The sequence below is a fragment of the Aquarana catesbeiana genome, linkage group LG01, assembly GCF_042186555.1.
Source record: "Aquarana catesbeiana isolate 2022-GZ linkage group LG01, ASM4218655v1, whole genome shotgun sequence".
NCBI lineage: Eukaryota > Metazoa > Chordata > Amphibia > Anura > Ranidae > Aquarana > Aquarana catesbeiana.
The window spans coordinates 333134534-333206622 of NC_133324.1; the positions used below are offsets into that span (position 1 = coordinate 333134534).

A 72089-nucleotide genomic window follows, 5' to 3' on the forward strand; every position below is an offset into this window, starting at 1 on the left:
AAAATTGCCCACGTTCGTGGAATAATGGCAAACTATGGTACTTAAAAATCTCCATAGGCAATGCTTTAAAAATGTCTACAGTTTAGGGTTTAGAGGAGATATAGAGCTAGAATTATTGCTCTCGCTCTGACGTTCACGGCAATACAGCACATGTGTGGCCCACAACTTCCCCCAGCTTCATCAAACACACAACATGAGGGGAAAATCAGCAAGAGGAGGGACATTAGCAAAATTACCTAAAACTAGCCTAAGCCCTAGTCCAATAGAAAAATATACGTCCCAAGAAGGACGTTTTGAAATGCAAACAAAGGAAAAGCAACAAGGAACTTGTGGGAAACAGACAGAGGTAAAGGAAAAAAAGGAAAAACTAGATTATTATCCGACACAAGTACACTTGGTCAGTTGAGAACAGACCAGGAACCTGAAAGTGACCTGGAGAAAAAAATCTAATTGGGGGGAACATGAGGGGCAATCCACCACTAAAATATGAAAGTACTTATCTCCAGTTCTTTGCAGATCTATTGCATGAGACCTTAAGATGAAGGAGGCTATTAAAACCTCTAGTGCAGTGGTGTCCAAACTATGGCCCTCCAGTTGTTAAGGAACTACAACTCCCATCATGCCTAGTCATGTCTGTGAATGTCAGAGTTTTACAATTCCTCATGGGAAGTGTAGTTCCGCAACAGCTGGAGGGCCGTAGTTTGGACACCCCTGCTCTAGTGGAACTCGTGCAAAATCATGATATAAGATACAGTTGGGGTTTCCCAGCCTGTTTGGTAGACCTAAAATGATCCATTGGATCAGAAATCTATATAACCATCCTACAGTGTCGGTAAAGGTTAATGGAAGTAGTTTAGAACATATCCTCATTAGTAAAATGTGCCCATCAATTCATCTCCAGGATGGAATATCAACAAGTAGTTGGGGGATACCACATTTGTAACCATTTGACTGTGAAGTACTTTTGATATATGTCATTTGAATTCATGTTTATGGAAAGATTGTACATGCTCCTTTTATAATTTTTATGATGGTAATTTTTCAATAAAAGAATATTTTATAATAGTATTGTATATATTTTATAGTTTAATAATTAAAACGTTTTTGATTGCCTTAAAAATCTCACCTAATGAGGATATGTTCTAAACTGATGTAATTGGGATGATGGCAAGCACACCCCAATCAATGAGTTGTTCTTATTTCAGGTTAATGGAAGTATGTCGCCCTCCTTTGAGATGTCTATTGGATCAAGACAAGGGTGCCCGCTTTCACCCCTCCTGTATGTACTATCCCTGGAACCTTTTTTAGCAATCGTATGGAATAGTGTGGTTATAGGAGGGATGAAGGTGGGTGAAGAAGAACATAAGGTTGCAGCATACGCGAATGATACAGTATCTTATTATATATAACTAAGCCCAAAATGACACTCCCTAATCTAATAAAAGAATTACAAAAGTACAGGGAACTCTCAAATTTTAAGATCAACCCAGTAAAGTCGGAAATACTAAAAATAAGTATGGATAAGAAAGAAGAATTAGCATTACAGATAGAATTCTCATTTACATGGGGGGGGAGGAGAATTATAGTTAAGCTGACAGCCCCATTGGGGAAACTATATCAAGCTAACTACATCCCGCTGCTCAACAAGATTAAAACAGAGATTAGATGGGAAGGATAAATATGTTAAAAATGGTCAACTCCCAAAAATATTGTATAAGTTTCAAATGATACTAATAGCACTCCCCTATAGTTTTTTTAAAACGATAAAAACAGTAATCTTAACCACTTGCCGACCGCCGCACGCTGATATACATCGGCACAATGGCAGCAGTGGGCAAATGGGCGTACCTGTAAGTCCCCTTTAATTTGTGGGGCTAGTGGGCTCGCGCGCACACGCCCGCCGCGTATGGCGTGACCGTGCCCACAGGTCCTGCTGACTCGATGTCTGCCGTTGTCACGCGATCTGGAGTGGCAGAACGGGGAGATGTCTATGTAAACAAACCATTTCCTAATTCTGCCTAGTGACATGACAGGGATCTACTGCTGCCTACCATCGGGAACAGTGATCGCTGTTGTGTCAGTGGTAGCCCACCCCCCACAGTTAGAGTCACTCCCTAGGACACACTTGACCCCTTAATCGCCCCCTAGTGTTTAACCCCTTCCCTGCCAGAGTCATTTACACAGTAATCAGTGCATTTTTATAGCACTGATCGCTGTATAAATGACAATGGTCCCAAAATAGTGTCAAAAGTGTCCGATGTGTCCACCATAATGTCGCAGTCAAGATAAAAATCGCAGATCGCCACCATTACTAATAAAAAAAATCATTAATAATAAAAATACTGTAAATATATCCCCTATTTTGTAGACGTTATAACTTTTGCACAAACCAATCAATATACGCTTATTGTGATTTTTTTTACCTAAAAAAAGGAAGAAGAATACATATCGGCCTAAACTGAGGAAAAAAAACTTTTTTTATATATTTTTTGGGGATATTTATTATAGCAAAAAGTAAAAAATATTGTTTTTTTTTTCAAAATTGTCACATTTTTTTGTTTATAGTGCAAAAATAAAAAAAAGCAGAGGTTATCAAATACCACCAAAAGAAAGCTCTATTTGTACAAAAAAAAGGACATCAATTTTGTTTTGGTGTAACGTCGCATGGCTGCGCAATTGTCAGTTAAAATGACGCAGTGGCGAATTGCAAAAAGTGCTCTGGTCAGGAAGGGGATAAAATCTTCCGGGGCTGAAGAGGTTAAGATACATATGGCAAGATAAGAAGCCTAGAGTATCGTTTGCATTAATAAGTAGAGGGAAAAAACATGGGGGTTTGGCAATACTAGACATAAAAAGATATTGCGAAGCGGTCATAATAGCATGAATGATAGAATGGGCAAACACAAAAAGTGAAAAAAGATGGGTCAAGATGGAAAATATATTAAGTAAGACACAATTGAATAAGAATATTTGGATTCCACGAAAAAAAAGAATACTGGATAAGGATGCACATGCGTTGACAAGAAATGTTTTCAAAGTCTGGGATTTAATTTATAGACAAGAAAAATGGAAATATACCGGTAACTCACCACTAAATTCACTTTCAGGAACATTTTTTTTTTACCTGGAAAAGGGACATTTTTCAGAAGTTGGATAGGAAATGCACAATTAAAACATGTAGTAGATAAAGGGAAAATGAGACCATTCCAGGAATTAAAGCAGAGAGGGGATTTGATGAGGATCAATGAATGGGGATATTCACAGCTAAAGCACTTTGTAACCATACTACCTCAGACAATTAGAGAAGGAGGAAAGCTGAACCCAATAGAACAACTATGTAGTGCACAGACAATAGTGAAACATGGGATATCTCAGATCTATATATAATTCTTATGCATCAGGGGGGGGGGGCTGGAGATACCCCCATTCATTGGAAAATGGGAATGGGAATTGGGTACACAATTGGAAGAGCAACAAGTGGTAAAAGTGATGGGAGTGGTGTATGAATACGCAACTGACATAAACACGATAAAAATGAATTATAAGTCTCTAGTAAGATGGTACATAATGCCTGTGAGTGCTCAAAAATATCAACAAGATACCTCTCCACTATGTTGGAGAGGCTTTAATCAGATAGGCACTATCACTCTTATCTGGTGGGAGTGTCCAAAAATAAAGGAGTATTGGCAAGAGATACAATGTTATATAAAGGAAATCACGGGGAAAGAGATACTAAATGATCCATGGACTTTTCTATTCCACAATACCATAACTACAAAAAAAATTATAATAATCATGATTCCATACTCACTAAACGCAGCAAAGGGATTAATACCAAAAAATGATTTGACCCAGGAAAACCAAAAATAAAAGAATGGTTTGAAAGAACAGAGTACATTTTTAAAATTGAATATCTTAGTAGCAGAGAGGAGGGTCAGGTAGAAAGATTTAATAGTATACGGGGTAAATGGTTAGAAATTTAAAAATCCAGGAAATAGGGGGTAGGGAGGAGGGAGAAAAGAGGGGGGATAAAGGAGGGGACAGATTTATATGCTTTGATAAATTGATTTACTTGAAATGTATGTTCTTTTTTTAAGAAAAACCAAAATCAACAAGACCCCACATCTCTCCTCTACAATGTAAAGCATTAGATGAAAAAAAAAAATTGATCTAGTGCTTAAAAAAAAAAAATGGCCATGTTTACATTGGGCCAAAATCTGAAGTGTCGTCATGACGTTGCTCCGATCCTCCTAAACAATAGAGATGATCAGAGGCCATCTTTCCTAAACAAAAAAAACAATACCGGAGTTATGGCATATTGCTGCAGCCATAACGCCGGTATTCCACTGACGACCAAGGACATAATTTACAGTGCCTTGAAAAAGTAATCATACCCCTTGAAATACCCTAAACAATAGAGATGATCAGAGGCCATCTTTCCTAAACAAAAAAAACAATACCGGAGTTATGGCATATTGCTGCAGCCATAACGCCGGTATTCCACTGACGACCAAGGACATAATTTACAGTGCCTTGAAAAAGTAATCATACCCCTTGAAATTTTCCACAATTTGTCATGTTACAATCAAAAACGTAAATGTATTTTATTTGGATTTTATGTGATAGACCAGCACAAAGTGGCACATAATTGTGAACTTGAAGAAAAATGATAAATGGTTTTCAACATTTTTTACAAATAAATATATATGTGAAAAGTGTGGCGTGCATTTGTATTCAGCCCCTTTTACTCTGATACCCTTAACTAAAATCTAGTGGAACCAATTACCTTCAGAAGTCACCTAATTAGTAAATAGAGTCCACCTCTGTAATTTAATCTCAGTATAAATAAAGCTGTTCTGTGAAGCTCTCAGGGGTTTGTTAGAGAACCTTAGTGAACAAACAGCATCAAGAAGGCCAAGGAACACACCAACAGGTCAGGGATAAAGTTGTGGAGAACTTTAAAGTAGGGTTAGGTTATAAAAAAAATCCCAAGCTTTGAACATCTCACGGAGCACTGTTCAATCCATCATCCGAAAATGGAAAGAGTATGGCACAACTGCAAACCTACTAAGACATGGCTGTCCACCTAAACTAACAGGCTGGGCAATAAGAGCACTAATCAGAAAAGCAGCCAAGAGGCCCATGGTAACTCAGGAGAAACTGCAGAAATCCACAGCTCAGGTGGGAGAATCTGTCCACAGGACAACTATTAGTCATGCACTCCACATATCTGGCATTTATGGAAGAGTGGCAAGAAGAAAGCCATTGTTGAAAGAAAGTCATAAGAAGTCCCATTTGCAGTTTGCGAGAAGCCATGTAGGGGCCACATCAAACATGTGGAAGAAGGTGCTCTGGTCAGACGAGACCAAAATTAAACTTTTTGGCCTAAAAGCAAAACGCTATGTGTGGCAGAAAACACTGCATTACTGCACATCACCCTGAACACACCATCACCACCGTGAGACATGGTGGTGGCAGCATCATGTTGTGGGGATGTTTTTCTTCAGCAGGGACAGAGAAGTTGGTCAGAGTTGATGGGAAGATGGATGGAGCCAAATACAGGGCAATCTTAGAAGAAAACCTGTTAGAGTCTGCAAAAAACCTAAGACTGGGGCAGAGGTTCACCTTTGAGCAGGACAACGACCCTAAACATACAGCCAGAGCTACAATGGAATGGTTTACATCAAAGCATATTCTTTTGTTAGAATGGCCAAGTCAAAGTCCAGACCTAAATACAATTGAGAATCTGTGGCAAGACTTGAAAATTGCTTTTCACAGACGCTCTCCATCAAATCTGACAGAGCTTGAGCTATTTTGCAAAGAAGAATGGGCAAAAATGTCACTCTCGAGATGTGCAAAGCTGGTAGAGGCATCCCCAGAAAGACTTGTAGCTGTAATTGCAGTGAAAGGTGGTTCTACAAAGTATTGACTCAGGGGGGCTGAATATAAATGCACACCACACTTTTCACATTTTTTTTTAAATTTTATTCTTTATTCAATTTTCAAAACTTTAACATTTCAGTAAAAATAAGAAAAAAGGGAAAAAAACACAATTAGACACTGTCTTATCTACATAGTAAGATTAATAAATAAGCAAGAATGGGAGCACATTATACTAGGGGGAGACAAATAGATAAATAAAGACCACATGGGCAAGGGAACAGCCTCACCCCCCATCCTCACCCACTTCCAATGTTATAAAATTAGTATTACACCTTAATTCCACCCCTCTTTTCCAACCCCCTCCCCTTTAAGTGAACTTATGTTTAAATTCCTATATCGATTTTATCAATCTTTTATTGCCTTTCGCGTGGTTTACCTTATTAAAATTAGTTATCCCTTTATCTAACATTTCCTTTTCCTACTATTTTATCTATTCTGGTTGTTTTTCCGACTCTGTTATGCTTTTTACACTCTATACGGGGGGACCCATTTTTTCCAGCCAGGGCCTCCACATCCTGTCAAATTCTTTGAGATTACCTCTCTTTGTATACACTGCTCTTTCTCTGCAGAGGGTCTCGTTTATTGTCCTAATCCAGTCTCTAACCGTAGGGGGAGTCTTCGATTGCCAACCTAATGCAATAATTTTCCTAGCTTGAAACAAGCATCTCAAAATTGCTATAGTAGTGCTCTTCCTCTCTCCCCGTTCCCTCCTATACCCCAGTACACATACTATGGCCTCCATCTCTAATATGATTCCAAATATATCTTTCATGGTATTGGTCACTCCCTCCCAATATCGGAACAGCTTGGGTCATCTCCACAACATATGTTTGAGATCGCCAGTCCCCTGACATCTGAGGCATTTATCATCAGGTCTTCTCCCAAACTTAAACAACCGCTTGGGGGTATAGTAAGCGCTATTTAACAACATCAGGTGAGATATCTTCTGCGGGGGAGAGACCGATAGCACCGGTCCCATCTCTAGGATTCTCCTCCACTGCTCCCGTGTTATTGCCCCTATGTCCTCTTCCCATCTTACTCTCTCAGTGTGGAATTTCCCCTCACCATTGGCTTCTTTACTTATTTGCCCATATATTTCAGATATTAGACCCTTGGTGGAGCCTACCTAAAGTATACTTTGAAAGAGGGGTGTTTCTTTCCATTCCAAGAGTTGTTTCCTGAATTGGGCTTCAAGGGCATGCCCAAGCTGTAAGTAGGTGTAAAATGTGCACTGCGGTATGTTGAATTCACTTTTCAACTTTTCAAATATTATCCACATAGAGTTGTCTCAGCCTTTTAATACCTCGTTTTTCCCATTCTCTGGATTTTCCTATCCAGAGGATTTCCTGCAGGTTGCTATTGCACCAAAGGGGTGTGTATTCAGAAAAACCCATTATATCTCATCTGTTTTTTAACTGTTTTCCATATTTTAATTATCATTTTAATTGTTGGATACCTATAGCAGAAGGAGTCTGCCTCCAATGCTTCAATTATTGTATTATGTAGAGCACCTGTTAGTATTATTCTTCCATTAGGGGTACCTCCATTCGGAACAGCGCAGCCCATTACTGCTGCAGCTGTGATGATAAATAATAATGCTCAGGTTGGGGTAACGCAAATCCACCTTCCCCAACCGGGAGTTGAATTGAAGTGTACGGAGTCGGATCCTGTCTTGTCCCCCTTTCCATATTAGCTCTCTGAAAAGGCTCTCGATTTTATTAAACCAATTCTTGCATATCCTGGAGAGTTGTGCAATACGTACAGCAATTGTGGCATCCAGATCATTTTTATTAAGCTACATCTTCCTGCTACTGACAATGGAAACCGTTTCCAAATGCCCAATTTTTGTTTATATTTGGCCAACAGTGGTATAAGGTTTTTAGTTATATATTGGTTAGGGTCTTTCGAGAGGGCTATCCCCAGGTATTTCAATGTATCCACAACCACAAAATGGGGTATTCCTGGTATTATTAAATCGCTAATGGGGTCTAATATTAAAAGCTCAGATTTCTCCCAGTTTATCTCTAACCCTGTAAAACTACCAAATTCCTCCACTATGCTCATTGCTTTTGTCAATGAATGCCCCGTATCTCCCAGGAAGATAACGGGCCTTTCCTCTGAAAGCCCGTTATCTCGGAGCTCGTTCTTATAGAGATAGCCAAAGGTTCCATTGCCAATGCAAAGAGCAGTGGTGACAATGGGCACCTCTGTCTCATTCCCCTCTCCAGTTCTATCTTATCCGAGAGTTCATTATTGATTTTAAGTCTAGCACTGGGCCTGTCATAAAGCATTTCTATGCAGCTGGTGAAGGAGGGACCAAATTCACATTTCCCCAACACCCTCCAAATATATCACCACTGTACGCTATCAAAAGCTTTGATCACTTCCAGTGGCAATACAGCTCTTGATCCCTCGTTCTCCCTTCTGCCCTTCTGATATTCATACTTGTGGATCTGTTGGTTATAAATTCAGCCTGGTCTGGATGGATCAGTTTTGGAATAATTCTATTCAGCCTAGCAGCCAGAACCTTAGCCAAGATTTTGGCATCGGAGCTTAAGATTGAAATTGGCCTAAATGCGATTACGTCTAAAGGATCCTTCCCTTCTTTCTGTAAGACTATAATGGTTGCCTCTAACATTGAGGCGGGCAATCTTCCCTCCCTAACTGCCCCTCCCAATGCTTTTAGCAATTCCGGGATTAATATATCTCCATAGTATTTGTACACCTCAATCGGGAGCCCATCTGGACCAGGGGATTTTTGGTTTGCCATACTAGCTACTGCCTGTTGGAGTTCTGCAAGAGTTATTGGGGTTTCCAAATCATCTCTTTCCTCCTGCATAATGGCCGGTATTTCCAGGTTTCCCCGGAAATCCTCCATTACACCCTCTACTCCCATTTTCTGTGCTGTATAGAGGTTTTTATAGTATGTCTTAAATAATTGCACTATCTTTGTGGTATTAGATATAATCTCTCCTCCAGGAGATCTGATGGAAAGGATAGTAGATGGTGAGGAGTTGGACTTCACGAACTGCGCCAACATCCTTCCTATGCTTTCACCCTCTGCAAAGGAAGACTGCTGTTGAAGGAGTCTTCTAGTCTCGACTTTCTGCATGATTGCTATCTTATAGTCTTGACGTTTATCTAACCACATTTTTTTCTCTCCCAGGTGTTGGATCTGTTGTATAATTGTTTTTGGCCTCTAACACCTCCCTTTGGATTTTTTCCTCCCATATCCTAGCATCTTTATTATATTTGGCCACCTGTTGTAATAGGACACCTCTAAGAAAGGCCTTCAAGGTGTCCCATAGTATCCCAGCCGCCACAGTACCTTCATTAAATTCTATAAATTCTCTCAATTTAGGGAGAATCCCGTCCGTTTTTTTTATTAATTCAAACCAGTATGGATTTATTTTACATTCCCTCTGGGTTCTTTTCCCCCCTAAATTCAATGTGATCACCATTGGAGAGTGGTCTGATATCCCTCTTGGCCAATATACATTTTTTTCTGTTATCTGTAAGGCTCTGTCATTTCCCAAGGCCATATCTATCCTAGAGAGCGTGGAATACGAAGCTGAATAGCAAGAGTATTGCTGGACTCCTGGGTTCCGGGCCCTCCATATATCTATTAACCCCACTTCACCCAGAAATTGGCTCAATCGGCCTTTCTCCATGGACTCTGAAAAGATTCGTACAGGAAACCTGTCCCGTTTTCTATCTAGGACCTCATTGAAGTCTCCTACTAAAATGATCTGTACTTCTTCTTTGTCTAGCAGAAATTCGTTTAGTCTAAACACAACATCCATTTTAAATGGTGGAGGAATATAAATATTTGCCACAATATACATGCTATTATCAATTGAACAGTACAGAAAGATACAACGGCCATTCTCATCAATGCTGGTCTGTCTACAGGAAAAATTCACCCCGTTTCTCACCATGACACTTACCCCCCTACTGTAGGAAGAGTATACCGAGTGGTGCTGACATTGGTATTTCTTATTCTGTAATTGATATACTGTATGTTTAGTTAGGTGTGTTTCCTGCAGGCAGGCCAGCTCTACACCATAACTCTCCAGCATGGAGAATACTGCCGCTTTTTTAGCCAGTGTCCCCAACCCCCTAACATTCCAGGATCCTATATTAAGTGTTTTAGCTTGCATATAGAGACGGGAAATATATAAAAAGCTGTAGGGGGTATCTATTCAAAACTAAATTTATATCTAATTCATACCTTATCCCCACTCTAATTCCCATTATTTTACATTGTGAATCCCATATCCCAATCTCTTTTCTGTTACCTTTTGTAATTTTAAACAACGTAACCAACATAACAAACTTAAGTGAATACACTTTCCAAAATAATTTCATGTGAGTTGCAAATGCCATTTTCCTATACATATAATTATTACTTTGTGTATTTTTTGCATCCAACAAGTACAGTTTCCTATACTATTCCTTCGTGTTGTGGTCTCATTTAATCCATGCTTCCCCTGTGAAAATTCTCGCATAATTCCTACATTACCTCCCCCCTCCCCACTCCCCCCTTCCCCCCTAACCACCCCCCCCCACCACCACCTAACTAGATGACCCTCTAGGGGCTTTTGAGTGACCGTTTCCCACACTACCTGCTCCTCATTTTTACTCCCGTATACACTCCCAACCATCACTCCCCATACATCGACTGTGTGAATCTCCCCCCCCCCATGCAGATACTTAAAATAAAAAAAAAAAAAGAGGAAAAAAAAACACGTCAAGCAATACAATCTATATACTTTTCCACCCTCCCACCCCCTTCAGGTTATCTATAGTGTCTCCTTATTTTCTTACAGCCACTTCTCTACTCCGGCCGGAGAGTCAAAAATTTGGGTTCCCCAATGTAGTTACACGTAGTCTTGCCGGGTAGAGAAGGGCATAAGTCAACTTAAATTCTTGTAAAGTACGCTTGGCCTGTATAAACTCTGCTCTACGTCTCTGAAGTTCCGGTGAGAAGTCAGAGTAAAATGATATCTTGATACCATTAAAAAAATATTTCCCGCCTCCCTTGCTTTCCACAGCAATGACACTTTATCCTTGTAATTAAGAAACTTCATCAAGAGTGGCCTAGGGTATCCTCCTGCTGGCGGGGCCCTAAATGGCACTCTATGTGATCTTTCAATGGAGAACATTGTTGAAAATGACTCTTTTCCAAAAAGATCAACCAGCCACTTTTCTAGGAACTCTATAGGGTTAGAACCCTCGCTTTTTTCGGGTAGCCCCACCATCCTCATATTGTCCCTTCGGAGCCTATTCTCCATCTCCTCCATTTTTAACACATGTCTGGATTACTGTTCCTTCATACTTTTCACTTCTTTTATTAATGCAGATATATCATCTTCTAACTGACTAGTCCTCCCTTCCAAGGCTGTTGTTCTCTCCGCCGTTTTTTGTAAGTCCTTCCAACACACAAAGTTTGAGAGCATGCTATAAAATTTTCCGACAACAAAATCCAATCCTTTAAATTCCGATCGTGTGTAGACAAATCTGACGGACAAAGTGCCACGCAAGCTCAGAATAAATTAAGAGACGAAAACTATTGGCTATTGCCCCGTTTATAGTCCCGACGTACGTGTTTTACGTCACCGCGTTTAGAACGATCGTATTTTCCGACAACTTTGTGTGACCGTGTGTATGCAATACAAGTTTGAGCCAACATCCGTCAGAAAAAATCCATGGATTTCGTTGTCGGAATGTCCAATTAATGTCCGACCGTGTTTACGGGGCATAAGGGTAAGCTAGGCTCGGCTATTATGTCTATATTTATATTTTGTTCACTCGGCCCTGACCTTTTATTACTCAGTGTTTTTGTCAAGGCCAGCGGTGCTGAAGTAGATGACTGACTGAAAAAAAGGATGTCAATTTTGTTTGGGAGCCACGTCGCACGACCGCGCAATTGTCAGGTAAAGCGACGCAGTACCGAATCGCAAAAAGTGCCAGTGACAATTATACAGCGATCAGCGCTCTAAAAATGCACTGATTATTGTGTAAATGTCACTGGCGGGGAGAGGTTAACACTAGGGGGCGATCTAGGGGGTTAACTGTGTTTCCTGGGAGCTGTTCTAACTGTAGGGGGATGGGAGTGACTGGAAGAAAAAAATGCAAAAAGCCTAAGGTAGTTTGCATGGCCACAGGATAACACTATTTAGCTTCTAGGAGCAGAAAAAATGCTAATAACAGCTTCTAGGAGCTTAAAAAAACGCTAGTGTGCATGGAGCCTAAAACATTTCCTTCAGACTATACTTTTGTATTTGATATTTGTCTCTTTGTAATTAGTAGTTATAATCATCGTACTTGTTTTTGCATTTTAATAAGTTGGTGGTCATATAATTGTTTTTATATAGGTACAATAAATTTATATATATATATATATATATATATATATATATATATATATATATATATATACACTTTCCCTTTTGTCACTGGGTGTGACTTTGCAAGCTCAGACATGAATGGATGGGATGTCTCAGCCAATGGGCAGGGATGTTCTTTGGTCCCTTGGCCTGCTGGGAGACTATTTATTTGGGTGGTGTCAGGTGATCAGGGTTCTGTGCCACCTGGATGGCTGTCTGGGTGGACATGTGTTGTACTGCCCCGGGCTGCTAGGCCAGAAGCCTGAGGTCTATCCCGGGGACATCTGACTGCTAGGCTGTCTGAGGCCTATCCAGAAGCAGGAGAGCAGCGTAGGGTTGGGACTGCTGGCTTGCAGTCCAACCAGAAGTAGCTGTTCAGCTGGACAGAAAATCAGCTGTGGTCGGAGATAGAAGGGGAAGCTGTCGCCACTAAGGGACCAACCACCTTGTTGAGACCACTGTGAGTAAGCTGAAGCCAGTACCAGAGCAGTCTTCTCACCAGCCAGAGAGGGTGAAGAAGTGGGAAAAACTTCAGTGAGTGCCAAGCCAGGGACCTAGCGGAACAGCAGAGGGGACACTTGCGGAGCATCAGTGGGTGCCAAGCCAGGGACCTAGCAGATCAGCAGGGGTGACGCTTGAAGTGTATCTGTGAGTGCTAAGCCAGGGACCCAGCAAGGAAGCAGGGGTGATGCTTCAGGAAGATACTGTGCACTAAAGTGGAAAAGCGCAGGTGATCCAGTGGCTACTGGATCCGAAGTCTAGTGAAAGACTGGGAGTTCATTAAGGAAAGACTCACAGTGAGTGACTGTGGAGTAAGCGGAGGACTGTTTGTGTTGCCAATAGTTGAATACAACTACCGTTAGTAACTGCTACAAGACTGTTGCCGTAGGAGACAGCGATCCTACCTATACAGAAATGGTGTCCGGCTGGAGGCCTTCACCTGTATAGCTGTCTACCTATAGAAGTCTCTGAGTCTGCCAATTATCATTGCGTCTACTTAAGGGTGTCCTGGCCCTAACCCTCTCTCTCATAGTTCTATTCAAGAGACAATAAATCTCTTTGCATTCAAAAAATGTCTGGCGCCCACCTTTTCATCTTGCAGTACACCCACCATGCCTTGTAACCCATTCTACACAGAAGGATGTAAGCTGTCACTGACTCTGGAGGTCACCATTAGGCCTCTAGAGGTCCCAGACTTTGCTACTTTTATATCAAGTGGCTAGTATTATTTTTTATTGGTTTCATTTTCAGGCTCATATCGTAAATTAAATTATAAAATGGTGGTCTCACACTACATTTACACATATGCACAAAAAAAAGGGAAAATTAAAATGTTTAGTTTATTTTTTTTACACTTTGTTATTTGTTTTCCGGCTACCAATGCACGTGAATGAAACAAAATATGGATATGCAGAATTTTTTACAATGCAGTGCACCACAATACATAGTAGTGCATTACTGTGCGTGTGCACCGCACCTGCATTTTCTTGATGATTACGATCACAAAAGTGTTTTCCACCTATACAGCAATGCACCATACGCATGTAAGGGGCCTTGTGATTGTTGTGTGTGGGTTCCAAACTGCTCAAAACCCCACCCTATTTCTTCCTGGATATGACAACAATCCACCTGCTGAGCCTTTGCCTTCTCATGTCAAACTCCTGGCCGTAGGCTTGCTCATGACATTCTTGGCCTTAAGCCTTCATATTAAAGATATATATCCACAGTATTGCATTTTCTGCACTTTACTGGAACTTTTTTGGAACAATACGATGTTAGTACAGCGATCTCCCCTGCTGTGCTATTGTGTTCTGACAGGGAGACCGCCCCCCGCCAGAACACTTTGGTCAGCCGGTCGGCAGATATTTTTTGGCTTCCATACACCCTGGCTGAATGTTGGCTGATTCTATTGAACTGGGTGGCATTCAAACTGTGTTTACTAGGCTTAAGTGTCAGGTGTATGATTAACCAATTATAGCATGCAGGTGCTAATGACCATCAATTTCATATGTAGGTTGAAACACAGTCATTAACTGAAACATAAAAATCTGAGCAGGAGGCTTAAAACTAGGTGAAGAACAGCTAAACTCTGCTATTAAGGTGAGGTTGTGGAACACAGTTTCATGTCACAGGTCATACACAATGGAAAGACTGAGCACAGCAGCAAGACACAGCATTATAAGGTAGTTAACTCAATCAACAAGGTTTCTCCCAGGCAAAGATTTCCAAGTAGACTGGGGTTTCAGGATGTGCTATTCAAGCTCTTTTGAAGAACCGTAAATGCAGTGGTCAACCAAGGAAACCTAATGCAGCAGATGAAAGACAGATCATGCTTACTCTCCTTCAACATTGGAAGATGTCCAGCGGTTCCATCAGCAAAGAACTGGAGGAAACCAGTGGGACCCCGGTACACTCATTTACTGTCCAGAAAAGCCAGAAGTTACAGTGGGGATAGAAAGTATTCAGACCCCCTTAAATTTTTCACTCTTTGTTATATTGCAGCCATTTGATAAAAATCATTTAAGTTCATTTTTTTTCCTCATTAATGTACACACAGCACCCCATATTGACAGAAAAACACTGAATTGTTGACATTTTTGCAGATTTATTACAAAAGAAAAACTGAAATATCACATGGTCCTAAGTATTCAGACCCTTTGCTCAGTATTTAGTAAAAGCACCCTTTTGATCTAATACAGCCATGAGTCTTTTTGGGAAAGATGCAACAAGTTTTTCACACCTGGATTTGGGGATCCTCTGCCATTCCTCCTTGTAGATCCTCTCCAGTTCTGTCAGGTTGGATGGTAAACTGTGGTGGACAGCCATTTTTAGGTCTCTCCAGAGATGCTCAATTGGGTTTAAGTCAGGGCTCTGGCTGGGCCATTCAAGAACAGTCACGGAGTTGTTGTGAAGCCACTCCTTCGTTATTTTAGCTGTGTGCTTAGGGTCATTGTCTTGTTGGAAGATAAACCTTCGGCCCAGTCGGAGGGCCTGAGCACTCTGGAGAAGGTTTTCGTCCAGGATATCCCTGTACTTGGCCGCATTCATCTTTCCCTCAATTGCAACCAGTCGTTCTGTCCCTGTAGCTGAAAAACACCCCCACAGCATGATGCTGCAACCACCATGCTTCACTGTTGGGACTGTATTGGACAGGTGATGAGCAGTGCCTGGTTTTCTTCACACATACCGCTTAGAATTAAGGCCAAAAAGTTCTATCTTGGTCTCATCAGACCAGAGAATCTTATTTCTCACCATCTTGGAGTCCTTCAGGTGTTTTTTAGCAAACTCCATGCGGGTTTTTATGTGTCTTGCATTTAGGAGAGGCTTCTGTCGGGCCACTCTGCCATAAAGCCCCGACTGGTGGAGGCCTGCAGTGATGGTTGACTTTCTACAACTTTCTCCCATCTCTGGAGCTCAGCCACAGTCTTCTTTGGGTTCTTCTCACCAAGGCTCTTCTCCCCCGATAGCTCAGTTCGGCCGGACGGCCAGCTCTAGGAAGGGTTCTGGTCGTCCCAAACGTCTTCCATTTAAGGATTATGGAGGCCACTGTGCTCTTAGGAACCTTAAGTGCAGCAGAATTTTTTTGTAACCTTGGCCAGATCTGTGCCTTGCCACAATTCTGTCTCTGAGCTCTTCAGGCAGTTCCTTTGACCTCATGATTCTCATTTGCTCTGACATGCAGTGTGAGCTGTAAGGTCTTATATAGACAGGTGTGTGGCTTTCCTAATCAAATCCAATCAGTATAATCAAACACAGCTGGACTCAAATGAAGGTGTAGAACCATCTGAAGGATGATCAGAAGAAATGGACAGCACCTGAGTTAAATATATGAGTGTCACAGCAAAGGGTCTGAATACTTAGGACCATGTGATATTTCAGTTTTTCTTTTATAATAAATCTGCAAAAATGTCAACAATTCTGTGCTTTTCTGTCAATATGGAGTACTGTGTGTACATTAATGAGGAAAAAAATGAACTTAAATGATTTTAGCAAATGGCTGCAATATGAAAAATTTAAGGGGGTCTGAATACTTTCCGTCCCCACTGTATATGTTTTGACTCATATGCTGATCTCTTTTAGAATAATGTGATACTTTTGTGATAAGTGCCCCTGACGAAGGCACGTGCTCAGTCCCGAAACACATTTGCTCTATACTCGAGAAGCCAGAAGTGGTCTTCATGGAAGAATTGCAGCCAAAAAGTCATACCTCTGACTTAGAAACAAGGCTAAGTGACTGAACTATGCACGAAAAAATAGAAACTGGGGTGCAGAAAAATGGCAGCAGGTGCTCTGGACTGATGAGTCAAAATTTGAAATATTTGGCTGTAACAGGTGGCATTTTGCTCAACAAATGAGGGTCTACAGGCAACAGTGAAGCATGGTGGAGGTTCCTTGCAAGTTTGGGACTGCATTCTTGCAAATAGACTTGGAGATTTGGTCAGGATCAATGGTGTCCTCAATGCTGAGAAATACAGCCAGATACATATCCATCATGCCATACCATCAGTGAGGCGTATGATTGGCCCTAAATGTATTCTTCAGCAGGGCAACAACCCCAAACATACAGTCAACGTCATTAGGACCTATTTTCAGCGTAAAGAAGGATAAGGAGTCTTAGAAATGATGGTTTGGCCCCCACAGAGCCCTGATCTCAGCATCATGGAGTCTGCCTGGGATTACATGAAGAAACAGAAAGATTTGAGGCACCCTACATCCACAAAAGATCTGTGGTTAGTTCTTCAAGATGTTTGGAACAACCTACCTTCCACGTTCCTTCAAAAACTGTGTGCAAGTATACCTAGAAGAATTGATGCTGAAGGCAAAGGGTGGTCTCTCCAAATTTGGTTTGGATTTCTCTTCTATTCATTTATTTTCATTTTGTTGATTGATAAAAAAAACTATTAACACTTCTATTTCTGAAAGCATTCTTAATTTACAGCATTTCTTCACACCTGCCTAAAACTTTTGCATAGTGGTGTTAGTGTGTTAAAGTGTAACTAAAGGCAAACATTTTTAAAGTTTTGGTTAGAGTGGAGAGGGATTAAAACACCTGTCAGGTTTCAATTGTTGTCTGTGCCCCCGTTAGGGAGATTCCCCCTCTCTATTTGTCTTGTTTACCGTTATTGAAAGTAAAAGAAAATACCACATTTTGGTACACCGGAACAGTAAAAGAGTGGAAATCCTCCAATGGGGACACTTGGTGACCCTGGGGACACCCTGGGATTCCCTTACTTTGGAGGGATTTTCTCCCACTCCCTGTTTTGACTATAAGACAGGAAGTGAAGGGAAATCTCGCCAATGGGGCACAGATGGCAAAAAATTAAAGAGGTTATAACCCTCCCTTACTCAGTCCGAAATGAAAAAAAAAATAGCATTTATCTACACTTTAAGGATCAGTTAGCACTCAGAACTTTATATATACAGTATCGCTACAGTAAATGCATTTGTTTGACAATATACACTTTGCACTGACGCAAAAAAAAAAAGGTGAATCAAGGTAATCAGGGGTTAAAAACAATAAAGTCCATAAACTTAATAGTCCATGAAACATCCGTGGGTAGAAAGGAAGGTTTATGCACATATATATGTGTCTAATGCCGCGTACACACGATCGGAATTTCCGTCCGAAAAAACTTGGATGGTTTTTCAGACGGAATTCCGCTCAAGCTTAGCTTGCATACACACAGTCACACAAAAGTTCACTGAACTTTCCACCGTCAAGAACGTGGTGACGTACAACACTATGACGAGCCGAGAAAATGAAGTTCAATGCTTCCGAGCATGCGTCGAATTGTTTCCGAGCATGCGTGATTTTTTGCGCGTCCGAATTGAATACAGACAAACGCATTTTTGGATAGGAACTTTTTCCGACCGAAAAATTGAGAACCTGCTCTCAATCTTTTGCTGGCGGGAATTCACACTTTTTCCGTGCACGAAAAAGTGCTGGTTGTTGCACTTATTACATCTGTGCAGGAACCTTTCAAGATGGGGGATTCAGCAGTGGCTGCGGCGGAGAGCCAATACCTCATAAGCCATCTTGTGCGGCAAAAGCGTTCCCTTTTCCCTCTTATCTTGACAATATTGTCCTTGAAGACTGGGAGGGTCTAGAGTGCATTTGTGTTTAAAAAAAAAAAAAAAACGCTTGCTGTGAGGTACCCATTTGGGAATTCCCCTGCCTTTGCTGCATTGCGGGACCTTTTTTCTAGGCACTGCAGTATGTCAGCTACGCCTCTTTGCCGTAGTTCCCCTGATTGTTGAGCTTTCAAGGTCTCCTCAGTGGTGCTTAGACAGGTATTTTGGGAGCTACCCTGGATGTCAATACTTCCAATGGGTGTCTACTGCCGGACCGCTTGCTGTTCTCCGCGGAGGGGATGTGCAAGCTCCATTGCTGCAGAGTGTGGTTGTCACGGTTTCCGTGTCGGGAACAGTTTAAGGCCCTGACCTGTCTTGTGTGGGTACAGAAGGTCAGGATGGAGTCCGTTAGCACAGCGGTAGCACCCCTTCATCATGGGGACCTTCTGGTTTCTATCGACATCATGAATGCTTGTAATGCATTCCATTATGTGCCCGACATCAGCACTTTCTCCATTTTGCTGTGGGTGCTGTGCATGATCAGCGCATAGTCTGGCCACCACTCCTCGGGTATTCGCGAGGTGTTGGCCCCAGATCGGGCATGGTTGCATCTGTGGGGGTTTGCGGTCCTGGCTGCCCGGACGATCTTCTTCTGCCACTCCTTGGCTACCCCGAGGGGCAAGGTAGTTTCTATACAGACCTTGACTGATTTCAGTAGACATCTATACTATCTGAAGTCTGCTTGGGCCTTTCCAGAACGTCGAATTGTCTAAGCCTGAGCTTCAGCTCGAGCCAGCTTGTTTTCTTCTCTTGGACAAACTTCAGAAGTTGCATGCTGAGTTTTTTACTTTTCTGTCCGGCAGGTAGGCCCTCTGCGTGTGGGTGTTGGGTCTGAGAGTTTCTACCTTTTTGAAACGATTCCATTTGCGCAGTTCCATACAAGCTCCCTTCGGGGAGATCCTGGCATAAGACAAATGCCCGAGGTCTCGGGACAATCGGAGTTAGGAAACCAGGGTTCCCTGGTCTGGTGGCTCGCTCTCCAGTTCCTTGGCGGGTTTTTCCCCTTGTATTAAACAGGGTGACCACCAATGCCAGTCGGTCTGGGTAGGATGTCCTGGGATTGAGCTCTGCTCAGGGTCATTGTATACTGGTGGAATCCAGACTACCAGGTAATATCCTGGAACTTCGAATGATCAGGCTAAGTCTGGATCATGGATGGATCGACTGCGGGGGCTCCCGGTACGGTTCTAGTCAGACAAGGCAACCACGATGGCTTATGCCCTTCGCCAGGGCGGGTCAAATAGGCTGTGGCGGCCCTGGCTGTTGCCAGTATTCACCGGGGGGCAGAACGTTTCATCCGGCCCTTTTCCGGTGTATGCATTCCAAGAGTGGAATGATGACAGGCGGATACTTTATTTGGCGAGGGTTGGAAGGTTGGATCACGGATGGGCCCTTCACCGGGCCGTGTTTCTTCGGGTTTGTTCCCACTGGGACACTCATGAGGTAGTTCTCTTGGTGTCCTGGTTCAACTGGACGGTACCAAGGTTTCTGGTAAGGTCACAGGTTGCTATGGCAGCTCTGGTGGCCCATGGGGCCAGTGACGTTTCCCTATGCCTTTCCTCCTCTCCAGCTTCTGTTGTGGCTTTTACTCAGGATCACGGCTGCGGGGGTTCCGGTCATTCTATTATCCCCAGATGGGTCCAGTTGGTCTGGGTACGCCGACCGGGTGCACCTGGTTCGCCGGCGAGTCACTGGTTTTAACGGCCTGGCTGTGTTGAGCCAGGTGTGGCAGTTCCGACACTGTTGATGGCTAGGGAGTCCATCTTTTAGGAGGTTTTAACCTCCGGGTGTGGAGAGCGCATATATCCTGGTGTGAATCACCGGGCATTGATCCTTGTTCTTTCTAGGTGGCTCCAATTCCGACCCCCATTTATGGGGGGGGTTTAGCAGGAATGCGCCTCGAGTACCATCGAGGGCCAGGTGTCAACCTGGGTGGTCGTCTTCAGCATCCCCTGGTCTCGCGCTCCCTGGTGCATACCTTTATTCAAGGGGTTAGATGTCTGTTTCCACCGGTGTGGTTTTTTCCTATCGCCGTGGGATCTGAACTTGTTTTCGCTTCTCCAGGAGCCGCTCTCTCTCTCCCTCTCTCAAAATATCTGGAGATTCCACTGCTTATTCTGTCTCGGAAGGTGGCCTCTTGGTGGCTTTCCCCTCTGCTCACAGGGTGTCAAAAAGGGTCGCGCTATCATCTCGTTCACCTTACCCAGCTTTAGGCGGTGCTTCGCCCTTTTCTATAGTTCTGTCCCTGGGTTTCCATTTGAACAAGGACATTGTTTTTCCTTTCTTGTGTCCCTGACAACACATCCCAAGGAATTTGCCTTATCTGCCCGGGATGTGGTTTGGGGGATTCGGTTGTAGTTGTCAGCCACTGAGTCTTTTGGAGATCAGGCTCTCTGTACTCACGGACAAGCCAAAAAAGGGGCTGTCTGCTTCTTCCGTGACCTTCTTCTGGATGGATCAGACAGATGATGACTCTGGGCTATTCTGTCAGGAATGGGGTTCCTGCTTTCCCTGTTACGGCGCATTCTTCTCGTGCGTCTAGTGCATCTTGGGCCTTCTGTCTTCAGGCATTCGTGGCGCATTTTCCACAAGTTCTACGAAGTGGATGGGTTGGCATCTGCGGGAGCCTTTTTTTGGCCTGCAAGCTTTTTGCAGGCTGCTGTTAAGAGGGTCCAATCCTTCATGAAGGGGTATTGTTCAGGTTGGTTTCCAGCTTGTCCTTTGTGAAGCTCCTGTTACCTCGTTGGCTTTTGTGTTAGCCTTGGGATTTTTCGCTGTCCCACCCCTCATGTTCAGCACTGCTTTGGGATGTCCCTACCGTTCTGAATAAAGAAGGCTGTGTCTGTCAATGAACGAATGAGAAAATAGGATTTTTTATTTACCGTAAAATATATTTCTCTGAGTTCATTGACAGACACGGCACCAACCCCTCTATGGAGTTTTTTGGTACTTCTATTACTGCTTGCTACTAAACTGAATATCTAGAGCAGGGAGGGGGTTATATACTGACGAAGGACAGCCCATGGGCGTAGCTAGGGGTTGTTATTTTGTTCTGCCTAGTCCTTCTCCTGCGGAGAGGAAATAACCCTACTGTTCTGAATAAAGAAGGCTATGTCTGTCAATGAACTCAGAGAAATGGATTTTATGGTAAGTAAAATATCCTATTTTTTTAGCTCAAGGATTAGGTACACTTACAGGATAAAAGTAGTTATGGCTAGCCAGGCAGAGAATAGCCTATTCTCTGCTTCCCTAGCCCACTGTATCCGGTTTCTGTGATGTAATTTCCGGCCACTCCGGCCGCATTCCACACTGGTTGTGGTTCCTGCTTCCTGGTGGCCACAGGGTGCACAGAAGATTCTCTATCCATCTACACAGCCTGGAAAATGACAGGGAACCCGGAAGGGTGCTAAGGCTTAACACCCCCATATTCCTTGATCTTTTATGAGCCTAAAAACGACTTTTATGCTGTAAGTGTTCCTGTTTCTTGCGCTAATAAAGCATGTTTTAATCTCTACACTGAGGTGGTGCTTACCTTTTCTCCCCCTAAATACATTTGTTTGCATAGGGGTCATAAGCAATCAGCACTTTTTAAAGGTCTTTATATAATTTTAATATATGCATATTTTCACATATTGATTTGCATACACTTCAGTTGGTTAGGTACCTAGAGTACTGTTTTTTTGTTTTTGTTTTTTTCTGGGGAGTACTATACATTTTTAAAGTCTTTAAATAGTATGGTAAATTATTACAAACAGAATTTTTATTGTTGTCTCTGTCCCTGCCTGTCTGTGGAGTTACAACCACTTTTTGTCCCTCTGACACCTTTTCATTGGGATACAGACAGCAATAAAACCTGACAACCATTTCTCATCATACGGGCTTTAATAAAAAATGTTTAAAACATGTTGTGTACATACAAGATTAATATTATGCTGTATATCAAATGAATGATTTTGGCTACTACAAGAAGAAAAAAACATTTTTAGTTTCCAGTTTCAGGTTACCCATGATTGGCAGCCTTATATCCTCCATAGAGGCCAAAAGAGTTGATTTACTAAAGGTAAATATGCTGTTTAATTTTCAAGGAAATTTTTACCTTGCAAGGCAGTTTTCCCCTAGCTTAGTGAATAAGGTGAAGCTCTGCTGACCTTCATCATCCAATCATCTGCAAGCAAAAATGTTTTTTTTATTTCTTTGTACGTGATTGGATATTCTTTGTAAAGTGAATTTTTTCACTACATTTGTTAAGCTAAGGGAAAATTCCCTTGCAAATGAGCAGCCTATTTGCCTTTAGCAAATCAACCCCAAAAAAATAGCTGTTTCATACTATCTATGGCTTACAGTGAATGCATTTTTAAGGCTAACACAGATGTAAAAAACAATGTAAATACAGTAGATAGCAGTATTTTACAATATACCAAATGAATATCCAATCAATTCTAATTGGATCATTACGTAGTTGTGTAGTCATTATTGTGGTATTTGCAACTATTGAAAAATAAAAAGTGTAATAAACCACTACTCCCAATTTTTCAAGCATCGCCGTCCCAGCTTATTGTGATATTGTTGCAGCAAAGCACATTCTTATGTTTGACCATTTGACCATGTGTTAGGAATTTTAATTTATGTAAGTGTCCTTAACCTCCCTGGCGGTATGATTATTTCAGATTTTAGGTGCTGAAAGCGGTATAATATTTTGCATGGAAATTATAGGAAATAATAATATAATAATAATAAAAATTATTCAATAATGTAATCAATTCAAAAACACTGAAATTTGCTCAGTTGCAGAATTGTCGCTGTTGTTACTTTCAGTGTTTAATGACGGATCTCCCCACAAATCACTATCACTCAATTCTGCAAGTGATTCTAATTTATTATCGCTGTTTTCTAGCTGGTCTAAAACCACTTTTGATGCAAAGGGACAGTTTTTGGTTGCTATGGACAATCTCCAGTTTCCTGGCAGAAAGAACATATATAATATATAACTGCATGCAGGGCACTGGACAGACCACTAGGGACAAAGGGGATGTGTAATTATTTGATGCAGTACTGTAATCTGTAAGATTACAGTATACTGTATCTATACTGTGTTTTTTACTTTTTGAATTTGGCACCGAACTCCGTCTCCGTGCGTTGCAACGCTTGCAGGGAATGGAGCTCGGCACTGTGAATCGAGTGAGACACGGCGGATCACAGCGGGGAGACATCGTAGGATCCAGGGGACAAGGTAAGAAAGCTCTTCCTGGATCCTGCGATGCGATCCCGAGTCTGGCTCGGGGTTACCACTTTTGGTACTGAAATCTCACCCCAAGCCAGACTCTGGATTACCGCCAGGGAGGTTAAAGTGGAACTTCAGTCATATTCTAGTAAAGGCTAAGCTTACTCCTACTCCCATTCTAAGCCTATTCTATCTAACCCTGTAAAGAAAATATCTGTATAGTTACCTATTCTGAAGCCACTCTGGTCTGGTCACATGATCAGCTGTCAGCGGTGGCTTCAATGTAGAGGAGAGGCAGCCAACAACGGATGCCCCACAGTAAGCTTACGTCATCTCCCAAGCATTTGGAGCCGTTGTCAGCAATCTCTCCTCTACACAGAAGCCACCACTGGAGAGATCATGTGACTGGGCTGGAGCAGCTTCAGAACTGGATAAGTATACAGTTCTTGTCTTTGCAGGGTTAGATCGAATAGGCTTAGAATGGGATTTTGAATTAACTTGCACTCTAAAGGATAAGTTCATCTTTGTAAAAAAATAATAATAATAATAAATGCATATCTTTTTGCAGGTTAAAAAATGTGCATTTATTTTATTTTTTTAATTATTTTTTAAATGTATTTTTTACTAGGAGCCTGCAAAACAATGCAGGGCTCTTGCAGACTGTCAGTGTAAGATGTCTGCTCATACCTCGTTTCCTCCTTGTAGCTCATTGAGAACTACAAGCCGACAGCCGCAATGGCTGTCAGTGCTTGTAATTCTCACATTTACAAAACTCAGTTGTAGTTATAGTTATATAAAAATATCACATCATCTTGCAATGAGGACTGTTAATTATACACACAACATTATATGTACTGATGATAGAGGACATTTATCCAATTACCTTTTAAAACACATCATAAAATTGTGCACATATCACTGTCCATCCAATGTGTTTCCTGAAACACTTAATTAATCATAAAACCTCAATAAAAAGAATTAAAAAAAAAAAAAAATAATCATAAAACCACATATAAATTTAGGCTTGGTCCCCTATTTAAAGGAGTAGACACAAGGTCCCAGCAGTCTGCAGATAGGCAGGGAAAACACATGGAAATAAACTCTTATCCTTGATGAGCGTCTGGTACAGATGTCAAAGGGGACCTCATGCAATAAACAGCATTGGAACCCCCAATAATAAATGGGAAACCCATGCAAAAAAAGAAAACAGCACACCAGACCCTTATCCAATGGCTCCCCATATTGATGAGTTTAAGGGCTTCTTCTCCACAATCCTGGTCCAGTGGTTGTGGGGGTGTGCAGGTGGTGGATTATTGGAATAGTGTACCCCTTTTTAATAATAAGGGGGCCCCCATACATAGTCCCCCTACTCATTCACCAAAAAAAGTAAGTAAACACAACACAGCTTTTCACAAGCCTTTTATTAAAAAAGTTCACAATGTAAATCTAGAATCAAACACGTAGTCCATTGATGCAGATCCATGTCAATCATGGCTCACACATACGCCAAAGGAAAAAAAAGTGCAATCAATGTCCGTCATTTGCTTACTGCAAATGACAGCTCCAGGTCCCCGTCACTATATGTAAACAAAGTGGTGGGTCTCCCAGGTGAAGTCACTGACTAAATATGGACATAACCATATTTGGTCAATGATGCCATGGGGATTCCAGACACCTGGTATGGTTTAAAGGTGGAGGGGGGCCATTTTCCCCCTTTCCTGGCCTGCCAGGTTGTATGCTCAGATAAGAGTCTGGTATAGATTTTGAAGAGACCTCAGTCTTTTTTTTTTTGTGTTTTGTATGGGGTCCCCATTAAAATCTATACCAGAACAGAAGGGTTTCGTATGATTACTGGGGGGAATCCCCATGCCATTTTTTTTCATAATCTCTGTCCCTTTGTTTACATTCCACTGTTCGGCAGGACTCCCCAGTTGGCAGATGAATGGGAAAGGTAGGCCCATCCAGCTGTCAGTTGGCATCGTAACAACCTTCCAGAGGGGAAGCTGTCAACATTTTTTAATACATTTTGTTTATTTAAAGTGGAGTTCCACCCAAAAGTAGAACAAAAAGTAGAACCGCTCGTTGTACTCCTCCCCCCCTCCGGTGCCACATTTGGCACCTTTCGGGGGGGGGCAGGATACCTGTCCGTCACAAGTATCCTGTCCCCACTTCCGGGAGCCTCATCCGAGGGGTATTTGCATCATCGCTGGGGCTCCCTCCTCCTCCGCCTCCTTCCCCGGCTGCCAGGCCAGTAGGAGAGAGGAGCGGAGTGCATGTGCAGTAGAGTTCCCAGCATGAAGCCGTAAGGCTACACTGCCGGGTTCCCTTACTCGCAATGGAGGCGGCATGCACCCGACAACTGATGGAAACATCAGCTGAGGTGCCGACATTGCTGGACTCCAGGACAGGTAAGTGCCCGATTATTAAAAGTCAGCAGCTGCAGTATGTGCAGCTGCTGGCTTTTAATTTTTGCAGCGGTGGGTGGACCTCCGCTTTAAGGTTTTCAAGTTTCCAATGTTAAATTAACAGTCAAGTGCTGCACAAAGGGGTTAATTTACCAAAGGCAAATAGACTGTGCACTTTGCAAGTGTAGATGCTCCAGAGCTTAGTAAATGAGGTAAGGCTTCCCTTTGCAAAGAGTACCCAATCACGTGCAAGGAAAATAAAACAGCATTTTTGCTGGAACATGATTGGATGATGGAAGTCAGCAGAGTTTCTGCTCATTTACTAAGCTCTGGAGCAGCTGCACTTGCAGAGTCAATTACTACACACAGTTGACTTTTCATATCAGTTCCTGTATACAAGTTTTTCAATGGCTGCTTTCACCTCCCTGTTCCTTAAGCAGTAAATAATTGGGTTGAGAAAGGGTGTCACCACTGTGTAGACAACAGAGACCAGTTTATTAGAATTAATAGATTGAGCCTTACTTGGTCTAGCATACATAAAAAGAGTGGTTGAATAAAGCATGATGACGACAACTAGATGGGAGCCACAAGTCGAAAATGCTTTTTTGCGTCCAGTTGAATTTCGAATTTGAAGGATAGCAGACAATATACACAAATAAGAGAGGCAAGTGAGTAAAAGTGGCACCAAAAGAATAACCAGAGCAAGAATAAAGTCTACAAGTTCTGTTAATGTCATGTCTGTGCATGCAAGATTAAGTATAGGTGAAACATCACAATAAAAATGGTTGATGATTACTGAATGGCAAAACGTTAGCTTAGAGATAAAGTAAATCTTTAGAAGAGATATAGCCAAGCCAATAAGCCAGGTAGAAAGAGCTAGAATAAAGCAAATGTGCCAGTTCATTATAGTCTGGTAATGTAAAGGATTGCAGATTGCCACATATCGATCAAATGCCATAACAGTTAATAAAACACACTCCGTGCAGCCCAGGCAAAGGAAAAAAAAAAGCTGGCACATGCAACCAACATATGTAATCGTATTATTTCCATTTAGAAATATGGACAGTAATTTAGGGACAGTGACTGTCACATACCATGTCTCAAGGAAGGACAGATTCCCCAGAAAGAAATACATTGGCTTATGTAATTTGGGACTGTAGTAGATTATTATGATGATAAAAAGGTTTTCTACAATGGTCAAAATATACATGAAAAGAAATATGAAGAAAAATAGCATCCGGACAGGAGGGGAGCTGGGGAAACCCAAAATAATGAAGGTACTGATGACATTTGTAAAATTTTCCTTCACTTCCAACTCCAAAGATATCATCTGAAAGAGTATAGATTCAAGTAATGTATCAGGATTCAATATACATATAGCTAAGAATGAGGTAAATTACAGTCTTTTTAAAGAATGTGTAAAATCAAAGCTATTTTTGTACAGGTCTTCCTGTCTTTTTTATTTGTTTGCTTATTTGTCACACTTAAGTGATTCAGATCATCTAACAAATTTTTATATTATACAAAGATAACCCGAGTAAATACAAAATCCATTTTTAAATGATGAATTCATAATTAAAGTGGATGTAAACCCAATGTCATCCTTTCTAAACTATTGCCATAGGGGTTATCTATAAGGATATACATGCCTCCTGCATGTATCTTTACCTGTCAAATGTCTCCCCTCTGTCTGTTATTAGACCCAAAAAACTGCAGATTCTGTGGGTGGGTCTGTTGTCTGGAGCTCGGTGGGTGGAGTCGTGATGTCAGTAGACTCCCCGCCCACCTCTACACTCCCCTTGTCAATATGCATTTTCTCTGTGTATTTCTAACACTGAACTTCTGCTGAACTTCTGCTATGATCTCTAACATCCAGTGAAAAGACAGAAAAGTAACCACATGACTTCAGCATGCCAAATCATGCTGAGGTGTGGAACAGCTAATCCTTGCACAGCTGCTGAAGAAAGGAGTGGGGGAGGGAATTAAAAAATAATGCCTGTGTCTTAGGCTGTCACTCACAGCAAGGGGGAGGATTTGACAAAGTTTTTCTCAGTTTGTCAAGATTTTTCTCACTGAACAATAAAAGAGGATTGCTCAGAGATGGATTAACTCTGTGTGGCCAGACTGGGCTCAAATGATAGCAAATCTTATACTCTACAGTATGATATAAAACAAAACAAAAAAAAAATTCAGGTTTACATCCACTTTAAGGGAAAAAAGCTGTCCACACCTGCCAAGTCCTATGTGAAAAAGTAATCCCCCCTTGCGAAATCATGAATAGATTGTGATTAACCATATTTTTTGGAAAGCTGAGTTAAACTTTACTTGCTACATCCAGGCCTGATTACTGCCAGACCTGTTAAATCAAGAAATCCCTTAAATAGAAACTTTCTGAAAATGTGAAGCACGCTAAAAGATCTCAAAAGGCAATACACCATGTTTCAATCTAATGGAATTCAAGAACAGATGAGAAACAAAGTAATTGCCATGTATCAGTCTGGAAATGGTTACAATGCCATTTCTAAGGCTTTGGCACTCCAGCAATCCACGGTGAGAGCCTTTATCCACAAATGGAGAAAACTTGGAACAGTGATGAATGTTCCCAGGAGTGGCCAGCCTACCAAAACTACTCCAAGAGTACAACGACAACTCATTCAGGAGGTCATAAAAGAACCTAGAATAACATCTAAAGAACTGCAGGCCTCATATGCCTCAGTTAAGGTCAGTGTTAATAATTCAACAATACAAAAGAGACTAGGCAAAAATGGCCGCCATGGTAAAGGGGAAAGCCACTGCTGACCAAAAAGAACACAAAGACTCATCTCACATTTGCCAAAAAACATCTTGATTATCCCCAAGTCTTTTGGGGATTTTCTGTGAACTGATGAGACAAAAGTTTAACTTTTTGGAAGGTGTGTGTCCCATTACATCTGGCATAAAACTAACACAGCATATTCTTATAAAGAACATCATACCAACAGTAAAACATGGTGGAGGTAGTGTGATGGCCTGGGGCTGCTTTGCAGCTTCAGGACCTGGACAACTTGTCATAATTGATGGAACCATGAATTCTGTGCTCTACCAGAAAATCCTGAAGGAGAATGTTCGGCTATCAGTTGGTGACCTCAAGCTCAAGCGCACTTAGGTTATGCATCAGGACAATGATCTGAAACACACCAGCAAGTCCACCTCTGAATTGCTCAAAAAAATTAATTAATTAATGTTTCAAAGTGGCCTAGTCAAAGTCAGGACTTAAATTTGATTGAGATACTGTGGCATGACCTTAAACATGTCATTCATGCTCGATAACCCTCCAATGGGGCTGAATTAAAATAATTCTGCAAAGAATAGTGGCCCAAAATTCCTCAACAGCGATGTGAAAGACTCATTGCCAGTTATCACAAACGCTTGATTGTTGTTGTTGCTGCCAAGGGTGGCACAACCAGGTATTAGGTTTAGGAGCAATTACTTTTTTCACATAGGGCCAGGCAGGTTTGGACAGTTTTTTCCATTAATAAATGAAATTGGCATTTAAAAACTGCATTTTTTTATTTACTCGGGTTATCTTTGTGTAATATTAAAATTTGTTTGATGATCTGAATCAAATAAGTGTGACAAATAGGCAAAAAAAAAAAAAATCAGGAAGGGGGCAAATACTTTTTCACAGCACTTTGTATTCGATAGAGTTGGGAATGGTTAAATCTCAATTGAACCCTTTTTATTATAGTAAAGCAGTTAAAGTAGAACTAAGGGCAAAACATTTTCTATTCAAATTTTTTTTTGTCATCTGTGTCCCATTGGGGAGATTTACCTTTACTTTCTGTCCCATAATCTGAACAGGAAGTGAAAGGACATATCTCAAAAGTGAGGGAATCCCTGTTTGTCACCAGAACTAGTGTCCCAATTGGAAGATTTCCCCTCTATTTGTGTTATGGTGACAACCCTAAATTTTAGAGTTTCTTTCTCTTTCACTTTTGGTGATAATGCTCACCAGGACAAATAAAGAGAGCGAATCACCCTAAAAGGGACACAGACAGGAATCAAAACCTGACAAAGTTGCTAATCCCTCCCATTCCATCCAAAACAAAACTAAAAAAAAAAGATTTGCCTTTAGTTACACTTTAAAGCTTAATGTACACAGGACATTTTGAAACCTCCCCTGAACGATTTAACTTGACAGTTTAGAAATGTCAGTTTTGATGCATTTTACATGCCGCGTTTAGCCGCGTTTGCGTTTAGGAGCATTTTTTTCTCAGTCAAAAATGTATCTCCATTAAAAACGCCTGTAAACGAAATGCAGGTAAATGCGAGTTACCACGTTTACAAGCCGCTACAGCCATTTGGCGTTTCAAATGCCTCTGAACATCCGTCCTGAACACATTTTTGTGCTTTCCAAAAAATGCTTCTAAACTCAACTGCATGGAAACGAAATAAACGACCCTGTATACATATACTGATAAAATAACATAGAGGAGAGTTCAGGGGCAGCTGAAAAAAAATACGTCCAACTGCTCATAAATGTTTGTTTACCAGGAGCAGTGTACATGAAGACTTAGTTGTATAAGTAGATGTCAGCCTTATTTATCATTTTTAAATTTACTATTGTGCTGCAGTTAGGGTTATAATGTCACATGCTTGTAGCCCGCTGGAGATCCAGAACGCTGCTTAACACAGAGCACAGAAGTCCCTAGCTCCCTGAGCTGTGCTGTTAATCTGAGCACTTTGCAGGGGAGCATGCCAAACCACTGGAGACCTGGACTTTTGCAATTTGTATTAACCTCCCTGGCGGTATGATTATGTCAGATTTTTGATGCTCAAAGCGGTACAATGTTTTGCATGGAAAGTTGGCATTTTATATTGTAGGCCTGTAATTCTTAGGAATAACACAATTAAATCTGTCCAAACGAGTCTAGTAGACATCCCGGGTATGATAAAGTTTGAAACACGAAATCATAAATTATAATATAATAAATAACTATAAATTATTATAACAAATAATAATATAATAATAATAAAATGTATTCAATAATGTAATCAAATCAAAAACACTGAAATTTGCTCATTTGCAGGATTGTCGCTGTCAGAACTTTCAGTGTTTGATGACGAATTTCCCCACAAATCACTATCGCTAAATTCTACAAGTGATTTTAATTTATTATCGCTGTTTTCTAGCTGGTCTAAAACCACTTTTGACATAAAGGCACACTTTTCTGTTGCTATGGACATTCTCAAGTTTATAGGCAGAAAGAACAGTATAAATAATATAAAACTGCATGCAGGGCACTGGAAAAAACACTAGGGACAAAAGGCATGTAAAATGATTTGATACAGTAATGTAATCTGTAAGATTACAGTGTACTGTATGTATTGTGTGTTTTTCACTTTTTGAATTTGGCGCCGTGCTCCGTCCCCATGCGTCACGACGCTCGCAGGGAACGTAGCCCAGCACTGTGATAGATCGAGCGGAGGACGGCTCGCACACACAGCGGGGAGACATCGCAGGATCCTGGGGACAAGGTAAGTAACTTTGCCTGGATCCTGCAAGGATCCAGGCAAGGGAGGTTAAGCAGTGGTCTAGACACATACTGCAGCACAATAGTCCATAAACTAAGAATAAAATTTCCACATTTATTTCTTTTCATGCAGCCTGACTGCATTACGTTAAAAAATTGAGGCTTCAAATAGGTTTTAAACATTTGTCTGCTTTATTCTGAAGTCTTTGTATCATTGGAGAATATTAACTTCACTTCTTGTTCCATAGACACAAGAAAGGTAAGATGAAATTCCTATGAAATAAGGCAAATCCCCTCTAAGGCAGTCGACACTAGAACAAGTATTCCCATTAGAAGTTGTCCCCAACTCAAAGTCCCATTGGAAGTTGTCCCCAACTCAAAGTATTATCCCTCTCTTTTGGTACTGGTGTCAATGGTCACCGGGACACATACAAAAGGCAAATGTCTCCATTAGACTTGACCACAACAAGAATAATCCGACAGAGATTTTATCCCTTCTCTAATCTATTCAAAAAAGTTTGAGTTTTAGGTACACTTAAAGGAATTGAAATACAAATTAGGGTGCCCATAGACTAGACAGGTTAAACTGCAGACACTGCAACTGACAAAATCACCAAGAAACATTGCAGAATGTTTACTCCCTAGCTAAGTAACAGCAACTGCATGATGCCTCAGTAGGCTGGCCAGTGATTTAGCAACTCAATAGGGAAAGATAATTGGTCCCTTGGCAATGGTGGCATCTGGGTGGGCAGCCTTGGGAAAGACCTAAGTTAGCTGGGCTCTGAAAATGGCATAGAATTGCTGCATCCTTCCTTCTTCATGGATTGGCTAGAAAAATTGACCCATTTTGCCTGTGCACTAGGGGTCTAGGAGGGTGGCAACCCACTAGTCTTTAATCTTTGTTGTGAAGGCATCCATCCACATGGAGAGTAAAAGAAAAATTGTGAGGAAGGCCTCAAAGGAGAGCCCTCAATTGATGACAGTATATGTTCGATACCTCATCCTGGAAAATAGACTACACAAATAACCCTAACATGCTAGATTGGAAGGACTTTAACGGTACCAAATGGGTAAAAAAAATATCCAAAAAGTTTATTTATACAAGTTTAAAATATAGGACATAGAAATGTGTACATGCACCATAAACATGAAAAGAAACACAATGTAATGCTCCTCTTAGTGTTGATTCTCATCAACCCCACTGCTGTAGTGGATAAGAGACTCGCTGTAGCTTCAACGCAGTTACGTTTCACGGGTCATAGCCCGCTTCTTCAGGAAAATATATTGCAGCCGAGCACTAAAATAAGAAATATTGTAAACATCAATTTCAGTCTCAATTCGTCAATAAATGTAATGGCTCAATAATTTATTGCCACATACCTCAGAGTTCATACAGAGACATAAATAGAGTCACAATATATGGTCCTCCTACAGCCAGCCGTTGCCAACCCTCCGGTCATATGAGGTAGTCCACAGATAATTCATTAGGGATACCAAGCTCCCATTCACAATTGCAAATGAGTATCTAGAAAAATATAATTTAAAGTTCCTGATACCAAGTGTAACTGATAGGATGCAATACATCCAAACAGCACTATGTATAAAGTTACCAGGGCAAAAGGATAACCTAGTGTGGGACCCTTTAAAATGACAAACTACACCCCTACTCCCCAGTTTGAGAAACACATCTATTAAGGTTTCTCTTACTGCATATGGTTGTTAGCAGTAGCAGGGAAATTACCCACAAGCCTTATCAAGCCCTCATATAAAGGGACAAACGTATCCCAGAATAGAATGTGCATACAAGTACGTCCAATGTCAAACACTTACCCACAATTTTTGTGGTGTTGGATCCGCTAGCCTTGTGTTGGATGTATACAAATGTGAGAGGTATAGTGCAAGATGGCAGAACAGGGGTCCCGGCGTGGCGTTCCCTGGGGCCATGTTCAGATGACTCCTCTACCCCACATACAGTGAAGAGTCCTAAGTAGGGCGGGGACGGGGCCTACCTACGAGCGCTCAGAAGATGCCAGCTTGCATCTCCAGGTAGGGAAAAGTTTGGCGCCATTGCGCCGTAAATGACGCCGCGCATGCACGGGCCCCACATCATAGGCAGTGGACCGCGCCACGGTCACAACATCCCAGGGCTCTCAGCCAACTGGTACACTGCGGGAACAAAAAAATAGTGCACCCGCTCGTCAACCAGTCAGAAGCCGCCAGCATCGAGAGACCAACCATGGGTCCCACCCCACCCACTAGCTAAAAGGTAGAGCCAAATAACCTGGGTCGCAAGCAGAGAGGAGGGCGCAGCCATGGAAACACAGATGTGTCCACTGAAGCTGGCCTGCTATGTAGCCCAAACAGGGGACCCCACTGTCAATCAACCAAGGATGGATCCCCACACATCACCCACATGGACAGACCCATAAATTGAGGAGGGAAAGGATCAGGAACATAGGCTGCGCAAAAGCACTCCAATGTAAATATATATATAAATATATATATATATATATATATATATATATATATACAGAAAATTGAAGACCTGCCTATCTCCACAAGAGGACAGTGGCTGGCTGTTTACACATTGGAGACCACATACAAATAGTATAATATCGTATAAACTCAGTCATAAATATATACAAAAAGGACACAACAAAATACGGGAATACATGACATACAACCTTTCCCTCCCCCTCAACATCTATCTCTCAGACCCCCCCATTCCCTATAGTTTAAAGCATATACAGTCCTTGTATCAGTCCCCCATTATTAGGAATACACTAGACCAACTAAACTAAAGATATGCATACATGTATCAGAGAAGGAGATAAAGTAAGCAGGAAGCGGGAGAAGTCTAATGAAGCTTTAAAAAAAAAAGCTTTGAAACTTGTTGCATCATTTAACCCTGGTGACTGTGCTGCCCCCAAATGGTGAATCCATCTGGCCTCCCTTTGTAGGATCAGGCCATCCCAGTCACCTCCCCATATGTCCGTATGTATCCTTTCAAAGACAAAGAATCTAACACTATGAGGGTTTGTGTTTCCACGTTCCATGTCTTCTAATAGGAGACATGATATCACCCCCCCCTTGATGGCGGATACATGGTCACAAATCCATTGCCAGAAATGACGTTTAGTCTTACCGACATAGTAGTTACTGCATACACATGTCATAAGATAGACGATGCCCATTGTCTGGCAGTTTGTAAAGTGCTTGGCTTGATGGAATTCACCGTTTGGTAAGATATGTGTCTTTCAGGGCCACAAAAATTTGCAGTATGAGCAGCCGCCACACTGGTGGGTTCCCTAATATTTGCATTTGCACTGTCTGCCTTCCCTATTAAAGTGACTCTGTACCAATTGGTCCCGTATTGAGGTGTTTCTACGGTAGACAATCTCAGCTTTATCCTTGATACAGTTTTCTACCTGGGGGTCAGCTTTCAATAAGTGCTAGTATTTATCAATAATGTGTTTAATCTGATATTGTTGCCTGGAATATCTTATTAATAGTTTTGTTGTACCAGTTTTATCATCACTGTTATGTTTAGTTGTTTGAAAGACTAGCCTCTCTCTATCCCTGCCATTCGCTCTATGATATGCTTTTTTCAGGGTCCTTTTGGAATACCTTTCGAGCTAATAGTCTGTCCTTGAGTTCATTGGCTTTATGCTGGAAATCCTCCTGTGATGAACAGTTGCGCTTGATGCGCAAATACTGTCCATAAGGAATGGACCTAACCACACTAGTTGGGTGTCTAATATTCCCTCGTAGAATAGTATTGCCTGCTGTGGGCTTGCGAAAAAGGGTGGCTCCCAGTGTCATATCTATCTTAATGAATACCTCAACATCCAGGAAAGAGATCATTTCAGGACAACATGTCATAGTAAATCAAAGTTAAAGTAATTTGTGTTCAGTATTTGAATGAAGGCATCAAGTAACTCCCTAGATCTGTCCCAGAATATGAGAATATCATCTATGTACCTGTGCCACAAAAGAATGTGGCACAAGTACATAGAGAGTGCCTCATCACTAATTTGACGTTCCCACCCCCCAGGTACAGGTTAGCGTATGATGCGGCACAGGAGGTCTCCATCGCCACTCCCTGCACCTGGAATCGCCAAAAAGAAGAAAATTGTTATGCAAGATGAACTAAAGGAGCGCAACAAAAAACTCACTGTATGATTTTTGATTGGCAGTTCTTTCTTGTAGGAAAGACTTAACCACCGAGATTCCCCTGTTGTGCGGTATGCTACTGTACAATGCTTCAACATTGACAGCTACCAACCACACTCCAGGAGGAACATGGGTATCATCAATGATCTGTAAAAGGTGGATTGTGTCCTTCATATAAGAAGGCAGGGATAGAACATGGGGGAGTAAATGTTAGACATGTGCAGGATGAAAAAATTTGTTTAGTTTCATTTCGTCTCGATTCCTTATTTAACTAAATTCATTTAGTTAAATTAGTTGCATTCGTTACATTCGTTTTCGGGATTCATTTAGTTTCATATTCGTATTCGAAAAAATTCGACCGCATTCGAAAAAAACTATCAAATTCGATAAAAATTCTACCGCATTAGAAAAAAAACTGTCAAATTCGAAAAAATTCTACCGCATTTGAAAAAAACGATCAAATTCGAAAAAATTCTACCGCATTCGAAAAAATTTGACTGAATTTGAAAAAAAACTATATATAACTATTTTGCGAAATTCGAATTTCGTATAGAATGAAATTGAATTCCAATAGAAAAGATTAGAATAGAATAGAAAATAAGAATAGCATAGAAAAACAATAGAACAGAATAGAAAAAAATATAATATATTCTAATCTTTTCTATTCAAATTCGAATTCATTCCAATTCCGGAAGATGTTTTATATATATATATATATATATATATATATATATATATATATATATATATATATATATATATATATATATATATTTTTTTTTTTTTTTTTTTTTTTTCCTATTCTGTTCTATTGTTTTTTCTATTCTAGTCTTTTCTGTTAGAATTCGATTTCATTCTATTTCTATATAACTATTTTCCGAAATTCGAATTTCGTATAGAATGAATTTGCATTCAAATAGAAAAGATTAGAATAAAATAGAAAATAATAGAAAAGAACAGCATAGAAAAACCATAGACCAGCATAGAAAAAAATTATATATATATAAAACCATCTTCTGAAATTCGAATTTCGTATAAAATGAATTTGAATTAGAATAGAAAAGATTAGAATAGAGTAGAAAAGAATAGACTAGAACAGGGGTCCTCAAACTTTTTAGACAGGGGACCAGTTCACGGTCCCTCAGACTGTTGGGGGGCCGCACTATAGTTTAAAAAAAATATGAACTAATTCCTATGCACACATCTTATTTGTAGTGCAAAAAAAAAACAGGAAAAAAACAGTACAATATTTAAAATAAAGAACAATTGTAATCAATATGAACTTATCAGTATTTCACAGACTCCCCTCATTACAGAACCACTCCCAATCACAGACCCCCCTCCCCATCACAGACTCACCCCATAACAAAGCCCCCCCATGACAGATCCCCCCATCACAAAGCCCCCCAACACAAACTCCTCTCCATCACAAAGCCCCACATAACAGATTCCCCCCATAACAGACTCCCCCATATCACATACTTCCCCCATCACAGACTTTCCCCATAACAGACTCTGCCATCACAGATCCCCCATAACAGACTCCCCCATAATAGACTTCCCCATCACAGATCCCCCCATATCAGTCCCCCCATATCAGTCCCCCCCATAGCACAGACTCCCCCATCACAGATCCCCCATAACAGACTCCGCCATCACAGATCCCCCCCTAACAGACTCCCCGATCACAGATCCCCCATAACAGACTCCGCCATCACAGATCCCCCATAACAGACTCCCCCATCACAGATCCCCCATAACAGACTCCCCATCACAGATCCCCCCATATCACAGATCTCCCCAACACAGATCCCCCATATCACAGACTCCCCCATAACAGACTCCCCCATAACAGACTCCCCCATATCACAGATCCCCCTATAACAGACTCCCCATCACAGATCCCCCCATATCACAGATCCCCCCATATCACAGATCTCCCCATATCACAGATCTCCCCCATAACAGACTCCCCATATCACAGACTCCCCCATCACAGATCCCCCATATCACAGATCTCCCCATATCACAGACTCCCCCATAACAGACTCCCCCATAACAGACTCCCCCATAACAGATGCCCCCATAACAGACTCCCCCATATCACAGATCCCCCCATAACAGACCCCCCATATCACATACTCCCCCATAACAGACTCCCCATATCACAGATCCCCCCATATCACAGATTTCCCCCATCACAGATCCCCCCATAACAGACTCCCCATCACAGATCCTCCCCATATCACAGATCTCCCCATCACAGATCCCCCATATCACAGATCCCCCATATCACAGATTCCCCCATCACAGATCCCCCCCATATCACAGACTCCCCCATATCACAGATCCCCCATCACATATCCCCCCCATATCACAGATCCCCCATATCACAGATCCCCCATATCACATATCCCCCCCATATCACAGACCCCCCATCACAGACTCCCCATATCACAGATCCCCCCATATCACAGATACCCCCATATCACAGATCCCCCATATCACAGATCCCCCATCACAGACTCCCCATATCACAGATCCCCCCATATCACATATCCCCCCCATATCACATATCCCCCCTATATCACAGATCCCCCCATATCACAGATCCCCCATCACAGATCCCCCCATATCACAGATCCCCCATCACAGACTCCCCCATCACAGATCCCCCCCATATCACAGACTCCCCCATCACATATCCCCCATATCACAGATCCCCCATCACATATCCCCCCCATATCACAGATCCCCCATCACAGATCCCCCCATATCACAGATCCCCCATATCACAGATCCCCCATCACAGATCCCCCATCACAGATCCCCCCATATCACAGACTCCCCATATCACAGACTCCCCCCATATCACAGATCCCCCCATATCGCAGACTCCCCATATCACAGATCCCCCATCACAGACTCCCCATATCAATATTACACTGCCGCCCCTATAATATCACAGCACTCCCACTCAACACTTACCTGTATCACGCAGGATGCGAGGCATGGTAGGTACGGACGGAGGGCGGGACTTTGGAAGTGAGGGGCAGGTGATTGGTTCCTGGGACCGCCCCGATGCCTAGTAACCAATCACCTGCTTCTTAGCACAGAAGGTCCTTTGTCCGGGCCTGTCATGTTTCCCGTCCTGTGTGATGGAGGGAGCAGATGGCAGGGGGAGTGCTACAATGTTAAAGGGGCAGTCCGTGGGCCGGATAAAAAACACTGGAGGGCCGTATTCGGCCTGCGGGCCGTAGTTTGAGGACCCCTGGACTAGAAAAACAATAGAACAGAATAGAATAAAACATAATATATATATATACCGTATTTATCGGCGTATAACACGCGCCGGCGTATAACACGCACCCCAAGTTTAGGAGGGATTTTTAAGGAAAAAAACTTTTAGGAGGGAAGTTTAAGAAAAAACTTACATTTAAATGCCCATCAATGCAGCCTCATCAGTGTCCATCTGTAGCCTTGTCCCTCATTGCAGCCTGTGTCTATCTGTAGCATTGTCCCCCATTGCAGCCTTGTCCCCCGTTGCAGCCTTGTCCCCATTGCAGCCTTGTCTGTGTCCATCTGTAGCATTGTCCCCCATGCAGCCTTGTCCCCCATTGCAGCCTTGTCCCCCATTGCAGCCATGTCAGTGTCCATCTGTACCTTGTCCCTGATTGCAGCCGTGTCCCTCATTGCAGCCTTGTCAGTGTCCATCTGCCTTGCCCTGTGTCGTTTGCAATGGCTTTTAAAAATGGCGCTGCCGTTCTCAGGCGCTCCCGACCATCCTCGGCGGCTCCCGGCCTCTCCTGTCAGCTTTCGGCCATTCTCGGCGGCTCTCGGCTGCTTTCAGCTTTCGCCGGCTCACGCGGGACTGCGAGAGCCGCCGAGAATGGCCGAAAGCAGCCGAAAGCCACCGAGAATGGCCGAAAGTGTCTGAAAGCCGCTGAGAGCAGCCAAAAGCCGCCGAGAGCCGCCAAAAGGCTTACAATCGGCGGGGGATCGGCGTATAACATGCGCGCACGATTTTCCCCTGATTTTAAGGGGAAAAAAGTGCGTGTTATACGCCGATAAATATATTATATATTATATATATTGTATATTATATTTTATTCTATTCTGTTCTATAGTTTTTCTAGTCTATTTTCTATTATTTTCTATTCAAATTCGAATTCATTCTATACAGAAGCCATCTTCCAAAATTCGAATTTCGTCCAGAATGAATTCAAATTCGAATAGAAAAGTTTAGAATAGAAAAGACTGGCATAGAATAACAATGGAACAGAATAGAAAAACATATATAATATATATATTTGTTTGGAATGACTCTACTTGCTTGTAATCTTTTTCTAATAAATAAATAAATAAAGTAACACATTTTTAAGTGCAGAATAGACTAGAAAAACAATAGAGTATATATATATATATATATATATATATATATATATATATTATTCTATTGTTTTTCTAGTCTATTCTTTTCTATTATTTTCTTCTATTCTAATTTGATTTCATTCTATATGAAATTAGAATTTCTGAAAATGTTATATATGTATATATAACCATTTTCCGAAATTCAAATTTGGTATTAATGAAATTTGAATGATTGAATGATGATTTTGAATTTGAATTTTGAATAGAAAAGATTAGAATAGAATAGAAAAGAATAGAAAAGAATAGAATATAAAAACAATAGAACAGAATACAATAACATACAATATATGTTTTTCTTGTTTATTCTTTTCTATTATTTTCTTTTCTATTCTAATCTTTTCTATTCAAATTCGATTTAATTCTGTATGATATTCTAATTTCTAGTCTATTCTTTTCTATTAAAATCTTTTCTATTCTAATTCAAATTCATTCTATACGAAATTCAATCTTCAGAAGCCATGTTCCGAAATTTGAATTTCGTATCGAATGAATTTGAATTTGAATAGAAAAGACTATTATAGAATAGAAAATAATAGAAAAGAAAAGAAAAGCATAGAAAAACAATAAAACAGAATAAAAAAAATATTATATATATGTATTCTATTTCTTTATGATTTTATATTCTATCTTATTTTATTTATTAGAAAATCGATTTCTATTGTTTTCAAATTCGATTTGAATATGTTTTCGAATTCGATTCGAATTTGTTTTCGAATTTGAATATGTTTTTGAATTCGATTTGAATATGTTTTCGAATTCGATTCAAATTTGTTTTTGAATTCGATTCGAATTTGTTCGCTTTTTTTCGGATTCGTTTAAATTCATTACTTTTCTAATTTGGAAATTCGGATGCATCCGAATTTCCGAATAATGAAAAATTTGCCCGAATTTCGATTCGGAACGAAACGATATGCACATGTCTAGTAAATGTGTGTCAACTAAGATGCTGGCATTTTCCGTTAGACTACCTCGCCCAGAAACTATGGGTCTACCTTGTGGTTTTGTAAGATTTTTATTAACTTTGGGTAATGAATAGAAAGTAGGAGTTTGTGGCCAATCTATTTTTAAGAAATCCCAAGTGATTTTGGGGATAGTGCCTTGATTGTATGGAGAGTGCCATATCAGCAGCCGTACAGCCAGTGACAAGAACACTTGTGTGGTATGGCCCTAATTAAACTGGCCAGATGTGTAGGCAAAATTTGCAAAACACTTACAGACATGAGGCGTCATTCCAATGAATGTCATGTTATGTTTTTGAGTATCTTTACTTATGTAACCAAAATCTTACCTACACAACACATAGGGGTCTGTGTATAAAAAGCTTGCTGAATGAATGTAAAAAACAACCGCACAGTTCCAATGAAACCTGCCAAATTCTGCGTTGTATAATATAATTATTTCCTATGATCTTATTCACCATCTATTGGCCATAATGCAACTTTTTTTAAATACCTCAAGCATGAAAAAACTGATTATGGCCACTTCATGGCTCTAACTATTATATGACATAATCATATTACACCAAATACAATATGTATTGCTAAAGCACTGTGGATCTTTGTCACATTCGTTTAGAAAACTTTTTATACATAGAGCCCTTTGTGTTTTAATTTTTTCATTTAAATATACTTTACTTTCTACATTTTACATATTGCGCATATTATTTTGTTTAATGGTTGAATGGAAACAGGAAACAATAAACAATGCGTGAAAACCAAACATTATTCAATTTAATTCGTTTGAAAAAAGAAAGTCTATCAAACCTTTAACAAAGTCTATCAAAATGTCTGGATACATTATTAAGTGCTTTAGGACTAGTAGCTGTGCACCTATTATGATCCAGATTATTTTTACAAAACAACTATGGGCCTATTGGTCTGCCAACAATTTTGTCATTTGTGTCAAAGTGATTTTTTTATATTTCAGGGGTGTGAAAAGTTTTGCATTTCAGGAATGATTTCATTTTGCATTCATGTTACAGACAATCTAAAGTAAGTAACATAAAATGTATTGATTTTTGAATCCTGACAAGTTATAAAACAATTAGTTGTTAAAACAATTAGTGTTACTGCAATTACAAAGCACACATTTTATTTTGTAGCACTAAAATATCATAAAGCTGAATTTTAGGGAAAAAAAACATGTTGGGCCATTTTCTGCATAAAAAAAATTACCTCTAGTTATGGGTGTCCCATATTTGGATGCTGTGCTGTTATTTCATTCAGCCCCCACAGTACCTGGCAATGAGACTTGTAGTACACTGATTATAGCAGGTCACTCATTGTACACCTCCTTTATTCAGAAGAGGCCTTGTATTCTTTTTTCTGAATGCAAGGCTTTTTGTGATTGCAGCCACCTCCCTAATCACAGAAAGCCTTGCATTCAGTAATAGGAATACAATATTTTTTCTGAATGGAGGAGGTGTACAACGCGCGACCTGCTATGATCATTGTACTACAGCTAGAACTACAAGTCCCAGAACTGGATTTTATAGTACTGACAGTGGCGGCTGAATCACACTGACAAATTTACTGAACAGAGCAGCAGCCAAATGTGGGACAGGCATCAATATAGGTCATTTATATTTGCATAGCAAATGGCCCCAATTTTTTTTCCCCAGAGTCCAACTTTATTTATTAAACAAACAAAATATTTGGGGGCACACCCTAAAAGATGCATTAAAGATGGTGCAACCATAAGACCAAAACAAAATATTACAGAGCACACATGCAAAAAATTACATTTAACTCCTGCAAGGCTATTTAAAACACCTGAACATTTTCAAAAAATATGGGGATTTAGTCACACCATATTGCTATATGGTGCTTAAGCCCACTTACTGCGACAAAGTACCCCATTATTAGTGGGTCCTATGCTATCCATAGAATGGAAGATCCTGCTTCTCTGAACCATGAGAGAAATACAGTCCTCTATATGGGACAACTAGAGGACTCCTCCTATAACACAGGTGGACACTAACGAGAGGCAATGATGAGGGAGTGGGGTGCTCCTACCCAAAAGGATTTGGTCAGAATCCATACAATAGACAAACAAGATATTTGGGGGGTCACACCCTAAAAGATGCATTAAAGATGGTGCAGCCATAAGACCATAAAACAGAACAAAATATTACAGCGCACACATACAAAAAATGACATTTAACTCCTGCAAGGCTATTTAAAACACCTGAACATTTTCAAAAAATATGGGGATTTGGTCACACCATATTGCTATATGGTGCCCACTTACTGCAACAAAGTACCCCATTGTTAGTGGGTCCTACGCTATCCATAGAATGGAAGATCCTGCTTCTCTGAACCATGGGAGAAATACACTAGAATAGGACCCACTAATATTGGGGTACTTTGTTGCAGTAAGTGGGCTTAAGCACCATATAGCAATATGGTGTGACCAAATCCCCATATTTTTTGAAAATGTTCAGTTGTTTTAAATACTTTTGCAGGAGTTAAATGTCATTTTTTGCATGTGTGCGCTGTAATAATTTGTTCAACTTTATTTATTTTCACACAAGAATATGAATCAAAGTAATTGATAAAATATAAACAATACAACATTCACATATTAGCCTTAACAAAAGCAAGAAAGAAGTATAGCTATGGTTAGCAGGGGAAGGAATTATTCTGTAGCCAATTAGAGATAATATGGGGTTATATAGGAGGTTAATTAGTTAAAAGCAAAAAATTAAAAGCAAATAACTATTTATTTTACTTTACAGGTTTGCTGCAGCCCAGGTTGGGATTATATCAGAGAACAAACCTGTGATCTGCACTAAAAGGGCTGCATATTTGTAACAAGGTTAGGCCTCGTTCACACGGGCATACTATAGCAGAAAACTTGTGCATCATCGTGCATGCAGTCCCATTCATGTCAATTTTGATGCAGCAGCTGCATAGATACAGCCAGTTTTCCCAATTTGACTGCTGTGCGGGCAAACACAGCTCTCCAAAGGTCATTCGCTAAAATACTAGCGTGTGAATAAGGCCTAACTCTAATGATCACTGCACAAGGCTTATGCAGGGATCATGGAGGCACCATCTGCTCTGACTGGATCCTTAAGGACTTGTTCACATGTGCGGTGACTTGTGTTTCTCCACACTGTATAAATGCAGGTCACCCCTAGAAGACATAGAAAACAATTGTTTTTTATGTGCCCCATTCAAGCCATGATGCTGATGTGATGTGCAGTGAGGTGCAATGTGGAGAAATGCAACATGTCGCTGCACTGCAGCACAACACATATGACACTAGGTGACACTTCAAATAAAGTTAAAAAGAGAAAAAAATAAGTGTGATGTTCAGAAATGCCTACTGGAGCTCATATTGACAGCTGTCAGCATGGTTAAACATTGCATTTTCCTGTGAGGGGTGTTGTGAACCAAGCGTTACAGATTAGGAATCCAGTTGTCATTTACAGATGTTCTGGAGTTTTAAGTGAAATTATCCAGGATCATTATATAACATGCAAGGTTTTTATGTGGTTACAATGTAATAAATGTACGGCATAAAATGCTTCAATATAAACCTGGAATGAAAAAAAAGTGTGCTATGTCCATATTTCAAAAGAAAGGCTCCTTATTTACTGTATTAAATTAGGATATTGGACATTGACTCCTACCTGCCTTTCAAGTCTCATAGACATAACGGGGGAGATTTACTAAAACTGGTACACTCAGATTCTGGTGCAGCTGTGCATTGTAGCCAATCAGCTTCTAACTTCAACTTGTTCAATTCAGCATTGACAATAAAACCTGGAAGCTGATTGGTTTATATGCAGAGCTGCACCAGATTTTGCACGCTCCAGCTTTAGTAAGACCCCCCCATGTATATTATGAAAGAGTATACATGCTAATTGATTGTTGACCATCAAAATAATCACAATAATACATATATAAAAACATAAATATAAACTAGAACGATGTAAAATATTGCTATGAAACATAAATGTGAAATTGTTATTGCTTGAACAGCTTATACAGCTTATTTGATTTGCATGACACATCTATTACAGTTTCCTTACCTGACATGAATATTACTTGAAATGTTTTTAAGCAAAATACCAATGTATTTGAGAGTTTGCTTGTGTGAACAGGTAATAAAAGGTAATTATCTAGTGTTTTTCCTGCCACACTGAAGTAATAAAAAGGATATATGTAGAAATGATGAGATATAACTGTTTATTTAAAAACAGAATCAACTAATTTCTGGCTTATGTTATATAGCAGCTATAGACACCCATTGTGGAGAACATGTCATCTAGTTTATCTCCAACAATCCAGCCATGCAAGGTCTTACGAGGTACTTTTATAATCACACAAACCATCTCTTTCTGAAGTTATGTGCTGACTTTTCCCAGTTGACCATGTCTCAGCTGAACAATTTAGCCTTTTAAACATTATTCTCATAATACATTAAAAATAAATGTAAAACTTTAGTGTTCACAAATATGGCCATGTATTGACACAGGTATACTTTTTAGGACATTCTTAGAAAGTTTTAACGTCACTACTTTAAAATTTGCATGCATCCAAAAAACAGAATGGTGGCTTCAAATTAAAGCTTCTCAAACAGGTATTTTTTTTCTTTGAGACAAGCTCCTTTATTGTGATTATACAATTTTTTCTTAGTATGATGTTCACTGTAGTTTAAGATTTTATCTATAGCAATGCCTTTCCTATAAGGCTTTCTATATTTGTTGGTATTCCACTGCCTCAGGACTTTTAGGAAATTAGTAATATGCTGTACAATTCCTACACCAGCCACTGAGTTCTGTAAATTTTCTCTAAATAGTGAATAAAATCTTTTTGCTGGAAAACTTTCTCCTAAAAGAAATTTGGTATTCTGATGTCATAAAAATATCATTTAGGAACTAAAAATCTATAGTCCAACAAGGATCTCAAACCAGCCTACCATTTAAAGAACAGCCCCAGGTGCATGCCATTCCTAAATCATGAAAAAATAAATTAGCTGGGAAATCCAGCGCTCTTAATTTTGGGAAGTCTAAAGTGTATGCATACCATGTAACATTATGTCTAATACACCATGACACAAACAGAAGTCCACCATTAAATACCTAGAACAGGGTAATATACAATCCTTGTCAACTGACTTCCTCAAGTTGAGATCTCTGAGGATGAGCTTCTCCAGGTGTCTTTTCTAATTCTGCCATGGAGGAATATGAGATTTGACCAGAAGCCTTCAGGGCACACATAACAGTACTGTCTAACCTGGACAAGGACTCCACATGCTTTGGAAGTCATAGACCAATCTCCTTGCTCAACCTAGATATAAAACTTTACGTCAGGGTACAGAATGCTAAATGCCTTACCTTCCTCCCATGATGGATCTCTCCTGATCAGGTGGGTTTCATCCCTGGTAGGACACCTACTACCTAGTAAAACATTCCTTTCAACACTCTCCCCTAGCTAATGTACACAAACAACCTTAGCCTACGTTACTCTTCTCCACTGCTGCAGAGAAGGCACTTGATTGGGTAGACTGGGTCTACCTCAGGTCACTCTTGAACATCTTGGCCTCAGCCCTAAAATGCACCACTTAGCCTTAAATTAATCATTCACAGCTCATGTCTGGATTAATGTCACAGTGGTGGTTATTTACGAAAGGCAAATCCACTTTTCACTACAAGTGCACTGCAAGTGCAGTCGCTGTAGATCTGAGGGGAACATGCAAGAAAAATAAAAAACAGCATTTTAGCTTGCACATGATTGGATGATAAAATCAGCAAAGCTTCCCCTCATTTCAGATCTTCCCCTCAGATCTACAGCGATTGCACTTCCAAGTGCACTTGTAGTGCAAAGTGGATTTGCCTTTCGTAAATAACCCCCAGTGAGCCAACTTGTTACACAATGCATTGGCGCTCGTTAAGATTTCCCCCCCCCACCGCCTCTGCTGATTACCATTTCTCTAGAGCCACTCCTCTCTATCAGACAAAACCCTAATATTCACAAGATTCAGATACATGAACAAACACATAAATATGCCTTGTTTGCAAACAACATTCTATTTTATATATACCAGCTGCTAGTATTTCTCTCTAATCTGATGAAGGTATTATCTTTGTTTGGGAACATTTCAACCCAATTCTAAAACTTACACTCTCTAGAAGAAGTCCAGAGGCACATTTCCCCTTCCCTTAAAAAAATAAAAAATAAAACAAAAACACAAAACTTTAAGTATTTAGGGATTTACTTCACCCTTCCCTTTCCAACATAATGGATCTATGCCAAGCTAACTACCTACCTTTACTGAATCAAATCCAAGGAGCCCCTCCCCCAATATCATTCTTGGTTGAGCAAAATTAACGTGATAAAAATGAACATCCTCCAGAAGGTCCTATTCCTGTTCTAAATTATCTCAATGGGTGTATCTCCAGCTAACATGCCTTAAAGAGGAAGTAAACTCTGATGGGTTTACTTCGTCTTTGTTTCCCTGCAAGGGTAAAGCATAATGGGCTACTATGCTTCACATAGTAGCCCATTATGTGTCACTTACCTGACACAGGAGCCTGCGATGTCACCGCTGTCCCCTCTGGTACAGAGTGTTCATCTTTTTTCTTCTATCGTGGCTCCGGTGCTGTGATTGGCCGAAACCGCGATGACGTCACTCCCGCTCAGTGCGCCTGCGTGCCTGTCTTTTTGCAAATATCTCCTAAACCGTGTAGGTTTAGGAGATATTTCTTGGACCTACAGGTAAGCCTTAATCTACCTGTAGGTCAGAGTGGTCTGTAAGGGTTTACAACCACTTGAATGTAGAACTAAACCTACAGTGGGGACGGAAAGTATTCAGACCCCCTTAAATTTTTCACTCTTTGTTATATTGTAGCCATTTGCTAAAACCATTTAAGTTAATTTTTTTCCTCATTAATGTACACACAGCACCCCATATTGACAGAAAAACACAGAATTGTTGACATTTTTGTAGATTTATTACAAAAGAAAAACTAAAATATCACATGGTCCTAAGTATTCAGACTCTTTGCTCAGTATTTAGTAGAAGCACCCTTTTGATCTAATACGGTCATGAGTCTTTTTGGGAAAGATGCAACAAGTTTTTCACACCTGGATTTGGGGATCCTCTGCCATTCCTCCTTGCAGATCCTCTCCAGTTCTGTCAGGTTGGATGGTAAACGTTGGTGGACAGCCATTTTTAGGTCTCTCCAGAGATGCTTAATTGGGTTTAAGACAGGGCTCTGGCTGGGCCATTCAAGAACAGTCACAGAGTTGTTGTGAAGCCACTCCTTCATTATTTTAGCTGTGTGCTTAGGGTCATTGTCTTGTTGGAAGGTAAACCTTCGGCCCAGTCTGAGGTCCTGAGCACTCTGGAGAAGGTTTTCGTCCCGGATATCCCTGTACTTGGCCACATTCATCTTTCCCTCAATTGCACCCAGTCATCCTGTCCCTGCAGCTGAAAAACACCCCCACAGCATGATGCTGCCACCACCATGCTTCACTGTTGGGACTGTATTGGACAGGTGATGAGCAGTGCCTGGTTTTCTCCACACATACCGCTTAGAATTAAGGCCAAAAAGTTCTATCTTGGTCTCATCAGACCAGAGAATCTTATTTCTCACCATCTTGGAGTCCTTCAGGTGTTTTTTAGCAAACTCCATGCAGGCTTTCATGTGTCTTGCACTAAAGAGAGGCTTCCGTCGGGCCGCTCTGCCATAAAGCCCCGACTGGTGGAGGGCTGCAGTGATGGTTGACTTTCTACAACTTTCTCCCATCTTCCGACTGCATCTCTGGAGCTCAGCCACAGTGATCTTTGGGTTCTTCTTTACCTCTCTCACCAAGGCTCTTCTCCCCCGATAGCTCAGTTTGGCCGGACGACTAGCTCTAGGAAGGGTTCTGGTCGTCCCAAACGTCTTCCATTTAAGGATTATGGAGGCCACTGTGCTCTTAGGTACCTTAAGTGCAGCAGAAATTTTTTTGTAACCTTGGCCAGATCTGTGCCTTGCCACAATTCTGTCTCTGAGCTCTTCAGGCAGTTCCTTTGACCTCATGATTCTCATTTGCTCTGACATGCATTGTGAGCTGTAATGTCTTATATAGACAGGTGTGTGTCTTTCCTAATCAAGTCCAATCAGTATAATCAAACACAGCTGGACTCAAATGAAGGTGTAGAACCATCTCAAGGATGACCAGAAGAAATGGACAGCACCTGAGTTAAATATATGAGTGTCACATCAAAGGGTTTGAATACTTAGGACCATGTGATATTTCAGTTTTTCTTTTTTAATAAATCTGCAAAAATGTCAACAATTCTGTGTTTTTCTGTCAATATGGGGTGCTGTGTGTACATTAATGAGGAAAAAAATGAACTTAAATGACTTTAGCAAATGGCTGCACTATAACAAAGAGTGAAAAATTTAAGGGGGTCTGAATACTTTCCGTCCCCACAGTAAATGTCAGAAAACTGTGAGCAGGCAGCTCACATGTTTCTTCTGCAATAAAACAAACACTTAGCTCCCTTACCTTGCAATGTTCTACCTAAGGTACACTGCGCTGCGCATGCGCAGCGCAGTGTGCATTTTCAGCATACTTCGGCCGAACCAGAATAACTGACTCTGATGAGGTCATCCCCCAATTGCCAATCATGAGGCCAAAAACCTAGCATCTGGAGAGAAGATGACAGAGGTCGGTGAAGGATGTAACTTTCACATTACTGGAAGGTGCAGATGAGTATACTGGGGAGTTTGGTTCCACTTTAAGAAATGCAGTCCTTCAAAATTGACCCTCGATTCCTACAAAATATGGCTACTCTTCACCCATACCTCACCACTGTCTCATCGCTAGTAATGGGACCAGCATAAATAGCATTAAACTCACCCTTACTGCCACTGCTAGATCATACCTACTTTCTTTCAGGTCTGATGGACCTTCAGTTTCATACTTGGTCTCCAGACCATCCTCTTCTCCTACACTGTGTGGTTCAAAATTCAGCAATTAAAAACTCTGGAGGAACTTGGGGACCTGAGTCTAATGTCAGCCATGAACACATACAGATGTTATAGGTAGGTTCTCCTCCTATCTATCACAGAGTTTATTCAGGGTTGCCTACAACTCTCTCCACTTCCTCTTTTCTTAGGGATCGCCGAAGGTTCTGTCATTGGATCCCTTCTATTTTCTATCTACACCTCCGCCCTTGGTCATTTGATAAACCTCCACGGCTTCCAATACCATCTATATGCTGATGACTAGGGATGAGCTTCGTGTTTGAGTCAAACGCATGTTCGACTCGAACATTGTGTGTTCGGTCGTTCGCCGAATTACGAACATTATGGGCCGTTCGCGCCAAATTCGAGTGGCGCGTTACGGCACATAATTCACTGTGGCATCGCAGTGCATTGATGGATGATGATTGGCCAAGCATCCACTATGACCTGCATGCTTGGGCAATCACAGCGCTGTGTGTACAGAGAACCATAATTGGCCAAAGCCAGGGAGGCTTTGGCCAATTATGGCCCAGGGGGTTTAGTACACGCCCCACACTATATAAGGCCGCCTGCATGGCGGCCTTGTGTAGTGTGCTGCGGTGGAGAGAGATAGACAGAGAGACAGTGTCATTTGATTTAAGTTAGATAGAGTAGGCAAATTGAGTCAGTTAGCTGCACTTACAGTGTATTGTGTGTATGTATATATATATATATATATATATATATATATATATATATATATACACTGTATTCAGATTAGCTAGATTCGTTCCTGTTATTCTTTTCCTAATATACTGACAGGCAGGCAGTTGTTTCTACAGTATTTCCAGTTAGTGTACTGTGTACCTTGCACAGTTGCACCTACATTATAGCTACCTGAAGCCAAGTGCTTGTGTGCTTCTTCTGATCCTATTAATAGCACAGGCAGGCTCTTGAAGTATTTACAGTTAGTGTACTGTGTAACCCTGCACAGTTGCACCTACAGTATAGCTACCTGAAGCCAGGTGCTTGTGTGCTTCTTCTCAACCTATTAATAGCACAGGCAGGCTCTTGAAGTATTTCCAGTTAGTGTACTGTGTAACCCTGCACAGTTGCACCTACAGTATAGCTATCTGAAGCCAGGTGCTTGTGTGCTTCTTCTGATCCTATTAATAGCACAGGCAGGCTCTTGAAGTATTTCCAGTTAGTGTACTGTGTACCCTGCACAGTTGCACCTACAGTATAGCTACCTGAAGCCAGGTGCTTGTGTGCTTCTTCTGATCCTATTAATAGCACAGGCAGGCTCTTGAAGTATTTACAGTTAGTGTACTGTGTAACCCTGCACAGTTGCACCTACAGTATAGCTACTGTCAGAGAGGTTACCTGGTTGGGCGCCGGTGCGCGTCGGTGCGCGCGCTTCTGTGGGCACTGGTGTGTATGGTCCGGCTGACCCTGGTGTGCGCGGTGGTGCCCAGACGTGCACGTGTGTGCACGTTGGCGCGTGTCCGCCTGTGGGCGCTGGTCTGCATGTGCCTGGGGGTGCTGGGGTGCACCCCAGTGTCCGGGGGCGCGCCTGTGCACAACGGCGCACGCACGTGCGTGGCGTTTGGCGCCAATCAGTCTACTTAGGCCTGCTGCACACTCTGCTCGGTGCTGCCTGATCAACAGCTCCTGTGCAATAGTTCCCGTTGCCTTTTCTGTGTTCCTGTGTGCTGATCTCCTGACGACCCGGCTTGCCTATTGGATTTCCCCGACTTCTGCCTGTACCTGACCCCAGCTTGATTGACTCCGCTTTTGCCTGCTCCTTTTGTACCTCTGCTGTCCGCCTGTTGCCAAACCCTGCCTGTGTTGTGACCTGCCTGTCTTGCTCCTGCTCAGCATCTGTTGCCTGTGCTCCTGATTACTACCAGCTGCTTGAGGACCTCCTTCCGGCACCTGGACTACTGCACTAGGCTCTCATACCACTCCGCACTCTGATGCCTCCTCTCTGCTCTACCAGGGGCCGCGAGTCGGATACGTAAAGGAGCCTACCCTCTGCCCAAACTGACTTTCGGTCTGGTAAGTGGGAAGTCTGACAGCTACCTGAAGCCAGGTGCTTGTGTGCTCCTTCTGATCCTATTAATAGCACAGGCAGGCTCTTAAAGTATTTCCAGTTAGTGTACTGTGTAATCCTGCACAGTTGCACCTACAGTATAGCTACCTGAAGCCAAGTGCTTGTGTGCTTCTTCTGATCCTATTAATAGCACAGGCAGGCTCTTGAAGTATTTCCAGTTAGTGTACTGTGTACCCTGCACAGTTGCACCTACAGTATAGCTACCTGAAGCCAGGTGCTTGTGTGCTTCTTCTGATCCTATTAATAGCACAAGCAGGCTCTTGAAGTATTTCCAGTTAGTGTACTGTGTAACCCTGCACGGTTGCACCTACAGTATAGCTACCTGAAGACAGGTGCTTGTGTGCTTCTTCTGTTCCTATTAATAGCACAGGCAGGCTCTTGAAGTATTTCCAGTTAGTGTACTGTGTACCCTGCACAGTTGCACCTACAGTATAGCTACCTGAAGACAAGTGCAGGTGTTCTCATACTAATAATACTACAGGCAGGCAGTTGATTCTGCTAGCTGCAGTATAATCGGTATATATATACATCCCAGTTTTGTGCAGCTACATCTCACTGCAGGCCAATAGTATGTCTGGAAGTCCAACAAGGAGAGGCAGACAGTCACAAGCCAATAAAAGAGGGCAAGCAGGCTCTGTGTCTAGAGGCAACAGTGCTGGTCATGGACACGGTGCATCCTCATCAGCACGTGGCCGTGGGACACGCTTGGCCTTTTTTTCGGCAGCTGGCTGCGTTGAGCTGCAACATGCGGAAGACTTGGTCGAGTGGATGACCAAGCTGTCCTCATCCTCCTCATCCTCTCTCACCCAGGCTCAGGGTACTTTGTCTGGCAAAGCAGCTGCCAACGCGGCCTCTTCCCTCAGCTCAATGGCATCAGTCACTCCTTCCCTAGCTCCACCATGTCCTCCTGAGGAGTCCCCCGAACTGTTTGACCACAGTGTTGGGTACATGCTCCAGGAGGATGCCCAAAGTTTTGAAGGCTCCGATGATGGTACCCAGCTAGAGGAAGGCAGTAACGTGAGCCAAGACAGAGGGGGCACCCAAGAAGGACAGCAATCTGGCAGTCATGTTCCCCCTGCTGCAGCATACTGCCAGGTTTGCTCCAGTGATGAGGAGGGAGGGGATGATGATGTCACTGACTCCACGTGGGTGCCTGATAGGAGAGAGGAGGAGGAGGCACATCACCAGCGAGACAGGATGCCCTCCAGGGGCCAGCTTAAGGGCAGCACACTGACTGAATCACACCGCAGAGCTCCGCATGTACAGGGCGCTGCTGTCTCTGCGTGTTATTCCAAAAGTTCTTTGGTGTGGGCCTTTTTTGAAACGAGTGCATCAGATCGCACCGCTGCTATTTGCAACATATGTCTCAAGCGTATCTCGCATGGCCAAAACATCTCCCGCTTGGGCACCACATGCTTGACCAGACATATGTTGACCTGCCATGCAGTTCGTTGGCAAGTGTACCTAAAAGACCCACACCACAGAACAAAGAGGACCTCTACTTGCTCCTCATCAGCTGGGATCTCCAACCCCACTATACCTTCAGTCCTCTCTGAGACCTGCACTGAGAGGAATGAAGGTGTAGAATTAGGTGTGTCACAGCCAAGTACTTGCGGGCAATCAGCTATCGGTACACCGATGTCAGATTGTACCAGGCAAATTTCCCTGCCCCAGCTGCTGCACCGTAGAAAGAAGTTCACTCCCAGCCATCCACATGCCCAGCGGTTGAATGTCAGCTTGGCAAAATTGCTAGCACTTCAACTGCTACCTTTTCAGTTGGTAGACTCTGCCCCCTTCCGTGAGTTTGTGGAATGTGCGGTTCCTCAGTGGCAGGTTCCCAGACGCCACTTTTTCTCATGGAAGGCGATTCTGGCTCTCTACCGGCATGTGGAAGGCAAGGTCTTGGCCTCGCTGGACAGGGCGGTCAGCGGTAAGGTGCCTAAGTTTCACAGCGCATTGGGTGACTCTGCTGGCAGCTGGGAAGGATGCAGGACAAGGTGCAGTAGTGTTGGAGGTTGTTCCGCCACCACGTTTCCAAAATGCTACTACTGGTGATTCTGACACACCTCTCTCCTCCACCCCCTCCTCTTCTTCTTCCTCCATGGCCTCTTCCTGTGCTTTGTCCTCGGAACCAGCGGTGCTCCGTAGGTGTTCAAGGGGCTACGCAAGTACGCAGGCTAAAAGATGCCATGCGGTGCTTGAGCTGGTGTGCTTGGGGGACAGGAGCCACACTGGGGCAGAGATTCTGTCAGCTCTGCAGGGGCAGGTTCAGAGGTGGTTGAAGCCACGCCAGCTTAAGCCAGAAATTGTGGTTTGTGACAATGGCACCAACCTCCTCTCCGCCCTCTGACAGGGACAGCTGACCCATGTGCCCTGTTTGGCTCACGTCCTTAACTTGGTGTTGCAGCGGTTCTTGGGCAGGTACCCGGGCTTACAGGATGTCCTGAGGCAGGCCAGGAAAGTCTGTGTGCATTTCCGCCGGTCATATAATGCCAGTGCTCGGCTGGCTGACCTCCAAAAGAAAATTAACCTGCCCAAGAACCGCCTAATCTGTGACATGCCCACCAGGTGGAACTCAACGTTGGCCATGCTGCAGCGGCTGCACACGCAGCAGAGAGCCATCAATGAGTACCTGTGTAGATATGGCACCAGGACAGGGTCAGGGGAGCTTGTTTTTTTTTCCCCACGCCAGTGGGCCATGATCAGGGATGCATGCACTGTCCTGTCACCATTTGAGGAGGCCACGAGGATGGTGAGCAGTGACAGTGCATGCATCAGTGACACTGTCCCCCTTGTTCACCTGTTGGAGCACACGCTGCGTGGAATAATGGACAGGGCACTTGAGGCAGAACAGAGGCAGGAAGAGGAGGACTTTCTTAGCTCTCAAGGCCCCCTTTATCCAGACAGTGTTCCTGCGTGCCCGCCAATCACACAGGAAGAGGACGAGGAGGAGGAGGATTGTGTCAGCATGGAGGTGGAGCCTGGAACTCAGCATCAGCAGCAGGCTTTAAGGGATCATTTACAGTCCCAACAAACCCATGGACTTGTACGTGGCTGGGAGGAGGTGGCTGCGGATCATGTCGTCCTTAGTGACCCAGAGGACTCCGGACCTCAGCAAACCTACGCTGCATGGCCTCCCTGATCCTGCAAAGCCTGCAGAAGGATCCTCGTATTCGTGGTATCAAGGAGAGGGATCATTACTGGCTGGCAACCCTCCTTGATCCACGTTACAAGGGTAAGGTTGCGGACCTTATCTTGCCATCACAGAGGGAGCAGAGGATGAAACATCTTCGGGAGGCCTTGCAGAACGTCTGTGCAACGCATTCCCAGAGACTGGAAGGTTACAAATCCTGTTCCTGGACAACGTGTTGCTGAGGATTCGGTCAGTCAAAGAAGGAGCGGTGGAGAAGGTGGCCATCTGACCGATGCGTTCAGACAATTTTTTAGTCCGCAGCCCCAAGGTATGATCGGTTCCAGCAACCATCGCCAGCGTCTGTTTTACATGGTGCACGAATACCTAAGGGCAAGATCTGACTTGGACACCTTTCCCACCGAATATATGTGTTAATATTCCGCGCTCAGGACAGGCCCTTAACCGAACTGCAGCCCCCCAAAAAAAGAAAGCACCAAGGTGCAATCCAAATGCTGTAATCTCTAAGAAGATAGGGGATTGGCGCTGTTCAATGATAAAATATTAAATAAACAAACTCTCACCACAGGGGAAACATGCACTAAAAGTCTAAGTGAATGAATCAAAAACAGTGAAACAAAATATACTTCAGTGTGTATGGATAAATCTCCACACTAAAAATATCAATAAATGTGCAAACCACTCACAGAAAAGCATGTGTAAAAAAGAAAAAATAATAAAAAATATAAAAAATATATAAAAATAAAAAATATTGAAAATAAAAAATACCTCCAAACAATAAATAGAGTGGGTGATCAATCAGGTGTACAAGAATGACACAAAATCCGAGAAGGCAATTATTAAAAAGTGTAAGTGAATTGTGCCCTGAAAAAACACAGTATTAACCACTCAAAAGCAATGCACTACCAATAATGTGAAGCTGGATAGTGATCAAATGGAATTGAGAACAGGCTAAAAGAACATATACATAAAGTGTGCATCAAAAATATGATGATCAAAAAAATTGGTAGATAAAAGTATTAAATGAAAAAAATATTAAATGAAAAAAATTTTTTCTGAAAAAAAAAATCCCTTTAAAAAAATTTTCCCTGAAAAAAAATTTTTCTTAAATACTAGCATAATAGTCTATAATTCCAAAAAAGTGTCCGTGCATACATCAAAAATACCAAAAACGCTAAATATATTAAAAAGTGTCCAGTGTGTATAAAAAGTTCTTTGTGCACAAATCTGGTGTATCTTCAATTGGTTCCTGGTGTGTCCGTTCAGAAACAATATATGTACCGTCCTGTGTGGAGCCCCCTCTAGTGTCCCCACTCACCGGAACACCCAACCCCTGCAGGGGTAATGGGCATGTAGACTTGGGTCCGATGATCCAAGCGGTCAGTGTCCCCTTCAGCACCTAGTGGTAGTTCATAATATTGTAATCCAAGTTAAATGAAAAAAAGAAGAAAAGGAAAGAAAAGTAAAAGAGCGCCTCGGTGTGTAACATTAACCAATTACAGGCATTTCAACACGCATATCTGTACAATATTTGCAATAAAAAATAAAAAATATTAAAACATATGTTAAAAAATGGAGAAATGGATAGAAAATAATAAGAGGGGAGGAAAAATCAGTATTCAAAAAGTCTTTCATGAGGAGTCTTTCATGAACGCACGCCGCTACCACTGCACTGTCTGCGGCTTCTGGCGTGGAGCCAGCCGGCGGAGAGCTGTCAGATTTTAGTTTTTTTTCCTTTTACTTTTAGTTTTAATGTTAACCTAAACTCAATAAAGTTTTATGTGGATTTACACTATGAGGCTCTTCTCTTCTCCCTGTACATGGTACCCTGTCCTGGTGGATGCCCTTTGAGAGCACTCTGGTGACACAAGTGAAAAGAAGGTGCTGAAGGGGACACCGACCGCTTGGATCATCGGACCCAAGTCTACATGCCCATTACCCCTGCAGGGGTTGGGTGTTCTGGTGAGTGGGGACACTAGAGGGGGCTCCACACAGGACGGTACATATATTGTTTCTGAACGGACACACCAGAACCAATTGAAGATACACCAGATTTGTGCACAAAGAACTTTTTATACACACTGGACACTTTGTAATATATTTAGCGTTTTTGGTATTTTTGATGTATGCACGGACACTTTTTTGGAATTATAGACTATTATGCTAGTATTTAAGAAAAAATTTTTTTCAGGGAAAATTTTTTTAAAGGGATTTTTTTTTTCAGAAAAAATTTTTTTCATTTAATATTTTTTTCATTTAATACTTTTATCTACCAATTTTTTGATCACCATATTTTTGATGCACACTTTATGTATATGTTCTTTTAGCCTGTTCTCAATTCCATTTGGTCACTATCCAGCTTCACATTATTGGTAGTGCATTGCTTTTGAGTGGTTAATACTGTGTTTTTTCAGGGCACAATTCACTTACACTTTTTAATAATTGCCTTCTCGGATTTTGTGTCATTCCTGTACACCTGATTGATCACCCACTCTATTTATTGTTTGGAGGTATTTTTTATTTTTAATATTTTTTATTTTTATATATTTTTTATATTTTTTATTATTTTTTCTTTTTTACATATGCTTTTCTGTGAGTGGTTTGCACATTTATTGATATTTTTAGTGTGGAGATTTATCCATACACACTGAAGTATATTTTGTTTCACTGTTTTTGATTCATTCACTTAGACTTTTAGTGCATGTTTCCCCTGTGGTGAGAGTTTGTTTATTTAATATTTTATCGTTGAACAGCGCCAATCCCCTATCTTCTTAGAGATTACAACCTTTCCCACCGAAAATCCTCTGGGTTACTGGGTCTTGAGGATGGATCACTGGCCAGAGCTTGCACAGTATGCAATTGAGCTACTGGCCTGTCCTGCATCCAGCGTTCTTTCGGAACGCACATTCAGTGCTGCTGGAGGCTTTGTAACCGATCACAGGGTGCGCCTGTCCACCGACTCGGTTGATCGACTGACCTTCATAAAAATGAATCAGTCTTGGATCACCACCAGATACCAAGCACCTGATGCTGATGTAACCGAATATTTTTTTTTGAAATGTCAGATTCCTTCAAGACTCCCTATGCTGATGCTGAGTGACTATCCTGTTATGCTGAGTGACTATCCTCTTCCTCCTCAATGATCATGCTGATAGCTTGTAAGAATAATTTTGGTTCTGGGTGCCGCCACCAGTGGTTAAGGCCCAATTTTTCTGCCCCTGTTTAACAGGGGCATGTAATTACAATTTTTGATGCAATACTTTGCAGCAGGGCTCGTTCCTGCGCTCCAACTAGAGTATCTGTGAGGGGTTGCAGTGTTGTGACACCAGCACCAGTGCCAAAGGCCCAATTTTTCAGCCCCTGTTTAAACAGGGGCATGCAATTACAATTTTTGATGCAATATTTTGCAGGAGGGCTCATTCCTGCGCTCCAACTAGAGTATCTGTGAGGGGTTGCAGTGTTGTGGCACCAGTGCCTAAGGCCCAATTTTTCTGCCCCTGTTCAACAGGGACATGTAATTACAATTTTTGATCTAATATTTTACAGCAAGGCCCATTTCTGCGCCCACCAAGAGTAACTGTGAGGACTTACAGCTGTTGTGGCACCAGCACCACCACCACCACCAAAGGCCCAGTTTTCTGCCCCTGTTCAACAGGTGCATGTAATTACAATTCTTGATCTAATATTTCACAGCAGGGCCCTGTGAGGGCTTACAGTGTTGTGGCAACACCTAAGGCCCCAATTTCTGCAGAGTATATAGGGCAGGCCCCTACTTTCAAACATCCAACTTACAAACGACTCCTACTTGCAAACGGAAGGAGACAACAGGAAGTGAGATGAAATCTACCCCTAGGAAGGGAAATTCTCTCCTGTAAGAGTTAATATGGGAAAAACGTTTCTCCTTTCCACTGATGCTTTATCACCAATCCTTGTTTCACTAAAAACCCCACATTTTCAAAAAACATTTGTCAATGGGACAGAAAGTGAGGTGAAATCTTCTGAAGAGGAGCACAGAGAGCAAAACAAATGTCACAGGGGTGATAACCCTTCCCTATGTTTTCCAAAAAGCTTAAAATAGATATTTTTGGCTGGAGCTAAACACTTTAAAAATGTACCAGTTCAAAATTACAAACAGATTCTACTTAACAACAAACCTACAGTCCCTGTCTTGTTTGCACCGCCTGTATACTGCTGTTCAGAGTATATAGGGCCTGGGGGCCCCACGCCTTTCCTTTTTATTAATTTGGGTGCGGTGCTCCCCTTAATATCCATACAAGACCCAAAGGGCCTGGTAATGGACTGGGGGGGGGATACCCATGCCGTTTGTCTTACTGATTTTCATCCATATTACCAGGACCCGACATTACATTAAAGCCGTTAGCAGTTTTAAATGACTTTTATTCCTTTAAAAATGTAATTTTGTGTAGGGACTGTTCTAAGCACGGGACCAGGTCCCCAAACCCTTTTTAGGTCAATACCATGCAAATTAGCCTTTAAAATTAGCACTTTTGATTTCAAAAGTTCGAGTCCCATAGACTTCAATTGGGTTCTAAGGTTCGTGCGAAATTTCAGTCCGTTCGCAAGTGATGACACCCAAATCTACCTCTACACCCCACCTTACCCTGTCCTCCTGCATTACTAACCTATTAAATTACATATCAGTATGAATGTTACACCACTTCCTCAAACGTAATCTTTCTAAAAATCTTATAATATTCCCTCTGGCCCGTGCCCCTCCCCTGACCTCTCCATCAAAAAAAATAATGCAACTATCAGTCCCTACCCTCATGCCAGGGTGCCAGGTGTAATCCTGGACTCTGACCTGTCCTTTCACCCCCGTATCCAATCACTGTTCAAATCTTGTAGATGTAACCTCTGTAATATATCCAAAATACACCCCTTTTAAACCAATGAAACCACCAAACAACTTATTCACTCCCTGTTCTTCCCAAGACCTCGTGCTCGCTTTCTTGTCTCCTCCCCCATGCTCATCTCCACAACTTCTACAAATTCTCTCCCATCCTCTGGAACTTTCTACCCCAATATGCCCAGATATCTCCTACTCTGTCCACTTTTAGGTGATCCCTGAAAGCTCATCTTTTCAGGGAAGCCTATCCTACCTTCAGCTAACAACTGAATTTATATTTCTCTCATCAGAATTACCTTTTGTTCCACTTGACCCTCCCTATTAGATTGTAAGCTCATGTATCATAACTGTACTGTCTCCCTTTATAATATAACACACTGCACTGTTGGTGCTATATAATTCCTGTATAATAACAATATTAATAATAAGCTCAATTATCTTAACTCACATGAACATTACCAAAGCCAGTACATACCCTAAAGAAGCTGAACCATACTGTATTGAACTCATTCAGCCATCCTTTGAGCCTTCTGCTAGGAGTGTATCTCAATTCTATAAAGCTCTCTTATATATCGTATGATCAATCTACCCTGGATTACTTTAAAAAAGGGAAACAGACTTACATGAGCAGATATCTTAGACCAAAAAGATACAATTCTTCTAAGCTTGCATGCCTCCTTCATATCTTCCAAAGTGGAAGTACCATATTTATCACTCCATAAGATGCACTTCCCCTTCCCCCCAAAAATGGGGGGAAATGTCTGTGCTTCTTATGGAGTAAATACTGACCAGGCCCCCCCCCATTGCCGCCATGACACAATACCGGGCGGCCGTCTCCCGTGAGCGTCTGGGTGATCTCCTGGCTGAGCCTGTCACAGACAGAAGACAGAGCAGCCCCAGCGGCCGAATGGAGTACGGCCACAGCGGCTGCTCGGGCTGCTCTGTCTTCTATCTGAGTGACAGGCAGATGTGATGACGTCCTCGCCAGTCGCCAGGCACAGATCAGGCTGCATTTCATGGGCACAGGTATGGCTGCATTTCATGGGCACAGGTATGGCTGCATTCCATGGGCACAGGTATGGCTGCATTCCATGGGCATAGGTCAGGCTGCATTTAATGGGCACAGGTCAGGATGCATTTCATGGAACTGTTCAGTCTGCATTTCATGAGTACTGGTAAGGCTGCATTTCATGGGCACTGGTAAGGCTGAATTTAATTGGCACTGGTCAGGCTGCATTTTATGGGCACTGGTAAATATTTTAGTACACCATTTGGTTCAGAATATTTTTTTTGTTGTATTCCTCCTCTAAAACCTAGGCTCGTCTTATGGTCAGGTGCGTCTTATGGAGCGAAAAATAAGGTAAACTAAAAAATACTATCTCAATGGTATACCACAGCCAAATTACACATAATGGTCCCTGAAACTTCACTACTCTGCTGGAGAGCATGTGGTAAGATAGTGATGCATGCTCCTATATAGTAGGACTGGTCAGTTATCCAGTTCTTTTAGATGGCAAGTGTCCAAATTGATCAAAACAATTCACCCCCACCCTTTGATTGCTGCTAAGTCCCTCATTCGATAGTTTTGGAAAAAGACAAATACCCCATCTATATGGTTATGGTTCCAAAAAGTAGACAATATTTTTCTTATGGAAGAACTCACCCACTTGACTTTGCGACTCTCATGAGTGCTTTTGTAAGGCATAGGCCTACAGGATTGCCTTTAAAACCATCCCTTCTTACCTGGAAATTATATAAAATATATAGTAAACAACTAAGAACTTGCGATGTTTAACTAGAAATGTATGAGTTGGTCTTCTTCTGCAGTTAGGAGCAAGTCTCACAACATCACCCCATACCTTATTCTCTTCTGTTTTTACCCTTCTAATCTCATTCACTTTGTTCTAAAGGGACCAACCATCAGAAAAGTTTAGTAAAGGCTTTACTGAATTCCTACCACAGTCCCTTCAGTGAAATCAATAAAAGGCAGTCTCATCCAAAAATGCATTACAATGTATCTTATTGTATCTTAATTTATTTTATGTTTTTTTATTTGTGCTTATTCATCTAATCCAATATAAAAGCACTCCAATAAGCAGTGTTATACTCAAAACCAAAAGTTTGGCCAAAAGTTTGGGGAATTACACAATATTAATTTTCACAAATTCTGCTGCTTCAATGTTTTTAGATCTTTTTGTCAGCTGTTACTATGGTATACTGAAGTTTAATTACAAGCATTTCATAAGTGCCAAAGGCTTTTATTGACAGATACATTGATGAGTTTATGCAAAGAGTCAATATTTGCAGTGTTACGACCCTTCTTTTTCAAGACCTCTGCAATTTGCCCTGGCATGCTGTCAATCAACTTCTGGGCCACATCCTGACTGATGGCAGCCCATTCTTGCATAATCAATGCTTAGAGTTTGTCAGAATTTGTGGGCTTTTTTTTATTTACCTGCCTCTTGAGGATTGACCACAAGTTCCCAATGGGATTAGTGTCTGGGGGAGTTTCCTGGCCATGGACCCAAATGATGTTTTGTTCCCCAGGCAAGTTAGTTATCACTTTTGCTTTAGGGCAAGGTGCTCCATCATGCTGGAAAAGGCATTGTTTGTTATCAAACTGTTCTTGGATGGTTGAGAGAAGTTGGTCTAGGAGGATGTTTTTGTACCTTTTTTTTATTCATGGCTGTGTTCATAGGAAAAATTGTGAGTAAGCTTGGCTTAGAAGCAACCCCACACATAAATGATCTCGGGATGCTTTACTGTTGGCATGACACAGGACTGATGGTAGTGCTCACCTTTTCTTCTCCGGACAAGGTTTTTTCCAGATGCCCCAAACAATTAGAAAGGGGATTCATCAGAGAAAACGACTTTACCCCAGTCCTCAGCAGTCCAATCCCTGTACATTTTGCAGAATATTAGTTTGTCCCTGATGTTTTTCCTGGCGACAAGTCAGTGACTTCTTTGCTGCCCTTCTTGACACTAGGCCATCCTCCAAAAGGCTTTGCCTCGCTGTACGTGCAGATGCACTCACACCTGCCTGCTGCCATTCCTAAGCAAGCTCTGCACTGGTGGTGCCCCGATCCCGCAGCTGAATCAACTGTAGGAGTTGGTCCTGGTGCTTGCTGGACTTTCTTGGGCGTCCTGAAGCCTTCTTCACAAATGCAGTGAAAATGTTTTTTTTATGGAATTATGTTCATTTTAATGGCAAATAGGGACTTTGCAATTAATTACAATTCATTTGATCACTCTTCATAACACTCTGGAGTATATGCAAATTGCCATCATAAAAACTGAGGCAGCAGACATTGTGAAAATTAATATTTGGGTCATTCTCAAAACTCTTGGCCACGGCTGTACACTCGCCAAAGGTGTATGACTCAACTAAGTTTTCAGGTCGAAAGTGCTTATGTTGATAAACCCATTACATTGAGGATTTATCAAGCTAAGCACTTTTGACCCGAGAACCTAGTAGGGTCATTTACTACCATAAGCAAGTAAGGTCTGCTGGCCATAAAATATTTTTTTGGCAAGTTCTTCAGTGTTCTCCAGGGATAAAAGTGGTACTTGAGTGCCTACAGTGCACCAAGAGGTACAGAGTCATAGAATGCCAACATTAATGTGTCTGTAGAGAAACCCAAAAGCCCATTATCAATCCACCATCTGCTGTCAACACTCAATTTTTAGAAAATGCCTGATTTATCATGTGTTTTTGAAACTGATGCCAATTGTCATTTAGTAATATAAGATGTTTTATTCCTCTCTGATAACTTTGTGTTCATGACCTTCTTTATTGCTTCTTTTACATCTTTGTTTCGCAGGCAATAAATAATGGGATTTAGTAGTGGGGTTACCACTGTATTAAAAACACCCAAGACCTTATTTACATCCATTGGATAGGACACACTAGGTCGGACATAAATGAAAATGACTGTTCCATAAAGAATAATTACAACAGTGAAGTGTGAGGCACACGTTGAAAAAGCTTTTTTTCTCCCTTTGGTGGATGGAATTTTTATTATTGAAGATACAATCAGCACATAGGATACAACAGTAAGCAGCAGTGAAGTGAGAATTATAGCGCAGGCAAAAAAGAAGACCACAATTTCTTCTAGAAAAGGGTTTTGGCACGACAGCTTCAGAACAGGTGGGATGTCACAAAAGAAATGGTTAATAACTGTAGGTGCGCAAAATGTCAAGTGAGATATCAAAAGAACAAGGAAGAACACAGAGATGAAAGCTACTAACCAACACGTTATAGTAGCTTGAAGACATACTTGACCATTCATGATGGATGGATAACGCAGTGGGTTACAGATAGCTAGGTAGCGATCAAAGGCCATTACTCCCAGAAGAAAAAACTCTGTAGAACCCAAAGAGAAGTAAAAATACATTTGTGTGAAACAGCCAGGAAATGAAATGTATTTCCAGCCAATCAGATTCATCAAGAGCTCAGGGGCAATGGATGATGTATACCATATCTCTAGAAAAGAGAGCTGGCTAAGCAGGAAATACATAGGAGTGTGAAGTCTTGTGTCTATGCGAACCAAACAAATGATGGCAACATTAGCAGTTAAAGTCAATAGGTAAATGGCTAAGAAAACCACAAAGAGAAATAGCTGCAACTCTACAGAGATAGTGAACCCAACTAATAAGAAGAAGTGTGCTGCACTGCTTTGATTTTCCATTATAATGTTCTCCCTGTGAGCATAAATGAGTAAACATGGATCATATTTTAAGAGGAATGTATTATTACTACAGCAAAAATAGTACTTGAACCCTGAAAACTTGAGTGGCAGATAACATCAGGACACACCCAATCTTATTTGATAAGGCAGGTACTTAAATACAGTTCAGAGCCACCAATCAGGGTGAAATTTTATTACAGTTTACCTCAATAGGGTTGTTTTCTATGCGCTGTACATCACACCCATTCTTTACACTGCTTTATTAAAAAAGCTCATGCCTACTGTATAACTACAAAAAACTTCAAAAAACTCCTCAGCTCAGCCAAGTGTCAGTGTTTATACTTTAAACTGGACCTTTCAGTAACTTTAGAAGTCTTTGCTGGAAATATGCTTTAGATATGTCTGTTACCAGTCTTATGATGCTGCATGACATATGGCTGCTTTCCTGTTTTTATTGGAAAACAAGAGGAACACAGAGACAGGAAATTAAATCATAATCACAAACATCTAGAAGTAGATTACAGTAAACAAGCATTCAACTCAGCGCTTTTATAAACTTGGTACGGCAGAAAAAAATGAACCAAAGTATAATATATGAGAACTGTTGTTGTGTGCCGGTTCACACTGCTGCGCTGTGAATTTGTTCTGTTTTTTGTCCTGTGCGAGGTGCGATTTTACCGCAAATTTACTGCGATTTTAACGCGATTTTACTGCGAATTTCAGGAGTTGGTCATAGCTGCAATTGATGTTCTAGCCAATGGAATCATAATGAAAAAAAAAAAGGTGTTAACTTCCTGTGTATTTCCTGGTTTTTGTGGAGAGTAGTGTGGTGGAATTCGCACATATCTGAACCAACAATGCAATTCCAGAAAGATTTACATTGATGTCTATGGAGGCTAAATTCGCAACGCAACGCTGTAAACTCACACAAGACCCTTTTTTTTATCGCATCGCATTCGTAGGGGAATCGCAACGCACGTATGTGAACTACGGTCATTGAAAACAATGACTTTATGGATGACGAATTTAGAATGTTTTTGATGCATCACATTCGTTATGAACTCGCATCAGTGTGAACCGGCACTGTAACTATGTCTGTGTAGTGCTCACCCCCGGAGGGGACACTAAGAATGTGCCAAGGACTCCCTTGCTAGTACATAGCCTGCCAGTCACAAGCACAATTCCATACATACCGACATTACAGGCTCAGTCTAGGGGATGTCTTTTGGAATAACTTGAACAGGAGACGTGTTTTGGGTTACAGGATACCCCAAACAATAGCAAAAATAACAGGAGGACAACTTTTCACTAATCTTCTCTAAACTGCAGTCACACATGAAAGTCCCAAACCAGGTCCTACTCACATTGTCCAAGACACCACTCAGCCTTCCCCTGGGAGATCCTCAGTGAGGAAGTTAAGAGATCCTTGTCCAGACCAGGACTTCTGGCAGTGCCTTTAGCACTGATCCTTGACCAGTCTTCCCCAGGCCCTCAGTCAGGTCCTGCTGAGGCCCAGACTGCAATTCCTTGTCTCACTAGCTATCTCCCAAGAAAAGTAGCACCAGGAGAACTGGAACATTCTCTGGAGAGAAAAGAACATTCTGGAAAGGCCTCCCAAAAATGTATCACCTCCCCAGGCGCCTTCTGAATGCCTCCTTCCAGGGCTTGGCTAGGGCATGATAAATACTGATACTAGTCTTTTGACTCTCTATGCCCTATATTCTGGAGGCTTCTTTCAGAAGCAAATAGGAGAAATCAAACTCCTAGCTAGAAAACCTGACCAGAAAATAGCAATCAATTACTGATTCACCACTGTTCATTAGGGGTGCACAGGCTCCGCGCCCCTATCCATGCATCCAGCCCCCTAATCTACATGCAGGGTGCTGGCCGCACAGATTCCAATGGGGGGTGTTTTTTTTTAAGCACATGATTAGAGCCAGAGGCTCTAATAGGCTTCAAAAAAGGGTGGGCTCGGGGCGTAGAGCACTGTGCTCCGAGCCCACCCAGTTGTGTGACAATAGCGAATTAATATTCGCTATTGACACTCTGATCCTCCTCCTGGCCAATCAGGAAGTGGGTCCTGAGACTCGTCACCCGATTGGCTGAAAGGACAGACGACCCTATTGGATGCCTAGGAGGAGACACATGGCGGAAGCGCTGTGATGAAGAGGAGGAGGAGACAAGATGGAAGCCGCTGACCATCACCCATAGGAGCGCTGCCCACCCGCAACCTAGATGGGGGTAAGTGGGTGGCTGGATGACCGACTGACCGTGAGACCCCCTGGGGGGGGGCGTGGGAGACCCGACTGACCAACAGGCACCCGAAAACAACAAGAACATGAAGATTGGAGCGTATATCATAATCCTATACTTCCACAAGAGAGAACATTACAAAAACAAGCACTACACTCTGTGCCACTATCACCTAATAATAATCATAGTATAATATACATTGTATGAGAATATTGCTGTTGTAACTATGTCTGTGTAAAACAGCATGATAAAAGCGTGCATTAATACATTCCTGACATGTCACAAAATACAGCAAAAATATAATTAAAAGAGAACTATGAGATTTTTATTTCAGAATCATATCTACCTAGGTGGATGCAGCTTTAGTCCGATGTTGCATCTGTACCCTGCCGGCTCTAAGATTGAGAAACGAGTGATCAAACACAGCAGATCGCTCGGTTCTCAGTGCTCCGTGAATGCTCTGCCCCTCCAGTGCTCACTAGAGAGCTGTGCTGCGCTGACTGCTGAAAATGGGTCACAGGAGTGCAGAATGAACTGCACTTCTGTGATCCACAGGAGAAGTACAGCCAAACAAGCTTTGACTGCACTTCTCCTTTAAGAAAAAAATCCTCAGTCTCCTTCCCAAGTGATCAGACTGTACATTGTAGTTTTGTAAAAAGTCATAATGTGAGAGGGCTGATCTGTGCCAGACATTTGTAAACACAGACAAAAAATGCAAAGGCATCAGATTTTACAGGGTTTTGTCATCTCAGATGAAGAAGTAGCTGCTGACCCTGGATGGTGCCTGAACAAAGATGGCGCCATCCTTCTCAAGAGAAAAGCAGAGGAAGGACTTATCACATAAAATAGGCCTTAGGACTATGTACCATGGTGTGAAAAGCATCAAAGGAGACTGCTGTATTATGTGCTGCAAATCATGATAAAACCTCTAACTTCTTAAAGCTGGAAGTGTGCTTTATGAAACTGCAAATTTCATTTAGCGCAACAGGGCTGTGGTGTCAGAGGTGCTGTTAAAAGTAGATACTAGCAGGATCCCCTGGTGCCAGCAGATTTTTCGATACTAAACGGAAACGCAAAATAAATATTCCTTTTTATTCCCTAATAGCTGAGAGGTCTTTATATTCAAAATATAATATTTTTGTCCTAATTTCTGAAACTGACCTGCCAATAACCTTGTATACACATGTTCCCCGCTAATCAATATTTTTTAGCCTGCATTGTAAATGTGCTTGCCTGCCCCACCACTTACTGTTAGAATAGGAGGGAAGAGGGAGAAATAATTACTACCTATAAAAATATTTAATTTAAATACCATAATGCATTTAAAAACTCTACAAAAATAGTATTTATTACAAAGCAAATAAAGTTAAATTGTCCCTTACATAAAGACCCGAACATCCTTGGGCCTTTAATATTATTTGCAATAAATAAAAGCATAAAAAACAGTGCTCTAGGATATTTCAGCAACAAGATACCCCTAATTAAATGGACATTAAAATAGATCACAGCGTAGAAATGTATAATTACATACTATGAAGGATTTGAAATTCTGCCAAAAAATCATCCTTTTTTTAAATCCACAAAGCAAAACAAAAATGCTTAATTGAAATTTGCCCTAAAGCCCTAAAGAAGTCATGGTTCTAAAGGGATTAAATGTACATTTGCCTAAAGGATTAGTTTGCACAACATGATAAAAGTGAAAGCAATTAAGCACAACTTTAAAAAATGCTTTGGATAGAGTGTGAGATGTTTAGAGCCTCTGATAGACGTTTATTGCCCTCTGTGTCCCCAATGAGATTATTTCCCCCACTTCCTGTCAGGACAATGTGAAAGAGCCTAAAGGGGGAAATTCTTTCTAATGGTGGGGGATGACAGCAATACAAACCTGACAATATTTGTAACTTTTCCCTACTATGCATAAAAAATGTAAAAAATGACTGGAGTTAGGCTTTAATCGTTGTGCTTTAATGGTCGTCTGGTAAAATATTTGAAAGGTGAACCTTTCATTCAATTTTTTCCCCAACCTGTATTTTAGCAGTCTCTGCTATGGTAAGGTGTTATAGGATTCCACATTATGAGTTAGTGAGGCTTTAGGTATGTGTTGGCTAAGAAGCGCTGACTGTCAGAAGGATACAGTTATATAAGGCTTAAATAATGACTTCTGAGACCATAAATACATCTGAGAGCAGATAAATAAACACAAAGATATTTATTAGTCTACTGTGAAATCATATGTATATTTATGTTTATTTTTGATATTTTAAAGGAGTCAATAGAAAGTAACCCATATATATTGTTATTGTGAATCTTCAAAAAATGAACTCTTTCTACAGCAGCTGCAGTGAACTTGTTTTAAGTGAAACAGCGGCTTCTCCAATGTCAGTAGAATTGATCTGGACTGTCCCATAGCTCCCAACTGTCCCTGATTTCGAGGAACTGTCCCTGATTTGGAACACAGTCCCTCTGTCCCTCTTTCCTCCTCATGTGTCCCTCATTTTGGTCTGATCTATATAGTTGTATATAAAATGCACTTTTTATTTTTCAAAAAGTGTTTCCCAGTGCTAAACCTTTCATTCAATCTCTAAATTTCTGCATTTGTAAATTCTATTAGCCAATATAAAGTAATAGTAGTGGGGAAAAAAAGCACTTGTGGGTTTAACTAATCCTTTTTTTGGTACAATTTTTTTTAAAGGGGCGTGGTGGGGGTGTGCCCTATTCCTACATACTTTTGCTTATAGGTGTCCCTCGTTCCCATCTCAAAAAGTTGGGAGGTATGCTGTCCAATCACTTCAGCAAAGTACAAGTACAGGCAGACTCCCCTCATCCAACAGGCTCACACCTCGGCAATGAGATCAAAGTGACACTAAACTCCGGTTTAAAAAAAAAAAAAGTATTGTGTAATCTTAACTCAAGAAAGTACTATTGCTCTCAGCCTCCTCTAAATCTCCAAATTTCATATTTGTTTTTCCTATCCTTGTTAGCAAGTGCAATTAGTTAGTCTGCTATTAGGTGGCTCTTTCCCAAAATGGTGTGGTAAAGGGAATTATGTAATTGGGTGTTAGGCCCCTTTAAGAGTATTGAACACTAGAAGGCACTCCAAGATTATCCCATAAGTCACCTGCAGAGATTAAATAATAAGGATAAGGGTGACTGCTCTAAACAGTGGGTGTATATCGCTAAATATACAACATGAAGAACTGAGTCAACCACATCCCACCCGGCCTATAGGAGAATGACAGCCGGGCGGGGGATCAGTTATCCTGACTGGGCGTCATACTCCCCAGGGTGCGCAGGGCGGCTATCAGTAGCGCGGTGTGTCAGATCTCCGATCTCCGTAAAGAGCCTATGACGTAGGCTCTTTACCATGTGATCAGCTGTGTCCAATCACAGCTGGTCACATCGTAACCAGGAAGTGCCATTTATTGGCTTTTCCTCTATTTGCCCTGGCAAGGTGTGGGTAGGGAGAGCCCTCCTGACAGGGGTGGGTCTGTGCTGATAATCAGTGCATCAAATCTCAATGCAGACCCATCAAGTATGCCCATAAGTGCCCACCAGGGATGCCGACTCGTGCCCACCAGGGATGCCAAACCGTGCCCACCAGGGATTTCAATCAGTGCCCTCCAGGGATGCCAATCAGTGCCCACTAGGGATGCCAACCAGTGCCCATCAGTAATGCCTGTCAGTGCCTCCTCATCAGTGCTGCCTATCAGTGCCTCTATCAGTGCCCATCAGTGTCCATCATTGTCCATTAGTGCCACCCATCAGTGCCCATCATTGCCACCTACCAGTGCCCAACAGTGCTGCCTATCATTGCCCATCAGTGCTGCATATCAGTGCCGCCTATCAGTGCTGCATATTAGGGTCCCATCATCAGTGCCACCTCATCAGTGTCCATCAGTGCCGCCTCATCAGTGCCCATCAGTGCAGCCTCATCAGTGCCCGTCAGTGAAGGAGAAAACGTACTTATTTACAAAATGTTATAACAGAAACAAAGGAACACTTTTTTTTTTCAAAATTTTCGGTCTTTTTTTATTTGTTTAACAAAAAAATAAAAAACCCAGTGGTGATCAAATACCACCAAAAAAAGCTCTATTTGTGTGGAAAAGAATTCCAAAAGTTTCATATGGGTACAATGTTGCATGACCATGCAATTGTGATTCAAAATGCAACAGTGCTGAAAGTTGAAAATTGGGCTAGGCAGGAGGGGATTTTTTTTTTTATTTTGGCGTGGAGTTCCCCTTAAATCTATGCCAGACCCAAAGGGCCTGGTATGGACTGGGGGGGAAACCCATTATGTTTTTTTCTTAATTCTGTTCCCCTTATTCACTTCAATACACTATATTATATACTGTACACTGCACAGAGTGCACTATATACTCTGAACTGCAGTATATATTCTATACGAACTGCACTATATAAACTGCAGAAAAATTGGGCCTTAGGTGTTGGTGGTGCCAGAACACTGTAACCTCTCACAGTTACTCTTGTTGGGCGCAGGAACTGGCCCTGCTGTTGAATATTATTTCAAAAATTTAAATTACATGCCCCAGTCAAACAGGTGCAGAAAAATTGGGCCTGAGGTGTTGGTGGTGCCAGAACACTGTAACCCCTCACAGTTACTCTTGTTGGGCGCAAAAACAGGCCTTGTTGTTAAATATTATTTTAAAAATTGTAATTACATGCCCCAGTCAAACAGGTGCAGAAAAATTGGGGCTTGGGTGTTGGTGGTGCCAGAACACTGTAACCCCTCACAGTTATTCTTGCTGGGTGCAGGAACGGGCCCTGCTGTTAAATATTATTTTAAAAATTGTAATTACATGCCCCTGTTAAACAGGGGAGGAAAAATTGGGCCTTGGATGTT

At 41.7% G+C, this 72089-nt stretch overlaps 2 protein-coding genes across 2 annotated transcripts; both read right to left on the reverse strand.

Annotated features, from left to right (window-relative positions):
- Positions 1-26472: 26472 nt before the first annotated feature.
- On the reverse strand, positions 26473-27420 carry LOC141133049 (olfactory receptor 6B1-like). The gene has a single exon (XM_073622174.1). It carries the CDS (start codon positions 27418-27420, stop codon positions 26473-26475), a length of 948 nt encoding a protein of 315 aa, XP_073478275.1.
- Positions 27421-64018: 36598 nt separating this feature from the next.
- LOC141133108 (olfactory receptor 6F1-like) lies at positions 64019-64975 on the reverse strand. Its single transcript, XM_073622292.1, has one exon. It carries the CDS (start codon positions 64973-64975, stop codon positions 64019-64021), a length of 957 nt encoding a protein of 318 aa, XP_073478393.1.
- Between the last annotated feature and the right edge of the window lie 7114 nt (positions 64976-72089).

What these genes read in the sequence shown, in the direction of transcription:
- LOC141133108 (XM_073622292.1), bottom strand. Translation starts at nt 64,975, where the DNA reads ATGGAAAATCAAAGCAGTGCAGCACACTTCTTCTTATTAGTTGGGTTC.
- LOC141133049 (XM_073622174.1), bottom strand. Translation starts at nt 27,420, where the DNA reads ATGATATCTTTGGAGTTGGAAGTGAAGGAAAATTTTACAAATGTCATC.